This window comes from Coregonus lavaretus (assembly GCF_964263955.1).
Source record: "Coregonus lavaretus genome assembly, chromosome: 4".
NCBI lineage: Eukaryota > Metazoa > Chordata > Actinopteri > Salmoniformes > Salmonidae > Coregonus > Coregonus lavaretus.
The window spans coordinates 13,852,867-13,924,955 of record NC_139991.1 but is presented as its reverse complement, the minus strand read 5'-3'; the positions used below and the strand labels follow the sequence as shown (position 1 = coordinate 13,924,955).

The window sequence follows — 72,089 nt, the reverse complement described above, 5'->3', positions numbered from 1 at the left end:
AATGTAGCAGATATGCTCTTTAGATCCACTATTCTCAGCTCTCCAGTGACCACCTCTCTTCCAAATACACCAGAAGGTCAACAGCAAAATAAACATGAGCTTGTATTGGAAAACTATTTTATAATGTTCTGTTTTTGAAGGGGTTGTTCAAATACAATATCCATCTGTATGTCCTGTGTACTTAAAGCCAAAGCTGAACAATAAAGCATGTTCTTACATTTCTGTTTTTTTGTCTTTGCTGTCTAAAGGTTCATAACTCAATAGATGAGATCCATCATCCACTTACAGTGAGGGAAAAAAGTATTTGATCCCCTGCTGATTTTGTACGTTTGCCCACTGACAAAGAAATGATCAGTCTATAGTTTTAATTGGAGGTTTATTTGAACAGTGAGAGACAGAATAACAACAACAAAATCCAGAAAAACGCATGTCAAAAATGTTATAAATTGATTTGCATTTTAATGAGGGAAATAAGTATTTGACCCCTCTGCAAAACATGACTTAGTACTTGGTGGCAAAACCCTTGTTGGCAATCACAGAGGTCAGACGTTTCTTGTAGTTGGCCACCAGGTTTGCACACATCTCAGGAGGGATTTTGTCCCACTCCTCTTTGCAGATCTTCTCCAAGTCATTAAGGTTTCGAGGCTGACGTTTGGCAACTCGAACCTTCAGCTCCCTCCACAGATTTTCTATGGGATTAAGGTCTGGAGACTGGCTAGGCCACTCCAGGATCTTAATGTGCTTCTTCTTGAGCCTCTCCTTTGTTGCCTTGGCCGTGTGTTTTGGGTCATTGTTATGCTGGAATACCCATCCACGACCCATTTTCAATGCCCTGGCTGAGGGAAGGAGGTTCTCACCCAAGATTTGACAGTATATGGCCCCGTCCATCGTCCCTTTGATGCGGTGAAGTTGTCCTGTCCCCTTAGCAGAAAAACACCCCCAAAGCTTAATGTTTCGAGCTCCATGTTTGACAGTGGGGATGGTGTTCTTGGGGTCATAGGCGAGTTGAGTTGATGCCAAAGAGCTCCATTTTGGTCTCATCTGACCACAACACTTTCACCCAGTTCTCCTCAGAATCATTCAGATGTTCATTGGCAAACTTCAGACGGGCATGTATATGTGCTTTCTTGAGCAGGGGGACCTTGCGGGCGCTGCAGGATTTCAGTCCTTCACGGCATAGTGTGTTACCAATTGTTTTCTTGGTAACTATGGTCCCAGCTGCCTTGAGATCATTGACAAGATCCTCCCGTGTAGTTCTCCACGAGGTGAGATCTTGCATTGAGCCGCAGGCCGAGGGAGATTGACAGTTCTTTTGTGTTTCTTCCATTTGCGAATAATAGCACCAACTGTTGTCACTTTCTCACCAAGCTGCTTGGCGATGGTCTTGTAGCCCATTCCAGCCTTGTGTAGGTCTACAATCTTGTCCCTGACATCCTTGGAGAGCTCTTTGGTCTTGGCCATGGTGGAGAGTTTGGAATCTGATTGATTGATTGCTTCTGTGGACAGTTGTCTTTTATACAGGTAACAAACTGAGATTAGGAGCACTCCCTTTGAGAGTGTGCTCCTAATCTCAGCTCGTAACCTGTATAAAAGACACCTGGGAGCCAGAAATCTTTCTGATTGAGAGGGGGTCAAATACTTATTTCCCTCATTAAAATGCAAATCAATTTATAAAAATGTTGACATGCGTTTTTCTGGATTTTTTTGTTGTTATTCTGTCTCTCACTGTTCAAATAAGCCTACCATTTATTTTTAAGTGGGCAAACGTACAAAATCAGCAGGGGATCAAATACTTTTTTTCCCTCACTGTATACTCTTGGTGAATGTCATCCAGAAGCTTTCTTACACTTCCGTCTGGCTCTCAACACCTTTTTACTCTGATTGAGCTCCCCTTCTTCAGTCTGCAAGTGTCCATAAATCTGACAATTTTTTCACAAAGTCATTACTCTGTCTTAATGCTACAACAGAGACTATGATTTGAGGAAGTTTTAAAGCTTTCACCATAAACATTTGTCAATTCTCCCTTTTCCCTTTAAAAACGTATATGTTTGATCCTTCATTTATCAAAATAATCCACACTATATGACCTGAAAATAAGTCAATAAAGGCTCATCAGCAAAAGGCTCAAAAAAGAAATTGACGGATGATACTGGGTGAGAATCCTATCCTAAGGTAACTCTACGTTAAGGTATCTCTTTATATGGTATACGTCTTAAAGGGTTTGTAAAGGGTACAAAGATTTTTCAATAGTTTATAAACTGTTTAGCCTAATCATCGGTTTATAGATGGTTTATGGATCAGTAATATGCAGGACTAAAATACGATAGTTGCACATTTGTGAGCTACATTTTGCAGAGATCTCTGCATTTAGATGAGGAAAATGGAACCAGGATGCTTTACCACCAATGATAGCTCCTTAGTCTAATCAGATTGGAAACCATTTCACAGATGGACTTGGGTGTAGTTTATAATGAATGCTAGTCATTTGAAGAAACGTTTCAGGGATACAAATGGTGTTCAACAATGGCATAATGGAGTCCCTCAGCTGCCCAAGCATTTACTCCATCACAGATCTCTTCGAAACATTGCTGATTATTTGGGCGTGAAAACCATCATAAACCTGGTCTTATTCCTAAATCTCTCCTTTTTTGTCTACACTTTCTTATTATGTAGGGATTTGCCATCTGACTAGCATTTCAAAGGGATATACAAAGATCCAACAAATTAGGAATAGATGGCTGAGTTCCAATACAATGGGGGATGAAAGAACCCTGCTAGCCAATGCCTCTGTGTACAAATCATTTTAACCCAGAGAAGAAAAGGACATATAGCAGCATTAGTGAATAAATTAGGTCGCAGACCCCTGTAATGGCAAACGCTGTTCATATTCAGAAGATGGGTGGTGGTGAAAGAAGAAGGGTGTGTCACAATACTCCCCCTGTCACATCAATAAACACAGATTAGCTCAATGGGCTGGTGGGTACTTTGTTTGAACCTGGCATTGTAAAGCTAAACCTTTTCTTTTTGCTTCAAAAGATTTTGGATCGGTCAATGCCTATGACCCATGTCCCTTCAAAGTTCCATTGAGGTAGTTTGATCACCAGAAGCTGCTAGATTATACACCCAGATTGGAGACACTACAGCCCAGCAATAGCACAGCTGCTTTTCAATTTCAACAGAAATGTGTAGAATCTCCATTGCTGTCTCACACTGTAAGATGGCTGAACCCTGGCCCCCCTGGAGAAAGGGATAACAGCTTTTTCTTTGACATGTCGGGGGTGAGGAAAGGCTGTCGGACAATGGAAAGTATGGAAATGCTCAGTGTTGAAAATTTCTTTTTACAAAGGAGACTAATTTAATCATGTCATACAACAGCTTTGTTGAAGTCATTAGCACCTGGGTCAGATGAGGTAGCCTGAAATCAATCATGCTGGATTTAGTTAAACTAATGGTTATAAATGCATTGCTAGCGCTAATCACCAGAAAACTCCATTGTTCCTTTGCTAGACACAAAGTCAAAGATCATCTCCATAGTTTCAATTAAATTCTGCAATGGGGAAAGAGTATTAAAAGGACAGAAATAAAATGTGTTTTTTTAATACTGTAAATCAGGGATTGTTGTCCTGATTCAGCTGATTAGTACCATAAGGAGAGTTGGAGTAGGGTTGCACCAAAAGTGTGAACACCCAGTAGCTCTCCAAGAGAATAGTCACCCCAGCTATGAATATTGAATGTGACCCACACGTCACCAAATTGTGATTGAACCCAAATGCATTCTTTTGTGAGAACATCGAAGCACAGAATTTTCAAATAGAAGTTTGTATTTTTTTTTATGGCTGCCCATAGTAAATAATTTCTAATACAGTATCTCATTTTTGTTTGCAAATGTAATTCCACCTAAGCTCATTGTAGAGACACCAGCTTAAATTCAGTGCAGAATAGACAAGAATAATAATGGAAGGACTGTGGCGGAATAATCACTAGGGCTTTACGTATAGTGGATTACCACGATGGCTACACTAGTACATTGGAATATTGCTAGAAAATGTATCACAATTCTCCAAGGCACTGTTTTGTTGAGGCTGGTTGAGGACAAAAGGCTATTCTTGAGGTTATCATATTAGAGTTGGAAACTGTCGCGTCTTCGGAAAAGAAATCTCCAAAATGCACCAAAATCTGTAGCATTTCACATTCTAATTGGAACTGTAATCAGCGTCACAATGGCAAGAAAACCATAATTTATAAAGAATGTTTGTTAGAGTAACTTTGAATAGAAAAATATGAGTGAAACATAATGTTATGGACATTAATTCACAGTTCGTAAACTGTTTAATTTGTGACAAAATTGGCTCCATGCCCTGTTTTGTTGTTCAGTAAATTACCTTTAGTCAGCCGTGTAATGAATTAAACCAGAGAAGGGCAGCCTTAACCTTTATTGTATTTTTTTACTACATAGAAACTGATGAAATTTGGAAGAGATTGATTATCTACCCTGGACATTAATCATTGTTAATAAACAATGTATGAAATAGGGTGCTCAGAAATCTATTTGGGCACCGATAATTGGCAAGGCACAAATATTAGTGCAAAATGGGCTGAGAATAAACTATGAACAGCAAGCTAGAGGAAGTAGAAAAATATTTGTTGAGTAAGGAGAAGTCTTGTTGAATGCAAACTATGGCCCTTTTTCAATTGAAGATGAATGTGTTTAGTTGCAAATGCTTGTCGTGGGTGGATAAAAACAACAATGTGAATTGTTCAAGCACAACCCATTCACCAAGGGAACACTGTGTCCTTGCATTCCATGGTGCAGTAAGGATTTTGTTGATGCACTCTGTCTATGAATCCTTTACGCACTGGTATTCAAAGGAAGATGTTGACGTTTTCAACCCCTCAAGTGCTTTAATCTGACAAAGTAAAGTGATTGACCCAGCCATGTTTATGTTAGAATACCTCTGAACTCCCTTACTGTTCAATCTACAATTATACATTTAAGAGGTTCAAAACTTGATAGCAATTTGTGTTGTATATGGTCCACACAATATACAGTATTTATCATTTTGGGAGTGTAATTGAATTAAATGCAAATAGTATGGATGCTTCCATTCTGCTTTTGCCTCTCAGACTGATACCGCGTCAGTCACAGACGAGTTCATCAAAAAAAAAAATGTTTTGAGAAGCATGCAGTTTCTTATACATCAAGATACAGTATATAACACAATCATATCCATCTTATGTATTGTTTCTTTGTAATCACAGATGTTCCAGAGAATGGCAAATGGCTACAATGTTCCACGTGAATTCACCTTGATAATTATTTTCTTCAAAGCAAGACAATAACATTACACGACTGAATATCGGCAATAATTCTGAAAAATACACAAACTTGACATGGTAAAAGGCTTTTATTCGACTGCACCAAAAACAATATCTGCTTATTATGTTTGAGTAGATGGCAGACTATCTCATTAGTTTGAATAACACATCATAATTCTATGATGAGACTGAGTTGATTGTAACTTTCTAATTAAACTTGTGGAGCATGACCATATAATAAATGACTTCAGTCTATTTGTCTGAGATATTGCATTAAGGTAGAGGGGTGGAACCTGAATGCAGATGTAACTCACCATGAGGAGAGTGAAAAACCCTGATTATTACCACTAACTGCCTGTAGTGAAGATAGAGGTTTTTCTTTCAGTGAAAGGGAGCTTTCAGTCTCCACAATGTTCTCAGAATCACTGTTGTGTGGCCCCACTCTGAAGTCCTTCCCCACATAAGTCCCACTTCTACCTTTATCCTACATCTTTGTTGTTATCTACAAGTGTGGGCTTAGCATGATTAAATAGATGTGAACAAAATAAATGATGAAGAGGAAACATGGTATACAGGGTTACTAGATCTCCAAATCCTAGAGATAATATATATATGTATATATTGCCTCCTCTAGGCCTCCAGATACACAGCTGCTACAGTTTTCAAGTTGGATTACCAAGACGGCCGCTGGCAAATACCAACTGATAAGGTCTAGTCTCTTATCTCAGCTTTAGAGAGGGAATAAATCTGATTAACCCGAAACTAAGCAAAATCCACATCTGCTAACAAGGGGCAGTTTTTACGAAGGATATACAGCTGAGGAACTGAATGGTTGAGATCACTAACACATGTCTTTTCATGCCTGTAGATTTCCTTGATCAAAATGGTCCAGCTGGCGTTGCATAGCAACATCAGTCATCAAGGAGCACACAGCACAGTTGTGAACATGACCAATCCTGATATGCAGATGTGTGTCTGGTGTTTTGTCAGTATAGATAAATAAGTTATGATTTGTTACAGTACAATATATGTTAGTGTATATCTGGTGTTGGTGAGGTGTTTAATTATATTTATAAAAGCAATGGTTGAAGTGGTTGTGGTATAGTTGTGATTAAATATAGCGTATTGGCATTTTCCCTCCAATTTGACACAAGGGTAATGTTTGCATGTGTTCCTTTCCATAGTCTAGAATAGTGTGTAAGGAAAAAGTCAGATATGAGTCATTTATATTCAGGTCACAGCTAGATGGATTATGTAATAATCGAGTTATTGATTGGGCCCACATCTGTAGAGGAGCCTTCATCTGTACCCAAACTGTGTGCCAGGCCTCTGATGAGTTGCACCCTAGCCAGAGCTGTGACAACCTGGTGCCAATGGGAGAGGGTTCCTTACTGCAGTTCATACAGATGGTGGCTTACTTTACCACCATATCCCACAATGTGTATCACCTGTGGGATAGCTTTGACCAGGGCATGGGCTCCTATTCTGGATCATAATTCCCAACAGGATCGTCTGTGATAGACGTGTTGCTCCATATCTCCATCAGGTGATACACACTAGAATTTCATAAAGCAAAGTAATTCATCTACATTATACAATACACTCTGTAAATCATTCCGTCTCGTCCTGGTTACAGAAAACATCTCACAAAAAATGATTTATTTTCATGAATAGCTATTGTATACTCCTACAGATACCAACAATATTTACCCTCAGGAGATTAATGATATGAATTGATTTGTTTCAGAATCAAACCTTCAATTGATTTCTCATGATTTTACAAATGGAAGGGAATTTTCCAGATATGATTCTTGTTCCTTATTGATAGAAAACCTGCTCATGCAGTGTAGTGGAATTAGAAAAAGCTATGGTTTTCTGCTCTGGGACTGAATGGTGCAGCCTGGGACCCCCAACACTGACCCTTCTCACCCATACCTCCTCTTCAACCACTTTACTGGTACTCTGTTGTCATGCCACATTCTGCAGAGTGCATAGGTTACATACAGAACGCTAAGGGTCTGGTTAAGAAATAGAAAAGGCAACAAAGTGCCTGAAACTTACTGGAGAGAAGTATAGTTCAAGATTTGTTCATGATCTGCATTAATTTGTCTTGATCTGCATCTACCCACTCTGCTTTTGAGCACCGATTCATAACAATCCCAAGCAACCATTTGAGTTGACAATAGGCTTCCTACTGGAGAGAGTCCCTTTGACAGACATGACTACGTCTTACTTGACATGATTAGTCTCACGCTTTAACTACTATGTGATGTACCACTACTTCTTTAATGGATTAGGAGAGATCCTGTCTACTGAGCCGAGAGCACTGCTCCAGCTGCCTGTAGTCTCTGTGCAACACCACCACCACTGCCTCAGGGTGTGATTAGATGTCATTGTGGATAAGAGTACTTGCTGACAGCATCGTGTGCTTGAGCACTTGAGTAAACAACAGCGCTCTGACAGTGGGGTCTGATTGCCCATCCCTCCATTGTCAACACATCCCCATGGTAACCTGAAGGCTGTCTCTCACAGACAGTTCTAGTCGATTGTTTTCTAGAAAAGTGTCATTTTTTATTTTTATTTTACCTTTATTTAACTAGGCAAGTCAGTTAAGAAACAATTCTTATTTACAATGACGGCCTAAGAGTCAAAGATGACCACCATGATGGCTTTGTCCAAACCTTTAGTGTGTTGGCTAGCTGAATTATCATCCACCAACGATAGAGTGTGAGTATGAGTGGGGTAAGGATAGAATTTTGATATATTCGAACAAGGACTGCATTGTTCATGCCGATAAGACACTGCTGTAACAGAACAGGATAAGACGCTGCTGTAACAGAACAGGATAAGACACTGCTGTAACAGAACAGGATAAGACACTGCTGTAACAGAACAGGATAAGACGCTGCTGTAACAGAACAGGATAAGACACTGCTGTAACAGAACAGGATAAGACACTGCTGTAACAGAACAGGATAAGACACTTCTGTAACAGAACAGGATAAGACGCTGCTGTAACAGCAAAGGATAAGACGCTGCTGTAACAGAACAGGATAAGACGCTGCTGTAACAGAACAGGTTAAGACACTGCTGTAACAGGACAGGATAGAGATGCAGGCATCAGACATCCATAGCTAAAGCTAAGGTTGGGTTATTTTAGATTCCCACACATAGATAGGTACAGATAATGAATCATATTGGCTGTCCTTGAACCACAAAGGTTGCGCCTTTGATATAATTGAAAAAGGAGAATGCTGTATCTGTCTTAAAGTTGAAGAACATAATAGAACTCTTGTTTTAATTAACCTAATTATGAGTGGTACTTTTTAAATGGCCATATAGAAATTAGGTTACAATTGGGACTATTAGCCTCCACTTTAGAGACATAAGTTCACAGCAGTAGTATGCAAATGAGGATATCTAGTGGTTTAAAATAAGATATCATACCTTTAGGTTAAATACATGTACATTACACAGGTTAATGAATACTATTCCAAGATAATCCTGCACATTTTCAATCAAGAAATTCAGGTAGCCTGAGACATTTAAATGTTCAGATAAATATGCAATTGTATTTTACATAAGTCTTTAATCAATATATGAATTAATGGCCTTATTCCACAGACTACCATTATTTGATCAATGTTGTGCAATGCACCATAACTACAGTAAATGTTCTTTAGCGTACTGGTTAGTCAAGATTATCATACATTCAGCCTTATGATATTAAGGGATAATCAATGCGTTCTATGGAAAAAAATGAACCACGTGGAAGGTGTGCTTTATTTTCCAGAGAACGCATATACTGTAGCCCCGAGTTGAAGCCAGGTAGAGTCTACTGTAAGGCACTGTTAAGCAAAAAGGTACAGTATGTAGGGTCTACTGTGAGGAATTACATAATGACAAAGTTATCATTCATTTTTTTTATGACATACAGTATCTAATGAAACTCTAGAGTTAATGCTAAAACATCTTACTGTGTATACCTGTATCATAAACTTACAACAGTACCTTATTAACTAATACAGCCACATCTAGTGAAATATATGGAACAAGTTCCACCACATCAGCATGCACAGTGAACCTACTTATTAAGAGTTGAAAAGATATATGTTTTAATTAGCTATACCTCTAGTGAGTTAAGCCTGAGAGACAAAAAAAATAAGTAAAATGTTAATCAAAGCGGCAAAAGAATCCTAATTGTTTTCCTACAGGCTCTCCTGTGTAGGTACTAAAATAATTCTCTGAAGCTTTTTTTTTTTTTACTAATCTTACATACTAGGTATTATGTTGGCCTACTTACATGCTCCCTTGCCACTTGCTGCCACATATAGTAGCTTTACCTGCTAGTTCCGAATGTGCATGCTTACATGGAACTTAGCAGAAAGTACTTCAGATGTATGTCGGACACAAACTCTCCAACACATTGCAAGACAAACTTGACAAAATAACAATATCAATAGCTACTTTTCCAACTTTCTGATGCCAACTCAAGTGTTATTTTTTAGTAATACCAATATCCCTGTATTCTAAAGGCCCGCAGGGCAGTAATCAATAACTGTGACGGAAACAAGTGGAGATAATCATTAACCACATGCAGTGCATAGTTTGATCCCATTTTTACCTTAAAAGCTAGGCAGGTAACTTCAATAGCACAACAGTTAACACACATTATTTATTCGGAATTATTCGGAATTTTCTGAGTTTATTATTATGTGTTTGGAATGAAACTGGAAAAGGAGACAAACTGTTGAAGCAAAATATGGATTTATTCCCATTTCCTATTTGGGTGAGGGACATGGACCAGAAAAGCAATACGGCCCTGAAGCTTTGTTAGGATCCTGGTGTGAATTATGGAAGCTAAGCTATTGCTAGTTTCCTCTGACGTGCCATAAATCACCAGGCATGTCCAGCTTTTATTTATCTATTTTTCCTCCCACATTTTCCTGCAGTAACTTTTACAGTACGCAACAAAGTTCTACATTTTGAGGTGAAGACCGACACCTGTACGTCAACTGTTGTAGACCAGAAAAGTGTTGGCCGCGGATATACTTTAAAGTAAATCTGCATGCTTAGAAGCTTAATTTGTGGTAATTAGATAATTATTTGCAAAAAGGTATTAATTGAGTTCATTGACGTATCAAGACCTGACAATTGTTTAACAAGTGGCATAAGAAGTGACATTACTTAACTATTTTTGTTGGAGGATGCAATGACTGGATTTTTTTTTCTAGAAAGATTAGCAATTAACCTTCCTGTGGCCGGTGTGGTGATACGGAACATTTTAGCTAAGCCTATCCCAGCTACGGACAGAAGTGACTTTATGTAGCAGGTTGGGAGAACTAACGCCGCAGGTTAGGAGAATTAACGCAGCAGATTAGGATAATTAAAGTAGCAGGTAAGGAGAATGAGGTTAAGGTTAAGAAAAGGGTTAGGGTTAGTGTTAGGCTTAGCTAAATGCTACAGTTGTCAACAGCTGTTATCCCCGACACGACAACGGCATGCAAATGACATGCATATGACATGTCACATGCAAAAGAGGGCTAGCATAGCTTGAAGCTAACAACAGCACAGTAGGCCTTAGTCCTGCTGTGGCGATGCTTTCCATTGACTGTAAAGCATAGCAACACACCTTAACCTAAACATCCCTTGTCTGAAACGAATGTTGAATACAATTATATTTGAACTTACTTTGCCGATTGTCCGTGGGGTTGGTCTGTCAGTGGGTCTAAATTATTATTATTAAACTGACTTCAAAACGCAGGTCTCTGTGTGTGGCAATCAAGATTTGTTTGCTCATGACCTAAGGCACGTGCACAAGACGGAAGTACATGCACATGATGCATGCATACTAACAAAAGTATTGCAGGCGTTTACATGTGCCAGATGATAGAAATGTCAACAGCAGTACCGGCGCTCTAAAAGGTCAGTTAAATAATATTTTCCTGAAGATATTTTGTCACAAATTTCGAGCCACTGAAGGACCAACGGCACAGACAACCGGTAGAGTAAGTTCAAATGTAATTTTATTCAACAGAGAGGGTTGAGAGGGCAGGCCTTTTTAAAGGGGCAGTGCAGTAAAAAAAAAATGATTTTCCTGATTTATGATATTTCCACACTTTGAGGTCAAAATAACACTCTTACATTGTGAAAATTATGATAATGCCCTTTTAGTGTAAGAGCTTTTTGTTAGAAAAAAAGAAAACACCTTTTCAAGTGGGATGGAATTTTTGGCCCACAGCATGATATCACAATCTGATCTGAGTATTCTGACCAATGACCAGTCATATTTGTTTTTGCATATGTATCCTCCTACTTTGAAAGGGTAAGCCAATCAGGGCTGCACATGTAAATTACATTTGTATCAACACACCCACACAATCAGCCTGAGCATTTCAATGGCAAAAAAAGGCTGGGGAAATAAATGGATAAAAATATATTTAGTTATTTTCATGAAATAAACACTCACAGTGATTTATTAGACATACATTGATGATTTAAAAAATACTATTAAAAAGACTGCATTGGGGCTTTAACAGATTCTCAATTGGGCAAAAGTCCGTCCTCTCCGGTTTTGGCTAGATGGAGTACAGCTACAGGTAGAAGTGGCATTACGTAGCATGTTAGGAGAACTAAAGCAGAAGGTTAGGATAATTAATGTATCAGGTTAAGATAATTAACGTATCAGGTTAGGAGAATTAGGAAAAAGGTTAGGGCTAGCTAACATGCTACAGTTGTCCCCAACCCAAATTATATAATGGCGCCGGAGAAGATGGCTGCCGTTTTACAGCCCTCTAACCAATTGTACTATTATGTGTGTTTTTCCGCTTATTTGTAGTTTATTTTGTACATAATGTTTCTGCCATCGTCTCTTATAACCAAAAAGAGCTTCTGGATATCAGGACAGCGATTACTCACCTCGTATTGGACAAAGATTTTTTCTTCAACGAGGCGGCCGCAAAGGATATCATACAGACACCCGACAAGGCCCAAATCCCCGTCATTCGCATGAGGAAGAGACGGAGATATCGTGGACGTAGGTCGGGGTGCCTTGTAAGGATCCGACGGCGAGCGAGTAAACTGCCTCTCCCATCAATCCTATTAGCCAATCTTCAATCATTTGAGAATAAATGGGATGACCTAAGATTACGGTTATCCTACCAATGGGACATTAAAAACTGTAATATCTCATGTTTCACCGAGTCTTGGCTGAACGACGACATGGACAATATACAGCTAGCGGGCTATACGCTACATCGGCAGGATAGAACAGCTGACTCCGGTAAGACAAGGGGTGGTGGTCTGTGTATATTTGTAAACAACAGCTGGTGCACAAAATCAAATACTAAGGAAGTCTCGAGGTTTAGCTCGCCTGAGGTAGAGTATCTTATGATAAGCTGTAGACCACACTATTTACCAAGAGAGTTTTCATCTATATTTTTCATAGCTGTCTATTTACCACCACAAACAAATGCTGGCATTAAGATTGCACTGAATGAGCTGTATAAGGCCATATGTCAACAGGAAAACGCTCATCCAGAGGCAGCGCTCCTAGTGGCCGGGGACTTTAATGCAGGGAAACTTACATCCATTTTACCTAATTTCTACCAGCATGTTAAATGTGCAACCAGAGGAAAAAAACCTCTAGACCACCTTTACTCCACACACAGAGATGCATACAAAGCTCTCCCTCGCCCTCCATTTGGCAAATCTGACCATAACTCTATCCTCCTGATTCCTGCTTATAAGCAAAAACTAAAGGAGGAAGCACCATTGACTCGGTTAATAAAAAAGTGGTCGGATGACGCAGATGCTAAGCTACAGGACTTTTTTGCTAGCACAGACTGGATTATTCAGATAGCATTGAGGAGTACACCACATCAGTCACTGGCTTCATCAAAAAGTGCATCGATGATGTCGTCCCCACAGTGACCGTACGTACATACCCCAACCAGAAGCCATGGATCAAATCAAATCAAATCAAATCAAATTTTATTGGCCACAACGCCAAATACAACAGGAGCAGACGTTACAGTGAAATGCTTACTTACAGCCCTTAACCAACAGTGCATTTATTTTTAAAAATAAAAATAAAACAACAACCAAAAAAAGTGTTGAGAAAAAAAGAGCAGAAGTAAAATAAAATAACAGTAGGGAGGCTGTATATACAGGGGGGTACCGGTGCAGAGTCAATGTGCGGGGGCACCGGCTAGTTGAGGTAGTTGAAGTAATATGTACATGTGGGTAGAGTTAAAGTGACTATGCATAAATAATTAACAGAGTAGCAGCAGCGTAAAAGGATGGGGTGGGGGGGCAGTGCAAATAGTCTGGGTAGCCATGATTAGCTGTTCAGGAGTCTTATGGCTTGGGGGTAGAAGCTGTTGAGAAGTCTTTTGGACCTAGACTTGGCACTCCGGTACCGCTTGCCGTGCGGTAGCAGAGAGAAGAGTCTATGACTAGGGTGGCTGGAGTCTTTGACAATTTTGAGGGCCTTCCTCTGACACCGCCTGGTATAGAGGTCCTGGATGGCAGGAAGCTTGGACCCAGTGATGTACTGGGCCGTACGCACTACCCTCTGTAGTGCCTTGCGGTCGGAGGCCAAGCAGTTGCCATACCAGGCGGTGATGCAACCAGTCAGGATGCTCTCGATGGTGCAGCTGTAGAATTTTTTGAGGATCTGGGGACCCATGCCAAATCTTTTCAGTCTCCTGAGGGGGAATAGGCTTTGTCGTGCCCTCTTCACGACTGTCTTGGTGTGTTTGGACCATGATAGTTCGTTGGTGATGTGGACACCAAGGAACTTGAATCTCTCAACCTGTTCCACTACAGCCCCGTCGATGAGAATGGGGGCGTGCTCAGTCCTCTTTTTTTCCCTGTAGTCCACAATCATCTCCTTTGTCTTGGTCACGTTGAGGGAGAGGTTGTTGTCCTGGCACCACACGGCCAGGTCTCTGACCTCCTCCCTATAGGCTGTCTCATCGTTGTCGATGATCAGTCTTACCACTGTTGTGTCATCGGCAAACTTAATGATGGTGTTGGAGTCGTGCCTGGCCATGCAGTCATGGGTGAACAGGGAGTACAGGAGGGGACTGAGCATGCACCCCTGAGGGGCCCCCGTGTTGAGGATCAGTGTGGCAGATGTGTTGTTACCTACCCTTACCACCTGGGGGCGGCCCGTCAGGAATTCCAGGATCCAGTTGCAGAGGGAGGTGTTTAGTCCCAGGATCCTTAGCGTATTGATGAGCTTTGAGGACATTATGGTGTTGAATGCTGAGCTGTAGTCAATGAATAGCATTCTCACGTAGGTGTTCCTCTTGTCCAGGTGGGAAAGGGCAGTGTGGAGTGCAATAGAGATTGCATTATCTGTGGATCTGTTGGGGCGGTATGCAAATTGGAGTGGGTCTACGGTTTCTGGGATAATGCTGTAGATGTGAGCCATGACCAGCCTTTCAAAGCACTTCATGGCTACAGACGTCAGTGCTACGGGTCGGTAGTCATTTAGGCAGGTTATCTTAGAGTCCTTGGGCACGGGGACTATGGTGGTCTGCTTGAAACATGTTGGTATTACAGACTCAGTCAGGGACATGTTGAAAATGTCAGTGAAGACACTTGCCAGTTGGTCAGCACATGCTCGGAGTACACGTCCTGGTAATCCGTCTGGCCCTGCGGCCTTGTGAATGTTGACCTGCTTAAAAGTCTTACTCACATCGGCTACGGAGAGCGTGATCACATAGTCATCCGGAACAGCTGGTGCTCTCATGCATGCTTCAGTGTTGCTTGCCTCGAAGCGAGCATAGAAGTGGTTTAGCTCGTCTGGTAGGCTTGTGTCACTGGGAAGCTCGCGGCTGTGCTTCCCTTTGTAGTCTGTAATAGATTTCAAGCCCTCCCACATCCAACGAACGTCAGATTCAGTGTAGTACGATTCAATCTTAGTCCTGTATTGACTCTTTGCCCTTTTGATGGTTCGTCGGAGGGCATAGAGGGATTTCTTATAAGCGTCCGGGTTAGAGTCCCGCTCCTTGAAAGCGGCAGCTCTACCCTTTAGCTCAATGCGGATGTTTCCGGTAATCCATGGCTTCTGGTTGGGGTATGTACGTACCGTCACTGTGGGGACGACATCATCGATGCACTTATTGATGAAGCCAGTGACTGATGTGGTGTACTCCTCAATGCTATCTGAAGAATCCCGGAACATGTTCCAGTCTGTGCTAGCAAAACAGTACTGTAGCTTAGCATCTGCGTCATCTGACCACTTTTTTATTAACCGAGTCACTGGTGCTTCCTGCTTTAGTTTTTGCTTATAAGGAGGAATCAGGAGGATAGAGTTATGGTCAGATTTGCCAAATGGAGGGCGAGGGAGAGCTTTGTATGTGTCTCTGTGTGTGGAGTAAAGGTGGTCTAGAGTTTTTTTTCCTCTGGTTGCACATTTAACATGCTGGTAGAAATTAGGTAGAACGGATGTAAGTTTCCCTGCATTAAAGTCCCCGGCCACTAGGAGCGCCGCATCTGGATGAGCGTTTTCCTGTTGATTTATGGCCTTATACAGCTCATTCAGTGCAATCTTAATGCCAGCATTGGTTTGTGGTGGTAAATAGACAGCTATGAAAAATATAGATGAAAACTCTCTTGGTAAATAGTGTGGTCTACAGCTTATCATAAGATAGTCTACCTCAGGCGAGCAAAACCTCGAGACTTCCTTAGTATTTGATTTTGTGCACCAGCTGTTGTTTACAAATATACACAGACCGCCACCCCTTGTCTTACCGGAGTCAGCCGTTTTATCCTGCCGATTTAGTGTATAGCCCGCTAGCTGTATGTTATCCATGTCGTCGTTCAGCCACGACTCGGTGAAACATAAGATATTACAGTTTTTAATGTCCCGTTGGTAGGATAACCGTAATCTTAGGTCATCCAATTTGTTCTCCAATGATTGAAGATTGGCTAATAGGATTGATGGGAGCGGCAGTTTACTCGCTCGCCGTCGGATCCTTACAAGGAACCCCGACCTACGTCCACGATATCTCCGTCTCTTCCTCATGCGAATGACGGGGATTTGGGCCTTGTCGGGTGTCTGTATGATATCCTTTGCAGCCGCCTCGTTGAAGAAAAAATCTTCGTCCAATACGAGGTGAGTAATCGCTGTCCTGATATCCAGAAGCTCTTTTTGGTTATAAGAGACGATGGCAGACACATTATGTACAAAATAAATTACAAATAACGCGGAAAAACACACATAATAGTACAATTGGTTAGAGGGCTGTAAAACGGCAGCCATCTTCTCCGGCGCTGTTCTACACATGTTTCCTTGAAACATCCGCACTGAGCTAAAGGGTAGAGCTGCCGCTTTCAAGGAGCGGGACTCTAACCCGGACGCTTAAAAGAAATCCCGCTATGCCCTCCGACGAACCATCAAACAGGCAAAGAGTCAATACAGGACTAAGATTGAATCGTACTACACCGGCTCTGACGCTCGTCGGATGTGTCAGGGCTTGAAAACTATTACAGACTACAAAGGGAAGCACAGCCGCGAGCTGCCCAGTGACACAAGACTTCCAGACAAGCTAAACCACTTCTATGCTCGCTTCGAGGTAAGGACACTAAGATAACCTGCCTAAATGACTACCGACCTGTAGCACTGATGTCTGTAGCCATGAAGTGCTTTGAAAGGCTGGTCATGGCTCACATCAACACCATTATCCCAGAAACTCTAGACCCACTCCAATTTGCATACCGCCCCAACATATCCACAGATGATGCAATCTCTATTGCACTCCACACTGCCCTTTCTCACCTGGACAAGAGGAACACCTACGTGAGAATGCTATTCATTGACAACAGCTCAGCATTCAACACCATAGTGCCCTCAAAGCTCATCACTAAGCTAAGGATCCTGGGACTAAACACCTCCCTCTGCAACTGGATCCTGGACTTCCTGATGGGCCGCCCCCAGGTGGTAAGGGTAGGTAACAACACATCTGCCACACTGATCCTCAACACAGGGGCCCTCAGGAGTGCGTGCTCAGTCCCCTCCTGTACTCCCTGTTCACCCATGACTGCATGGCCAGGCACGACTCCAACACCATCATTAAGTTTGCCGACGACACAACAGTGGTAGGCCTGATCACCGACAACGATGAGACAGCCTATAGGGAGGAGGTCAGAGACCTGGCCGTGTGGTGCCAGGATAACAACCTCTCCCTCAACGTGACCAAGGCAAAATAGATGATTGTGGACTACAGGAAAAAAAAGAGGACTGAGCACGCCCCCATTCTCATCGACGGGGCTATAGTGGAACAGGTTGAGAGCTTCAAGTTCCTTGGTGTCCACATCACCAGCAAACTATCATGGTCCAAACACACCAAGACAGTCATGAAGAGGGCACAACAAAGCCTATTCCCCCTCAGGAGACTGAAAAGATTTGGCATGGGTCCTCAGATCCTCAAAAAATTATACAGCTGCACCATCGAGAGCATCCTGACTGGTTGCATCACCGCCTGGTATAGCAACTGCTTGGCCTCCAACCGCAAGGCACTACAGAGGGTAGTGCGTACGGCCCAGTACATCACTTGGGCCAAGCTTCCTGCCATCCAGGACCTCTATACCAGGCGGTGTCAGAGGAAGGCCCTCAAAATTGTCAAAGACTCCAGCCACCCTAGTCATAGACTCTTCTCTCTGCTACCGCACGGCAAGCGGTACCGGAGTGCCAAGACTAGGTCCAAAAGACTTCTCAACAGCTTCTACCCCCAAGCCATAAGACTCCTGAACAGCTAATCATGGCTACCCGGACTATTTTCACTGCCCCCCACCCCCACCCCCCACCCCCCCCACCCCGTCTTTTTACGCTGCTGCTACTCTGTTAATGATTTATGCATATTCACTTTAACTCTACCCACATGTACATATTACTTCAACTACCTCAACTAGCCGGTGCCACCGCACATTGACTCTGCACCAGTACCCCCCTCTATATATAGCCTCCCTACTGTTATTTTATTTTACTTCTGCCCTTTGTTTCTCAACACTTTTTTGTTGTTGTTTTATTTTACTTTTTTTATTAAAAATAAATGCACTGTTGGTTAAGGGCTGTAAGTAAGCATTTCACTGTAATGTCTGCACTTGTTGTATTCGGCGCATGTGGCCAATAAAATTCGATTTGATTTGATTTGATTTGATTTGAACTAGCCACAACCTTCCTCTCCTCGACTCCTCCATCCTGGTCTCCTACATGACCCAGAAACCGATAAATGGTTGGCATATGTAGGAGAGAGAAAACCATGCACGCTTTTAAAAACTGTACTCTATTTACATTTTATCTATAACATCTCTGGCACAACCAACTACATTTCTTTTAACCACTTCACAGATATATTTTGTAAATGTGCCTGATGTGGAGAATGAGAGATTCAGTTCATACAAGAGCATTGGTTTCCACATTTCCTCTCCTTCGCCTCCTCTCCTCGATTACCTTTGACCTTTTCAAAAGGAAAAATAAAAGTATTATATGTACAGTGGGGGAAAAAAGTATTTAGTCAGCCACCAATTGTGCAAGTTCTCCCACTTAAAAAGATGAGAGAGGCCTGTAATTTTCATCATAGGTACACGTCAACTATGACAGACAAATTGAGGAAAAAAAATCCAGAAAATCACATTGTGGGATTTTTTATGATTTTATTTGCAAATTATGGTGGAAAATAAGTATTTGGTCACCTACAAACAAGCAAGATTTCTGGCTCTCACAGACCTGTAACTTCTTCTTTAAGAGGCTCCTCTGTCCTCCACTCGTTACCTGTATTAATGGCACCTGTTTGAACTTGTTATCAGTATAAAAGACACCTGTCCACAACCTCAAACAGTCACACTCCAAACTCCACTATGGCCAAGACCAAAGAGCTGTCAAAGGACACCAGAAACAAAATTGTAGACCTGCACCAGGCTTGGAAGACTGAATCTGCAATAGGTAAGCAGCTTGGTTTGAAAAAATCAACTGTGGGAGCAATTATTAGGAAATGGAAGACATACAAGACCACTGATAATCTCCCTCGTTCTGGGTCTCCACGCAAGACCTCACCCCGTGGGGTCAAAATGATCACAAGAACGGTGAGCAAAAATCCCAGAACCACATGGGGGGACCTAGTGAATGACCTGCAGAGAGCTGGGACCAAAGTAACAAAGCCTACCATCAGTAACACACTACGCCGCCAGGGACTCAAATCCTGCAGTGCCAGACGTGTCCCCCTGCTTAAGCCAGTACATGTCCAGGCCCGTCTGAAGTTTGCTAGAGTGCATTTGGATGATCCAGAAGAGGATTGGGAGAATGTCATATGGTCAGATGAAACCAAAATAGAACTTTTTGGTAAAAACTCAACTTGTCGTGTTTGGAGGACAAAGAATGCCTAGTTGCATCCAAAGAACACCATACCTACTGTGAAGCATGGGGGTGGAAACATCATGCTTTGGGGCTGTTTTTCTGCAAAGGGACCAGGACAACTGATCCGTGTAAAGGAAAGAATGAATGGGGCCATGTATCGTGAGATTTTGAGTGAAAACCTCCTTTCATCAGCAAGGGCATTGAAGATGAAACGTGGTTGGGTCTTTCAGCATGACAGTGATCCCAAACACACCGCCCAGGCAACGAAGGAGTGGCTTCGTAAGAAGCATTTCAAGGTCCTGGATTGGCCTAGCCAGTCTCCAGATCTCAACCCCATAGAAAATCTTTAGAGGGAGTTGAAAGTCCGTGTTGCCCAGCGACAGCTCCAAAACATCACTGCTCTAGAGGAGATCTGCATGGAGGAATGGGCCAAAATACCAGCAACAGTGTGTGAAAACCTTGTGAAGACTTACAGAAAACGTTTGACCTGTGTCATTGCCAACAAAGGGTACATAACAAAGTATTGAGAAACTTTTGTTATTGACCAAATACTTATTTTCCACCATAATTTGCAAATAAATTCATAAAAAATCCTACAATGTGATTTTCTGGATTTTTTTTTCTCGTTTTGTCTGTCATAGTACCTATGATGAAAATTACAGGCCTCTCTCATCTTTTTAAGTGGGAGAACTTGCACAATTGGTGGCTGACTAAATACTTTTTTTCCCCACTGTAAATGCAAATGTACTTAGTTTGTCCATTTGCAACGTTGGCAGCTACATAGCCTAACTAACAAGCGAGCTGGCTAGCAATGCAAAATGTTGCTACATGGCCTAGCATGTTTTCATATATTTTTTTTGGTGGGGGGGGGGGGTTGTGACGGTATAGCTAACATGAAATGTCATATTTATACACTTTTATCAAATATTTGCAAGCTTCCATTCTCTAGTCTGTTGTGGTTGCTTAAAGTCATTTGCTGCACTAGTCAGTGGCCATGTCCCCCCTCCCCTCTAATTGCAAGGTATTATGTTGAAAACAATTAAGCTGAATGTACATAGGGATTTACTCAAGCACTCCTGTTTCACACAAAAAACACATGATCATGGCACCATGTAATGGCATGGAACACCAAATCAACACAGAGAAGAAATTAATAAAGAGAGACAAAAAAAACAATCAGCTGACAGTCAGTGTTATGTTCCAAGTCTGAGGTTACTCAGCTACGGTATAATGCATCATTATCTGTGAGCAATTACACACAGACTGAGTCATTTGCCTTGGTCAGATTTCATGTTGCTGTCATGTTGGTTGTGCATAATTTATTAGTCTGATATGCAGCCAGGGACAAATGTAAAGATGAGACAAACAGGTTGTATTTGTAGTCTGTAATGATAAAACAAGGAGTCCCTCACCCTCTTGTATACAATCTCCCACATATGAATGGATATAAAAGCTAAATGATGGGACTGCCCAGAGGGCTGTCCCCTGACCCCTGCAGTACAGAGTTAGAAGTTGTCTCTATTTCCCCAAACTCAGTGGTTCTTCACACACATTTGGATGATCAAAACATACACTGACCTACTGTACTTGACGAAGAGGGGTGTTTCACATTCACCTCCACTGCTTTCAATTGAGAATATACACACACGGAGGCATGCATGCACACACCACAAAACTAGTGTAGCCACAAAACAAGATCATTTAATGTGTCAGAGATGGCTACTTTCAAACTCCCTTTCTCTCCCATTCCTCCAGCCTCAGGTGGTGTTTAGGAACAACACTTAATGTCTGCAGCACCAGTGTCAGAAAGGAACTATTGATTCATGGTTCCCGAGGAAGAATCTGACACTTTTTTATGGATCCCAGAGATAAGAGACAACCCTGCAGCCTGCTGGAGTGCATCATCTCCTCCCTCTCTGACACGTGGAGGAGAGAGGGAGGTCAAAGCAGCCGCCCAATCCCTAGAGAGGAATTATAGAGGCCCTCCAGGGGTTTGGGGGTGCAGGATAATCACCTCAGTGGCTTGGCTGATGGAAAGAGAGTTCAGCTAGGGTCTCTCCTCAGCCTAGAGAGATGGGAGAGGGGGCAGCCTGTTGGCAGGGCCACCCACAGACCTGTGACCAGCTGCCTACTCTGCCCTGCTCACATCCGTACAGTCTGACACCTGATCCATACACCTCTCTCTCATACATCACATGAAGCTTGGTGATATGTATATTTATCCAGACATATACAGTACATATTATGCTTAACAGTAGCTGTATCTACCTGTAATGTCAGTTAATCTTGGTATATATAATCGAACCGAAACCGAACCGACCTCAAAAAGCACTAATCGCTCACCACTAGCTCTATTTCAAAATATTATTTCCAAGAATAACCGCTGTTCCATGCACACCACACGTGAGCACGCAGCAGCAGATAGCTTACGGTAACATAAACTAATGAAAATGCAAAAAAAAAGTCCAACAGCATTGCAGCCTGTACAGATACGGCACGTTACTCTTCGGATTTAAACAGGGTTGACGTTCTGAAACACTGAGGACACACTGTCATCTGCATTTAATAAAAACAAGGGTTAATCAGTCTCTTTCGTGGAAGGCTAACACATCATAAGGATAATAAACACAAGAAAATGATTGACATTCATCCGAGGGCTAGAAGTACACAAATTGTAATTTCTTTGAAGATATTGCCGATCAGTTAACCAGGGATGCTGCCTCATGGCGCTTGTACATTTCAGATTTCTCTCATGTTATCATCCACTCTGACAAGATGACTGTGCTTTAAGGCTTAAAGCAAACATGACTAAAGCAATATCACCGTGATTAAATTTACTCTGCTGCTGTCTTCATTCTGGATACAGCTTGATATGCTGGCCTTGTTTTTGGTCTAAAAAGAAAATGGGTCAAAGGTAATCTTGCACACTTAAAGGTGAAATATGCAGAAACCGCTCTGCCAATAGTTAGCCTAATTTCAGTTTATGTGACAAAACAAGCAGTCCTTGTGTAGAGAATCATTGTACCATCTAAACCACTGTGAAATATATTTTCCATAACCAAAAATATTGTATTTTCAGCTGTTTGAAGGTGGTGTACAAAACCGAAAGTTAAACACATAAAAACGAACCTTAAGAACGGAAAGAATAGAAATAGCTCACATAGAACATATCTACCGCTTCTTAGACTTGCCGGCAAAGAGAATGACAGATCTATATATTGACATTCCTATGTGAATTTGGTTACATATTGTAGCTTTAAAATTATAATGCATAGCACAATGGCAATGATAACACTGGCGAAATATATATATTTATCCCAAACAACCATGATATTGAAGTACTCACCTTAGAGATACAACTACAGTAATTCCATGGCCAAAAGGCTCACACAGTGCTTTTCTCGCTTACTCAAGCAAGATCCCTGTGAGAGTAACTGAGTGTTTCTCAGTGTGTTGCCCCTCCATCAGGCTGATTCCCAGGCTCCCACCAGACTCAGGTAGGGGAGGGGTATAAGTTTGAGACTCAGGCAGGGGAGAGGTTGGGGGTTTTAGAGGTTGAGTGTCCTTCTGTTACCTCCAGTTAACTCTCAGGGGATATTGGTCATAAGCCTCATTCAGGTGAAGGGAAGTTACATTTTATCCCCTCTCTCTTTGCCGTTGTTTTTTAACACTAGAAATGCAGAGGCAGTCATTTTGACTGCATATGAATTTAAAATTGAAATATTTCTGCCATTTTTAAAGTCATGCCCCCTTCCATTCTTGACTTACCTAAATAAGTATATTTAACACACATATGTTGTTAGAATGTCGATATCAATAACATCATTTGTGTTATAAGCAGTTTTAAGACGACATGTCATTTCTGCCCCTCATTCACCGCCAGTCATTCACCGTCAGTCAGCCTGCACAGCTGATGATAGCCAAAGGAAACTACACCTAAACTACATTGAAACTAATTTCACACATATAATAGTAGAGCTAGCCTAAAGACAAGATTAAATTGCCAATAGTCTGATGGGTGACAATATTATTAATTGTGAAACTGTATATGAAGAGATGGGCCGCACAGCTTGGAATTGACACAGAGGCAGGGAAACTTTTTCAAATTTGGATAAAACACTTACCTATGCCAAATAACTCTCAAAATGTAAGCGATTAGCTCTATTTAGTGCTGAGCGATTAACCAACATTTTGTGTTATTTTTTGTTATTAAACAACTAATTGACCGACGTCGGTTCAATTACTTGAATTCCATTTAGTTCTGGTTTTTTTGTGAGCCCAACGCACCTTTTCTCTAGAGAGAAGTCAAATCATTCACAAGAGAAATCAAGACAAGAACTACAATATGTGGGACACAAGGCTGAAGGGAGTTGTAGTTTTAACTAAGCAAATATTCAACCTAGTTCAGCGCAGAAACGTGGTAATTAACTACATGGCCATAATCTATTACGCCTGTTCTTTCCGTCTCGGACAGAGACGGATACACTATATGCCTGCTACGTTAGGTTAGATACACACAGACCGCATAGACCACATGAGAGAGGAATGTACACAACACAACTACGAGAGGGATAGAGAAGGTTTGTGAAAGTATGCCTTCTCTACTTTGAAGAACTAGTAAAAATGATTTTGTCAGACAACTCTGCACCATGCTGAAGCGGGCTAGCCTAGTTAAATAGGATGACTAACGACAGTACAGTATGGGGAGCACAGAGATAATGTTAGATGGTCTGGCTGGCTGGCTGCTACTGCCTGAGCAGAGATGAGATTATGACTTTAAGGAATGCAAAATAATAAGTCATAAAAAATTATAATAACATACACAACTGTAACAAACACAACTGAAAATGTTTATTATTTTAAAGTAATTTACTCTTTTTCTATTGATGTCCACCCAATGTGGACCTGTTGAATGTTCACTCTTTTTGGCTTTGGAATTTCCATTAAAAAACTCTAAAATCTATTTAATGTCATTATTTCATAATGCATTTAATGTTTAAAAAAATTATTGGAACCAAAATCGCAAACCAGGATATTTTTTATGTAATCAAACCGAAACCGAACCGACCTCAAAAAGCACTAATCGCTCACCACTAGCTCTATTTCAAAATATAATTTCCAAGAATAACCGCTGTTCCATGCACACCACACGTGAGCACGCAGCAGCAGATAGCTTACGGTAACATAAACTAATGAAAATGCTAAAAAAAAAGTGTATTCGAATGTTAGAAACCTTCATAAACACAACCAAATTATTATTTTTCCGAAAGCATACAGTGCTTCCAGAAAGTATTCCCACCCCTTGACTTTTTCCACATTTTGTTGAGTTTACAAAGTGGAATAAAAATGTATTTGTCATATTTTGTCAACAATCTACACAAAATACTCTGTAATTTCAAAGTTAATTTTTTTTATAACATTTGTAAAACAATCATGAAATATAAAAACACTGAAATATTTTGATTTGATAAGTATTCAACCCCATGAGTCAATACATGTTAGAAACACCTTTGGCAGCGATTACAGCTGTGAGTCTTTCTGGGAAAGTCTCTAAGAGCTTTGCACACCTGGATTGTACAATATATACACATATTATTTTGAAAATTCTTCAAGCTCTGTCAAGTTGGTTGTTGATCATTGCTAGACAGCCATTTTCAGGTATTGCCATAGATTTTCAAGCCAATTTTCAGTCAAAACTGTAACTAGGCCACAAAGGTGAATTTGTCTCCCAGTGTCTGTATGAAAGCAGACTGAACCAGGTTTTCCTCTAGAATTTGGCATGTGCTTAGCTCTATTCTATTTATTTTTATCATAAAAAACTCCCTAGTCCTTGCCGTTGACAAGCATACCCATAACATGATGCAGCCACCACCATGCTTGAAAATATGAAGAGTGGTACTCAGTGATGTGTTGTGTTAGATTTGCCTCAAACATAATACTTTCTATGCAAGACATAAAGTTTACAGTTTTACTTTAATGTCTTACTACAAACAGGATGAGTGTTTTGGAATATTTGTATCATGTACAGGCTTCCTTCTTTTCACTCTGTCAATTAGATTAGTATTGTGGAGTAACTACAATGTTGTTGATCCATCCTTAGTTTTGACCTATCACTGCCATTAAACTTTGTAGTGACTGGGTGTATTGACACACCATCCAAAGTGTAATCAATAACTTCACCATGCTCAAAGGGATATACAATGTCTGCTTTTTTCTACCGATAGATGCCCTTCTTTGCGAGGCATTGGAAAACCTCCCTGGTCTTTGTGGTTGAATCTGTGCTTGAAATTCACTGCTCGACTGATGGACCTTACATACAGTGCGGGAAAAAAGTATTTGATCCCCTGCTGATTTTGTACGTTTGCGCACTGACAAAGAAATGATTAGTCTATAATTTTAATGGTAGGTTTATTTGAACAGTGAGAGACAGAATAACAAAAAAAAAATCCAGAAAAACGCATGTCAAAAATGTTATAAATTGATTTGCATTTTAATGAGGGAAATAAGTATTTGACCCCCTCTCAATCAGAAACATTTCTGGCTCCCAGGTGTCTTTTATACAGGTAACGAGCTGAGATTAGGAGCACACTCTTAAAGGGAGTGCTCCTAATCTCAGTTTGTTAACTGTATAAAAGACACCTGTCCACAGAAGCAATCAATCAATCAGATTCCAAACTCTCCACCATGGCCAAGACCAAAGAGCTCTCCAAGGATGTCAGGGACAAGAATGTAGACCTACACAAGGCTGGAATGGGTTACAAGACCATCGCCAAGCAGCTTGGTGAGAAGGTGACAAAATAACTGTCAATCTCCCTCGGCCTGGGGCTCCATGCAAGATCTCACCTCGTGGAGTTGCAATGATCATGAGAACGGTGAGGAATCAGCCCAGAACTACACAGGAGGATCTTGTCAATGATCTCAAGGCAGCTGGGACCATAGTCACCAAGAAAACAATTGGTAACACACTACGCCGTGAAGGACTGAAATCCTGCAGCGCCCGCAAGGTCCCTGTCTGTGGGAGGGAGCTGAAGGTTCGAGTTGCCAAACGTCAGCCTCAAAACCTTAATGACTTGGAAAATATCTGCAAAGAGGAGTGGGACAGAATCCCTCCTGAGATGTGTGCAAACCTGGTGGCCAACTACAAGAAACGTCTGACCTCTGTGATTGCCAACAAGGGTTTTGCCACCAAGTAGTAAGTCATGTTTTGCAGTCAAATACTTATTTCCCTCATTAAAATGCAAATCAATTTATAAAATTTTTGACATGCGTTTTTCTGGATTTTGTTGTTGTTATTCTGTCTCTCACTGTTCAAATAAACCTACCATAAAAAATTATAGACTGATCATTTCTTTGTCAGTGGGCAAACGTACAAAATCAGCAGGGGATCAAATACTTTCTTCCCTCACTGTATAATTGTATGTGTGGGGTACAGAGATGAGGTAGTCATTCAAAAAATCATGTTAAACACTATTATTGCACACAGAGTGAGTCCATGCAACTTATTATGTGATTATTATGTGATTTGTTACTCCTGCATTTATTTAGGCTTGCCATAACAAAGGTGTTGAATACTTACTTACTCAAGGCATTTCAGCTTTTCATTGTTTATTAATTTGTAAACATCTAAAAAAAAACATAATTCCACGTTCTCAATTTAATCCATTTTAAATGCAGGCTGTCACACTACAAAATGTATTTGGAAAAAGTCAAGGGGTATGAATACTTTCTGAAGGCACTGTATATGAAATGTACTTATTAGACTGTTAGAATGTTGCTGTCAAAATGGCTCAAAGTGTGGTCCATCCAGGCCTGGCTTTTCTAGTGTTAAAGTGACCTGTAGCTAGGAAGCATCCCTTGGAGAGGTTGAATAAGTTTGCTGTGGAGCATCCCTGGGAGAGATACGTTCATCTCAGGAAATGGTCAATGGGAACACTGACTGCTGGGTCCATACCAGTGAAAAGCTCTGTACATTAATGTGTAGTGTATGTGTGTGTGTGTGTGTGTGCATATTCATGGTGTCACTGGTTGTTCTGTGTCACAGTTTGCTACTGTATTGACCCTCTTTATTACTCTAAGTCCTCCCAGCATCATCCAGTAGACACCGTTCAATATCATAACATAGATCACCTCTAGGGAAAGAACAGATTGCTATTTTGCTCTTACAGATTTATTAACACCATCAATCATTTTATAAAAAGCATTTATTTCAAAGTTTTTCACTTCTTAGATAGAAGCACATAATAAAGCAACAGTACAATGTTCATAAAATATAAGTGTGATGCTGTAACATTTTCTTACATGTTGAAATACTGATATCTGCATGTGTACTAAAATAAGAACTTTTAAAATTGTACAAATAGGTACCATAAATTCGACATAGAAATTAGGCATCATTCACTACGACAGGACAGATTGCTATTTTCTCAACAAGGGAGAAAAACATACGCCAAACATAGAAAATAAAAAATGAAGAGAACAAATAAAATCATAATAATCATAATAACATTATAATTAAAAAAATGAGATTTACAAGAACCAATAGGCGCAAGTTTGATCCTCAAGAGACATATTTGCACATTGTACTGTACATACGTTATATGGACTTTAGCTTGCTTTAGGATATATTTTTCAAGTTGCAAAAAATGCACTGTGATGCAAGATAGTCCATTACTTAAGGCGATTTTTGAGCTCACAGGTCTTTCCTTGTGATTGATCATTGGTGAAATTGGGCTCAAAGGGGGGATTTTTCTCTGGATTTGTGAAAAAACACTGTCTCTGTTATTTGTTGAATCCATCTTCCTCAGGAAGATGGAGGTGCTACAGGAGCGACCAGTCTCAGTTTGCTGTTGTTGTTTTCTCATAGTTTCTTAATTGATATAAGGCAACAATATTTTCTTCTCCTTTGTGAGCTCATTCACAGTATCAACAATTACATGTCTCTCTGTGACCTACATTCCAACCCCAAACCGTAGTAACCTACAAAATGACTAAAAAAGTGAAATACCGAGTGATATTTGATCTCTCACCACAAACATTAAGCATGTCTTAATTTTCCATACACACCAGTACATCCCACAAAGGTGTTTTTTTAAAACGTTTTTTTGTCTTTCTCTCTCCCTCCTCAACACCCTCTGTCCTTCCTTACCAAACATCCCCAACAGGTATCTAGTATACGGCAAGTATACTTTACACATACAAATAACAAAGTTTACTATAAATAAAAATGCTTGTGGTATACTTATAGTAAACTTCAAGCACCACACAAAGTCAGTGGAGGGTTGGAGAAAGGGCGCAAGGAGGTGGTCGGGGAAATGGGTGAACGTTAAGAGTTGTCATCGGCAGAGTCTTTGGTGCCATAAAGGTCGGCCAGCTTCTTGAAGCGCGGGCCCCAGCTTTGGAGGTAGTCGTAGTCTAGGTCTGAATCTGTGGTCACCGACTCCATGGAGCTGAGGGATCCAGCGATGGAGCCCCGGCCCTCGTAGCCATAGATCTGGATGGAGTCATAGGGAGGGGCCGTGGGGTCGTTGTCCGCGTCGGTAATGCGGGTTTTGATGAAATCATCCACGTCCACACTGTTGGCCACGGGTCGCCCGCCAGGCCTCATTGGGTACTGGAGCTCAGGCTTGATGTCCTTACGGGGTAGGAAGCCGTTGGCACCGTCAGGGTTCTGTAGCGTAGCAATGTCGAAGGCCTCTGTGTCCTCCTCTCCACCGCCTTCATCGTCATAGGTGATGATGTTCTCACGGATGTCTTCCTCCTCGAAGACGATGAGCGGCTCTTTCTTCTGACGACGCAGGGCCACAAACAGCACCACGATCGCTGCCATGAGGAACATATCAGTCAGCCAATCATACAGAACATCTAGCTCTTACAGCTCATAAAATACCTTTAGCATTTCAAATTCCCTAATTAGCCACGCAAATAAATCACAGCTGCACATCATTTGGATTAGAAGTGCAAAAATATACAGTATGTTTAATTACAGGTGGTATGAATCTGTCTGACATTTTAAACAATGTTAATTGCAAGTTAAATAATCAATTGAGCCTGTGTAAATAATAAGAACGCACACTATTAATATTCTGTCAAGCATCTGTTCCATAAATACTTAAAACTATTCTGAAAACATTAAGGATAAGCACCACTCAGGATGGAAAAAATATCAAACATGAGTAAATATTAGATCAACAACAGATTGAATGCAAGTTGATGTTTTCTTTAGTGATGATGCTCACCCAGGAGAATGACGATACAGGCTAGTATGGCGATGAGAGCTCCGGTGCTGAGGCCTGCAGGCAGGATGTAAGGCTCCACGTTGCAGGACAGGATGGTGTCCTTACTGTCACAGCTGCACACTCGGATGGTCAGCGTGTTGGTGCTGCTCATGGGAGGGATGCCGTTGTCGTTGATCTCAATGGGAAGAAAGTAGACATCCTGGGTCATCCGGCTGAAGCCCCTCCGGGTTACATATATGCTGGCTGTGCTGTCTGTGGGGAACAAGAGGGGAGCCGAAGTAGAATAAGTACAGAGAAAAGAGGGTCCTTTAAATGTAACCGCTGGGGGGGAAATACACTGCTCAAAAAAATACAGGGAACACTTAAACAACACAATGTAACTCCAAGTCAATCACACTTCTGTGAAATCAAACTGTCCATTTAGGAAGCAACACTGATTGACAATAAATTTCACATGCTGTTGTGCAAATGGAATAGACAACAGGTGGAAATTATAGGCAATTAGCAAGACACCCCCAATAAAGAAGTGGTTCTGCAGGTGGTGACCACAGACCACTTCTCAGTTCCTATGCTTCCTGGCTGATGTTTTGGTCACTTTTGAATGCTGGCGGTGCTTTCACTCTAGTGGTAGCATGAGACGGAGTCTACAACCCACACAAGTGGCTCAGGTAGTGCAGCTCATCCAGGATGGCACATCAATGCGAGCTGTGGCAAGAAGGTTTGCTGTGTCTGTCAGCGTACTGTCCAGAGCATGGAGGCGCTACCAGGAGACAGGCCAGTACATCAGGAGACGTGGAGGAGGCCGTATGAGGGCAACAACCCAGCAGCAGGACCGCTACCTCCGCCTTTGTGCAAGGAGGAGCAGGAGGAGCACTGCCAGAGCCCTGCAAAATGACCTCCAGCAGGCCACAAATGTGCATGTGTCTGCTCAAACGGTCAGAAACAGACTCCATGAGGGTGGTATGAGGGCCCGACGTCCACAGGTGGGGGTTGTGCTTACAGCCCAACACCGTGCAGGACGTTTGGCATTTGCCAGAGAACAACAAGATTGGCAAATTCGCCACTGGCGCCCTGTGCTCTTCACAGATGAAAGCAGGTTCACACTGAGCACATGTGACAGACGTGACAGAGTCTGGAGACGCCGTGGAGAACGTTCTGCTGCCTGCAACATCCTCCAGCATGACCGGTTTGGCGGTGGGTCAGTCATGGTGTGGGGTGGCATTTCTTTGGGGGGCCGCACAGCCCTCCATGTGCTCGCCAGAGGTAGCCTGACTGCCATTAGGTACTGAGATGAGATCCTCAGACCCCTTGTGAGACCATATGCTGGTGCGGTTGGCCCTGGGTTCCTCCTAATGCAAGACAATGATAGACCTCATGTGGCTGTTGTGTGTCAGCAGTTCCTGCAAGAGGAAGGCATTGATGCTATGGACTGGCCCGCCCGTTCCCCAGACCTGAATCCAATTGAGCACATCTGGGACATCATGTCTCGCTCCATCCACCAACGCCACGTTGCACCACAGACTGTCCAGGAGTTGGCGGATGCTTTAGTCCAGGTCTGGGAGGAGATCCCTCAGGAGACCATCCGCCACCTCATCAGGAGCATGCCCAGGCGTTGTAGGGAGGTCATACAGGCACGTGGAGGCCACACACACTACTGAGCCTCATTTTGACTTGTTTTAAGGACATTACATCAAAGTTGGATCAGCCTGTAGTGTGGTTTTCCACTTTAATTTTGAGGGTGACTCCAAATCCAGACCTCCATGGGTTGATACATTTGATTTCCATTGATAATTTTTGTGTGATTTTGTTGTCAGCACATTCAACTATGTAAAGAAAAAAGTATTTAATAAGATTATTTAATTCAATCAGATCTAGGATGTGTTGTTTAAGTGTTCCCTTTATTTTTTTGAGCAGTGTATTTCAGGTAGTGTACAGACTGCTTAACACAATCATAGTTATAACCGAAGAGTTTTACTTATCCAACGTGTTCAGAAGGTAGAAGGCAGACTTATAGCCGCGGAGGAAAAGCAATGAGCTGTGAATTTCCAGATATTAAATTATTGTAATATTGTGAACATTTATTAGCTTTTGGAAGTGTAATCAAAGTTCTAGTGGAGGTAGCTGTATTGGTTTTATGTGGGGCTGGGTGAGGGTGGAAGGATGCCAAGTGCACTCTTCTGACTCAGTGCAAGGTCGCACTCAGAACAGAGATGGAGGGAGTTCATTTAGGTGCTTGTGGCTTAGGCATTTTCCCTCCCTCTCTCACAGCATTGTCCTCAGCTCACTATACCTTTGTCAGAAAAGACTTCTCATGACAGGGCTATTGTGCATACAGAATGGAAGGGTGAATGGGCTCTATGAATCCTGCACTACATCAGGTCTACATCATATTATTCACTTTAACTCTACCCACATGTACATATGACCTCAATTACCTCGACTAGCCGGTATATAGCCTCCCTAATGTTATTTTATTTTACTGCTGCTCTTTAGTTATTTGCTTTTATTTTACATTTTTTATTTTAAAAACTGCATTGTTGGTTAAGGGCTTTTCACTGTAAGTAAGCATTTCACTGTAATGTCTACACCTGTTTGATTTGATTTGATTTGATACTAAGAAAGGTTATCATTGCCTTGGTAGGGTATCTTTTAAGGGTTGAAGTAGAACAGTCTAAAGCAATGAGAACTTAAATATCCTATATGAACAAGGTAGTATAGCTGAAAGAAGCACTTCATAAGAAGCCGCTTTCAAGGAACATTTTCATCATAAAATTATACTTAGTAAGTGTTCTTACATCTGCATTAATGAGAGTGCAAGAAAAAACGAAATAGCCCATGCTGTCTCAGACAGACACCCTGCAAACTCTGAAAATCACGAGAAAATACATTGATAAATGGAGATTGGAAAACTGTTCATTTGAAAGGATGCTTTGGCTCCAGATCAACCCAACAAATCAGAGGGGCTGTAATCTGTTCTGCTCATATTGTGGGCTTTTTGAAAACACTATTGAAAACCACTCATTTTGACTCTCATTAAAGCAGATCAAACGGGTAGAGAGCCATCCCTCGCCGTGCTGGCTGCTGTATAGTCACTGCAGCACTGCTTGGAACAGTCTGATATGACTTTATCTGGGGATCAAAAAAAATATCCCATTAAACTGCAATTAACACATTCATTCCCCCTCATTCATGCTCCTCCATCACAGAAGGAGATATGCTTGGAAGTGGCTTGTGATTACGGCGCGGTCGGGACGAGTATTAAAGCAATGGCAGAGGATGAAAAAATACCTTAAATTGGCTTAAGTTTATAGAAGAGAATATTGATGGATGCATGTCATTAAGAGAAGTGTCATGTAATTGCTTGTTCAAAGATGGCAATGCTGACTGAACTACTCGCAGCAGCTGTTGAATGTCTCCATCATAGTCATTACAATAGCTTTGTCCTAAGCAATCTCTATGGATATAAGCAAGTCTAATCAAGTATGTTTATGGAGTCGAAACTCTGTTATTAACTTTTGCTTCTCATTATCTTTAATCCAGGAGTTTATAAACAAGGTTGATGAATGCTATCTCCATGATGAGTAATTCTCCTCTGATGAGAGATGGCATCCTCTGGGGTTAAATACCACTGTGCCTCATCTGTTGAAATGGAATGTAACAGGTACTTGCTCTGACCAGCTCTTCTAACCAGCCGCTCCATCACTGTGACTGGCAGACTGGAAGGGTCTTTGAGCTTAAGGACAGCTGGGATGACTCACCAGCCAGCCAGGCCCCCAAACACAGCAGGCAGAAGGAGAGGTGCTCTCACTCTCTCATTCTCTCTCTCTCGCTCACCTCTCCACTCCCCTGTCTGATCAGACAGAGTGTGATGTAGGGATAACTAATGCAATCGCAAGCTCTGCAAACTGATCCAACAGGCTCAGTCTCCTACATGCAGCAGTTCACCGATGTAGAGGCTAGGACGCCAGAGAGACACCGGTGGTAATTAATAAGCTCTATGGGATCTAGCTTCAAATCAAACTTGAGTCTACAAAGATCTGCTGAATCACTTTCGATGCATACACAGTGCAAAGCCCATCTGGATGTAGAGAAACCTGAATTGATGTAAAGAAGAAAAAAGACTGGAATACTGGAGTACCCACTAGCCCCTATAAACACAGTAAAAGTGTTCAAACAGAAGTCACTCTTCTCATTGATGGAAATAGAATGTTTGAGCCCACCCACCTCTGTTGTCTTTCAGGGAGAAGTTCTGGTTGTTGACAACCTCTGGGGCGATGCTGAAGTGGAAGTACTGTCGGTGGGCCATCTCATCCTTGTCCACCGCACTGACTGTCTCTATGAGCTGAGTTGAACAACACACACAGGAGTTAGTACAGACCGAGTCCACCAAAACACTGAACATTTTCAATATATTCAATATAACATACATTTATTTTTGCACATGGTGGTTACTACTATGCATAAAGATCTGTCTTTTCTAAATGTGACTTTGGAAAAAGTACTGTATACATTGTGTGGGATTAGACTTACTTTGCCAGGGGAGACATTTTCACACACAAGGATTTCGTTCTGGGTGGCAAACTCAGGGGCGTTGTCATTCACATCTTTGACTTTGATGTTGACACGTACTTTCGTATCTTGGTGATGTCCCCCTGTGCAGAATGACAAAAATGAATAACAAACAAGTTAGTGAATCAGTGCGCGTACATGGGATTTGGCTTGCTAGAAAACAAAACCAACTCCCTCTGAAAGCCACTGCAAACACAATGAGAAGACAGCACAGTATGAACCTATTTATTGTATAAGAAATGATGTAGGTTGTTGAATGCTTGGAAATGATGCTGTCAGACAAGTGTCATGCATAATACAACATAACTGCTTGATCTCTAAAGTTCCAGACATTAATTTTTGATGCATCAAATTATCCCTGAAATATTTGAGACAGATATACTTCAGAACTAGACATATTCATGTGGAGTAGAATCACACAGACAGAGAACAGCTACTTAAATATGTTTGTTTCTGATTTGGGGGATGTGGATGTTTTGCAGTAGTCTCTAGCTACTCATTTGACTTTTAGAAAGGCACTTTGTGGTAATCTTCTCTTAAAACATATTGAGGGGTGGCGACTCTAGGACCACATAAGAGCCGGGTGGGAACACAACAGTTCCTGGATTGGGAGGCATGACGTCTCTGGTATTCACAGCTACTCTCTAATTTGAAACCCGAGGTGGATGGTGGAGGGTGGCGTACCAATCTCAGTGGCGCTGACAGAGATGTTGTGCCAGGGTAGCGTCTCCCGGTCCAGTGGTCTGGTGGTCTTGATGATGCCATCCTCTGGGCCGACACTGAAGAACTGTTCCACGTCCGTGTAGCGGGGAATCATATACCTGCAGTGAACAGTGGTGAAAAGTAAACACGTATTCAATTAGTGCCTGTTCCTTAGATAAAACAAAAGCTTAATTATTCTTGTGCTGTAGGAATGCATGTTTGCATTGTTTGGATTCATGTATTTGATGGAGCAATGTTTATAGTTTGAACAGCATATTAATTGAAATATTTGCTCCCGCAGAGCAGGAAATAATATAGGCTATTTATTTTGTTTACTGATTGAGTAGGGCCCTGTAGTATTTTATGTTGACGAGATGAGGCCTTTGAAACTGAAATCATCTACACATCAACATAACATTGGCAATTCGAAACAGAAAGGATGTATTATAACACTATGGGACTGGGTGGGGTTGATAATCAGACAGCGGTGCTAAAAACAAACAAAAATGAGTAACAGAAAGAGTGAACGAGAGCGTTCCAAGTAGCCTACCTGACAGGGTTGTTGGCCACGTCTGTGTCTTTAGCGTGTACACGGCCCACCACGCTCCCATCAGGGGCATTCTCCTCCACCTCGAAGCTGTAGCTAGTTGCCATGAAAGCAGGCGGCTCGTCTGCGTCCTCCACCATAACCTTAACCGTGGCTGTGTCTTTGTAGGGGCCCCAGGCGATGAAGCGGGGGTCCACGTGTGTGTTGGATGCCTCCACTCTCAGGGTGTATGCCCTCTTAGTCTCAAAGTCCACAGGCTGGAAAGAGGGAGCAGTGTGGATTTAGTAATAATACATTCAAACTATATCATCATTAAAATAATGGGACAAAAATTTGAAGGTAGTCTCAACGTAATTCTTTCTATAATACAATTACTGCATCATAACAATTATTTCCTGTAGCTATACACTGCTATCTAGAACCTTAAAGGGTTCTTCGGTTGTCCCCATAGGAGAACCCTTCAAAGAACCATTTTTGGTTGCAGGTAGAACCATTTTGGTTCCAGGTAGAACCCTTTTGGGTTCCATGTACAACCCTTTCTACTGCAAAAGGGTTCTATCTGGAACCAAAAAGGGTTCTACCTGGAACCAAAAAGGGTTATCCTATGGGAACAGCCGAAGAACCCTTTTGGATGCCTTTTTTCTAAGAGAGTCAAATCAAATGTTAGTATGGAGTTGAGATGCTAGTTAGAGGGTGCTGTTGCAAAAGAAGACAGTGGTTGTGGTCAACGTCAGCATGAGACAACACCAAGACATTCTTTGCTCAGTCCTTATACGTAAGATGGCCCGTGTTTCAGTTTAATGCCTTATCTAAGTCATAGCCTCAATCACCACCAGTTCATTTAATTGCAAGAAATTGGAATTATGCTCAAGTATAGTTAATGCCCATTTAGTGTGAACAACCCTCATCCCTCTACACCCGGCCTCCTACTGCTTTCACACATCCGCCTGTTTTCTTATTATCCTGTCTCACCCGGCAGCCATCACCCCCACAAATTACCAAGTGAGACTTTGAGGTACCGACCGGAGTTGAGGGGGCGGCATTCCAGGATGCACACACACACGCACACACACACAAACACACACAATGTATCTCTCTCTCTGCCTGTGTGGTGATTGATTTGAAGTTGTTTTCCTATCTCATCCTTCAGTCTTTTTTGCGTGTCTTTAATGAAGCTGCCAATGGTGGGAACAGCCATGACCCAGTTCTTTCCTTTAACAGGTCGGTGAATGTACCTCACTGACGTTGTCTCCTGAAGCTGTGGTCCCCTTGCTCTCTGTCTCACTCTTTTCCTCCCCCCTCTATCTCTCTCTATCTCCCTCTCTCTCTTTCTCACCCTCTCTCTCCTTTTCTTTCTGTCTCCCGTCTCACCCTCTCCCCCCCCCCTCTCTCTTTCTCTCTCTCTCGGTTCCTTTATTTTGGCACTTAATAATTTGCTGGCTGAAACTAATCAGCGGTAGATAATATTCACAATAATGCCTGACTTCCTCTTAACATTCAGCCTGCGCCTGGTAGCCCGCAGTTGAAACAGAATACTTGATTAAAACTCTGTCAATTCCATCAGTAATGCTGACTTTAATTTTCAACATGCTTTGAAGAGCAAAAGGTGATGATTTCCCGAGAGGTGTATTGTGGAGGCATTATGTTATTGAGAAGAGCAGGGCTGCATCAAACTGATTGTTGTCGGCACGCTGAATAGTCCCACCTCCCCACCCCCCACCTCCACACACACCACACCCAGCCTAATCAGCAGGCAGAATGGTCTCATTTGGGGACCTGGGTCCTGGTATTTGAGATAGCCAAACACTGTTAAGAATTACAACCCCCCTACCACCATCCACTCTACTCAGCGTCAAACCATTATTTCCCCTGATTCAATTCTTCAACTTTCCCCAGCTACAATTTCTATTATCCAGCGTTCATAACACTTATAATGATTGTTGCACCTCTCTGTTATGAATATGAGGGGGATATGCACTGAGCAGCGATGTCTGATCGCACTTGGGTTCATGAGACCATAGAGGAAGTTGTTTACATGGCCGTTTTCCGCATTTCAATGGCCGCTGTCGTGCCTTACCTGGTATAATCCTCAGGCATGATTAATAGAACAGCGGCATTTTTAAGCACATAGACTACACACTGGTACTCACAATCCACTGAACTGCCAAAATTACCCAGCTTGCGTAAACCCTTGAGAAAATATGATTACTTGTCAGACACGCATGCAAAGGCCTCCCTCTCTCAGAGTTGTGTTATTTTTGGAGAGGAGTAGAGAGGAGAGTGAGTGAGATTGCTGCTGATCTCTGAGTGTAGAGCATGTGCTGTGAAAGACAGTTGAGGGATTTAAAAAAATAAAGCACCACCAGGTGGCAATGCTCCGTCTAGGCTGCTGCTGCTGCGTAGGGACTATGGAGGGAAGCAGCGCCTCTCTCTCTCTCCTCTGGAGGCCTGGCTAAGCCTAACCATGGCAGGCAGGCAGCTCCAGGCACAATGGCGCCAGTGAGCACCCAGAGGCAGCACAGGCGCGGTGCAGTGCAAGGCTGACCTCTCCAGGTCGGTAAATGTCGGCATAATCCCAGCCCTGGAGCATAGCAGAGCTGCAGCGCCACGCTAGCAGCCGACCCACAGTCAGACTGCATAGATGTGATTCCTCGCCCAGAGAACCAGCCATGAAAGTCAATGCTCGTAATAAGAAACTGAGGTGGTGTCATTGCAATCACAGAGTGGAACGGTAAAAAATCACTCCTCTCTCTCTCTCTCTCTCTCTCTCTCTCTCTCTCTCTCTCTACTGCTCAGGGTGTGCTTCAGTCTCACACACAGGCACACACTCTCTCTTTCACTTTTTCCCTGTCTTTCGCTCTCTACCACACAGAAATTGCATACAGCCACCTTTACATATTCAAACACGCACAGACACATACAGGTGTGTCAAGTAATGTCAAGTATTGAGTCTACCATTTTAGTCCTCAGAATGTTAGTGAAAGGGCTGTAACAAAAAAGTTGATTCAATGCAGATGACCCTATACACTTTCTCACACATTACTTTCATTCCTCCACAATTTGTATGGAATAGTAAATCACCTTCACTCCCTTCTCACCTTTCTCAGTTTGATAACACCCTCACGGGTGTCAGTGTCGGTGGTGATCTCAAACACAGTCATCCCATCGCCCTCGATGAAACGATACGACACAAGTCCATTCTCCCCCAGATCTGGATCTTTAGCCTTCAGACGGCCCACCTCCTCACCCGAAACCTTGTCCTCTGAAACTGACATGGCGTATACACCTGTGTGGAGAAACAATAGAAACTGTTACAACTAAGAAAATATAATTCACACTTGTAGTCGATGCCTGATGCCTGGTTTGACTTACTCCGAGGTACAGAATAGCATTCACCCAACTTTCCACTACCTTCATACTGTTGTTTTATAGGCAGACTCATTTAAAAAAAGATTACATGAATGTAGTGGAAAGTTGGGTTTGATTGAGACATTGTATTCCCCTAACCTTATTCTTTCAATAAAGTATTTTAGTATTTTTTTATTAATATTATATTACTTGTGTATGTCTTTCCTTATCAAATGTGAGATTAAATGCCATTTGTAATATGTTTTGGTGCATATACAATGAGCTCCAAAAGTATTAGGACAGGATTTTTTGTTGTTGTTCATAACGCTTATTATGATTGACATTTTTGGGCTAAAACCAGTAGGATAAATACACATGTAGGTAGAGTCCATTCTCGTTATTTTTTCTCCTAAGAGCTTTGTCACAACGGACCAGTCAAAATACAAATTGCTGGAATACAGAGCCAAAACAACAAAAACATTTTCACTGTCCTAATACTTTTAGAGCTCACTGTATGTGTTTAAAATACTATCCAGATAAGAAAGTGTCTGGTCATAGAACATTCCATAGAATTCTAGAAAAATACCACCGGTCACGAAAACGGCTGTAACAGTAAAAGGTATTACTATTCTGATTTCAGATGATCAATCCTTACAAAATAAGGAAGACTAATTATGCTCTAAGTTTTTCTATATCTTCAATGTCAGTTTTTTTGGAAAAAAGTATATAAGATACACATTTTCACTTGGTGCTTTATCTTGACTGATTACCATTTGATTGATGTTATATAATTTGAAAGGGCTGTTTCTCAGCTTTCCAAATATATAGCATGTTTTCATATATGGTTTGACACCAGCAAAGTACGCTCATTAATGTACGCAGAGGTCATGGTCTCAGTAAATTCTGGAATTCCCAAACCAATATGGCGATTTCAGTTAGATGGTGTTCTAAAGCCTTGTGTTTCCATTCGCTTTTAATGCTGTAAAACACATTTACGGTATTTTACTGTTGAAATTAAAGAAAAGTCTTACAGTGTAAGTACATGGTGTGGTCCATCTTTGAAAGACAGTGTGTATTTAGCTGTTCTGCATTTACACTTAATTAACATGAGAGAGAGAGAGAGAGAGAGAGAGAGAGAGAGAGAGAGAGAGAGAGAGAGAGAGAGAGAGCTATAAATCGAACACAAGAGATACCTGTGGAGATTCAGCTGACCAGCACCTGAGGGCCACAGCCAATGAGCAGACAGTGCTTTGTGTTCGTATTTGCATGTGTGTGAGTGTTTGTGTCTATAGGGGTGCATACACCTGCCAGTGGCCGAGGCAGAGCAGTAGGACCATATGTCTCTCGGCCCTGTCTGCTCCTCCTATTGAAGTGTTCAGAGCCAAACGCTTCAGCTGCATTTAAAAATAACTCTGACATGGGAAAGAACCTTTTAAAAAAGGCCTAATGATATAAAGGGCTGCTACTTCAATCAGACTACATAAAAAATATATTTTCATGAGAACGTTACTGAATCCTCCCTGGCTCTGACCATGAGAGCTGGAAATAAAAATGAACATAATATCAGAGGCTGAACAATGTGACAATACTGATGTGTATGTCATCTATCTCAAAAAGTCTGTCATTACTAATTGAACAAAATTCCAGTTTTCATCATCTGGAAAATAGTTGACATTATTAAAAGGTGGTTGAGTCAGCCCAATGACTCAGTTTTAGAAGTTTCTTACCCCACCCAGGACTAGTTTAACCCAAATATGTAGCTAATTTTCCATCCAAGAGCCACTGTTAGCAGGGTTACATCCGGGCCTTAGTGCTGATAGTAGGGGAAAGAGTGGGGGCTCTCTGGGACAAATCTTCAGGCTCTGCTCTCAAGAAGTAGGGGGAAAATGATGTGGGTCGTTTCTACTACATGAGACGGAAATCTGTGTTTAGCTCGCGGTTTAGAGCCAAAATAATTCCCCTCCATTCCCCCTCTCTGTCGAACAGAAATACTGACACTAACACGTTAATATTTCACAACTCTTTATCGCGCTTAAGATATTTGCTGTTATCACATCTCCTATGAGCGCAATGAAACCATTTAATATTTCCCCTTTAACATATACCCTGTATAAACTGCGTGTTGCATGGCCTCTGGGGCCAGCAGCCATCCATATTTTGAAGTGTCAATGCAATTTTGAAGTGTCAGTTGATGCTTGAGGAGCTGGGAGAGCGCTAGACTGGCTAAAAGCAGACCTGTCCCCCATGGATGATGCTGCTCGTACCTCAGCAGAGAGGGACAGTGACGACGGGAAGAGAGACCATCTAGCTTTAGAAAACAGAAAAGAAAGAAAAACACAGAAAAAGTGAAAGAAAGAGACAGGACTCTTCACTTACTCTGAGGGAACTTCGGTGGGTTGTCGTTGACGTCTGTCAGGGTGATTTTCACTTCTGTTGTCCCTGACAGTCCCCCCATGTGTCCCCCCATGTCCTTGGCTTGGATGACGACGTCATATTCCTGCCGTGCTTCCCTGTCCATGTTGGGCAGAGCAGTCCGGATGATCCCTGGGGACAGGAGAGGAGGGAAATGGCTTTAATTCAAGGGGGACCTGCCTGTGACCTTTCAGCAGCCTACTACTATGCAAGGCCTACTGGGAGGAGCAGGGCATGATGGATCATCACTGACACGTGAGATCACATTGTGACAAATGCCATCGCCATCTCATTCATCAGGCTCCTTTTCTAATATCGGGGTAATTAGTGTGAAATGTAAAAGGGAAAAAGAAGTGACTTGTTTCAAATGAAACTGCAGAACACTGCTCAGAACAGTAGTGAGGAATTGTTTTTTAAGCCAGTTGTTTATTTATTAATTTTTCTGTGAGGAAACTGGCGCTCCTCACATCACAGGAGAATATGATGGGGATGGTTGCTCTCCGGTGATATTTAGATGAGCCTGTGCATGAAACGCAGATAAGCCAAAAACAAATTAGAAATGTGAGCATTGGACAGGATCCAGTGAAATATCCAGCTTTGGTTTATTAGGAGGATTTTCTCTCTCCGATCACTCGCTTGTTCTGAGATCTCCCTGTTTGGCTGGGGGTACTTTGGCTCCCAGGATGCTTAGAGTTCAACCAGGATATTGCTTGCCTAATCTGGCAGTGAGTTAATTCTGTTTGGCAAAGGACAGGTACACTCAGACTTTGCCTTGGAGAAATCCCAAAGCACGACAGGGCTAATCCTCAATGTCCTTACTTGGCATGGTTACTAAATGTGAGAATTCACAGATTATCATCAGATACATATAAATACAGTTTTGATATAAGGCATACGGTATATATAATGTTATGCTATCTGGATGAATATGAAACAAGGTGGGACAGAGAGGTTGGGTACCTGTTTGTGGTTCCACTGAGAAGTAGGGCTGGCCCTGGAGAATGCTGTACACCAGTCTGGCACTATTCCCGTAGGTGGGATCATCAGCATCTGTGGCTGTTACCTGCATCACTGAGGTACCTGGACAACACAAGAACAGCATGTGTTATTATTTTCAACACCATTTACCCAACATAATAGTAGACCTGCAACAAGCAAATCATTATGGCATTTAGCTTGAGCCAATCCTATGTTTCTAAAATGAAATTCCTGCTATATAACTCCTGATGCTGGAAGTGTTTACCATTCTAAAAATCACTTATTCTTAACCGAAAAGGTGGTGCAGTCAGCATCCCTCCCATGGTTATAATGTCCTTAAGTGCTCATGGTTTTGGGATTCACACAAAGCCTAGCTGTTTCACCAGTAGAGTGAGGGAAAAAAAGTATTTCATCCCCTGCTGATTTTGTATGTTTGCCCACTGACAAAGAAATGATCGGTCTATAATTTTAATGGTAGGTTTATTTGAACAGTGAGAGACAGAATAACAACAACAAAATCCAGAAAAACGCATGTCAAAAATGTTATAAATTGATTTGCATTTTAATGAGGGAAATAAGTATTTGACCCCTCTCAATCAGAAACATTTCTGGCTCCCAGGTGTCTTTTATACAGGTAACGAGCTGAGATTAGGAGCACACTCTTAAAGGGAGTGCTCCTAATCTCAGTTTGTTACCTGTATAAAAGACACCTGTCCACAGAAGCAATCAATCAATCAGATTCCGAACTCTCCACCATGGCCAAGACCAAAGAGCTCTCCAAGGATGTCAGGGACAAGATTGTAGACCTACACAAGGCTGGAAAGTGCTACAAGACCATCGCCAAGCAGCTTGGTGAGAAGGTGACAACAGTTGGTGCGATTATTCGCAAATGGAAGAAACACAAAAGAACTGTCAATCTCCCTCGGCCTGGGGCTCCATGCAAGATCTCACCTCGTGGAGTTGCAATGATCATGAGAACGGTGAGGAATCAGCCCAGAACTACACGGGAGGATCTTGTCAATGATCTCAAGGCAGCTGGGACCATAGTCACTAAGAAAATAATTGGTAACTCACTACGCCGTGAAGGACTGAAATCCTGCAAGTGCCCCTGCTCAAGAAAGCACATATACAGGCCCGTCTGAAGTTTGCCAATGGACATCTGAATGATTCAGAGGAGAACTGGGTGAAAGTGTTATGGTCAGATGAGACCAAAATGGAGCTCTTGGCATCAACTCAACTCGCCGTGTTTGGAGGAGGAGGAATGCTGCCTATGACCCCAAGAACACCATCCCCACCGTCAAACATGGAGGTGGAAACATTATGCTTTGGGGGTGTTTTTCTGCTAAGGGGACAGGACAACTTCACTGCATCAAAGGGACGATGGACAGGGCCATGTACCGTCAAATCTTGGGTGAGAACCTCCTTCCCTCAGCCAGGGCATTGAAAATGGGTTGTGGATGGGTATTCCAGCATGACAATAACCCAAAACACACGGCCAAGGCAACAAAGGAGTGGCTCAAGAAGAAGCACATTAAGGTCCTGGAGTGGCCTAGACAGTCTCCAGACCTTAATCTCATAGAAAATCTGTGGAGGGAGCTGGGTTCAAGTTGCCAAACGCCAGCCTCGAAACCTTAATGACTTGGAGAAGATCTGCAAAGAGGAGTGGGACAAAATCCCTCCTGAGATGTGTGCAAACCTGGTGGCCAACTACAAGAAACGTCTGACCTCTGTGATTGCCAACAAGGGTTTTGCCACCAAGTACTAAGTCATGTTTTACAGAGGGGTCAAATACTTATTTCCCTCATTAAAATGCAAATCAATTAATAAAATGTTTGACATGGGTTTTTCTGGATATGTTTGTTGTTATTCTGTCTCTCACTGTTCAAATAAACCTACCATTAAAATTATAGACTGATCATTTCTTTGTCAGTGGGCAAATGTACAAAATCAGCAGGGGATCAAATACTTTTTTCCCTCACTGTATTTGAAATGAATTTGCTTGCCACAATGGTTTCTGAACATATTTGAAGCCAGGCCTTTCTAGACTGCCGAGTCTGAGCCCCAGAAGCACCATTTGGGTTGTCAGTGGGTGGAATCGCACAGCAACAGATTGTTACTCTGTGACAGGCCAGCACTAAGGATGTTGTATTACAGGGTGTGCCACACACACACACACACACACACAAACAACACTCACAAGGAAGAGGGAAATTGCAAAGCCACAACAACAACAGCAACACTTCCAACTTTGCCTCCCCCGGTCAGATTTCAGTAATTTTGAATAATGCATGGGAAACAAGCTGTTCACTGGCAAACAGTCTGAGGAAGGGTGAATTAGACACGGTCCATTCCCCAGCCAGACTCACCAACATTGGACATTTCAGGCACCCTGGCGTAGTATGGTCCATGTAGGAACTCAGGTGGGTTGTCATTGATGTCCTGGACCTTGACTATGAACTCAGACGGAGGCTCCAGAGGCTTGTTGGTGTCCCTGTCCACAGCCTGGGCTGTGAGGGTGTATTGGGCCTGCTCTTCCCTGTCCAGGGTCTTGGTGGCATGGATGTTGCCTGTCTTGTCATCAATGACGAAAATAGTGCCTGCACCCTCCCCTGAGAGAATGTACTTGCAATTGCCATCTCCAGCGTCAACGTCTGAGTGGAGCTGGAAACAAATGGACAGGAGAAAATGTCAGCAAAATTACTTTGGAAGAATATGTTAAAAACCATTTAAAAAATACTACATTCCAACATGATCATAAGGGAGGAACATGGATAATGAGAAGCACATTCAGCCCAACCAATCATGTACATGTGATTACATTTAAATGCAGAGCTTACAGAAAACTGCCTTGAAACCAATATGTTTCATTACAGAGAATCAATCTATATTTACTCTGATGATCAACATTAGGTGCAACACTGCAACAATACAATTAGTGGTCTGTCACATTATCAGGTAGTTAGTCATTTAGTTGATTGGTTCATTTCTGCAATTCAAAACACGCAGAACTATATTCCCACAAACAAATATATGAATGGTATTTTAATTTTGCAATATCTACCAACTTTTCATTATATTCTATGAAATATTGTTTGTAGAAGCCTGTACTGCATGCATGTTGTTTTTGTTGTTGATTGATGTCATGATTGATTTCCAATCCAATAATAACAAGTTACCATCTCTGTCACTGCCGGAATTAGAGGCAAATTTATGTCCCCATTTGTAATCATCATTTCTGTGGAGACATAAATCGCCTGTTTCCCAGATGTCAGTGTCTTTGGGGGATGCTTTGATATTAAAAAGGAAATCCAATTTATAACCTTTAATCAAGTGGGCCACTGATTGCTTTTGTGTAACAAATTGAGGATATTGCAAGGTCTCCGCTGGTAATGAAAACCCCTTGTGACTTTAATTCAGCGGTCAACAGATAGAGAGGGGGAAAGAATGGGAGAGAAAAGAGAAGGTAGGAAGGTGATGATGAAGAATTTCAAACCGTGACCTTACCCTGCCCACTAACACTGGGTCTGGCCCTGTGTACTCCTCAATGACAAAGAACTGGTTCCAGACCCAGCCTCTTTTGGAGCGGTGTAGGACCTGTCCCTCCTTGCCTGTCCTCTCCCGGTGCCTGTGTAGGGAGAGGCGGCGGTGGTGGCTGTGCTCCAGGGGTGCCGAGGCGGCCACAGCGCTGCACAGCACGGTGCCCAGGCACATCAGGAACACCTGCAGTCCCAGTCCCTCCCACATCCTGCTGCCTGCTGCCTGCCGACCAACGCTATTCCGTCTTCCTCTGGGCCTTCCTGCACGTGTGCCTGTGTCCCCTGAGAGGCACAATCCAGAGATAATCCTGGGAAAACCTTCCTCTGAGGTCCTTCCTGGACAGTGGCTTCACTTCACACTCACTAGCCTGGGGACTTGGACCCTAAACCTCACCGGATCCTTTGGTTTTGCTTTATGCAGTTACTCATCACAACCACTTCTTCTTCTCTCTCTTCCTCCTTCTTCTCCTCCCAACGTAGGCCCTGAAATGAAACGAAAATACACTGAGTAAGTCACAGGGGACAAAACAGTTCTGTACAAGAGTAGTTATCGTCGGCCCACACTCCAACCAAAGTTTTAATTGACTCCTCTCTAAATCTCGACATATTAATTCATTTTGTGCCTCTGTATCTTGCTCTAATTAAGTGACAGAGGTTGTAAACTCATTTGCTCTTATTTAATTAGACATCAAGCCACTGGTGTTCTCAAATTGAAATGTTGCCTATGTTTTGTCCCTTGTTGTATTACATTAGGTGAGTAGAGCAAAAGTGAAATTGTTTCCTTCAAAATTCAAATTTGGTATGAAATGCATCACTTAATTTTCATACACTGACCATGCACTGATGGTCAACAAGGCGCCAATGGAGCTAAAAAGAGAATAGTCTAATAGTCGATTTCCTCAGTCATAACTGCAAACAAAGCAGGCTTTATCACATGCCAATAGGTTATGTTACACATCTGACAATTAACCAGATGCGGTGTTGTTGTCAGTCCCATGATTGGCTTTCATCATTTCCTACTTGGCTGCTCATGGATGGACAGAGGAACAAATGGACCTGCGGGGGATTTTCCCATCCAGTGAGTCGCTAAGAACATTCAGCCTCAGCACTTCAGCAACGATGCTAGCTGGGAACCCAACCACAATAATAATGCTTTAACACACTGCTTAAAGCTGCCTCTCACTGGAACCGGTTAAACACACGGTCCAGCAGGGAAGAGAGGGAGGGAGAGAAGAGAAAAAAATTGAACAAATCTCCAGCTTGTGTGGCAGAGCTCATAAATAAAGTCAAAATAAAGCGCATCCACCAGTGAAGTAGGGAAATGGGCACCCTAACTCAGTTGGACCTCTCCACTGTCAGCCCCCATAATGAACGCCTGATAACGCTTCATGCTTTCCAGTGTCTCGGCTGTAAATTGGCAGCTACTCTGGAAAAAGAAGACATTTTATGTTTTCTTTCGTTATTGACTGGCCACCAAAATGTCAGCCAACTGTGTGTGTAGGAGTGGTTTTATTGCCTCCGAAGCCCCATCATCTCAAGGGGAGTGTTTCCCATTTAAATGCCTCGGGAATCACAGGCATTCATTCCTTTCCAGTAAATCCAGATCCTATAGGCCTACTTTGCAGAGGTGCATTTAAAAAAGGACAGCTAATGCTGCTCTATGCGATCATGTCAGAAATTCCGATGCAGAAGCAGTTATTTTCAATCTGTGTCAAATCAAAGGAAATGAGTTGAGATTCAAACAGCAGATTCAGAAGTCTGAGGCACAAGTCTCCTACTTGTTAGATGGTGAAATGTGATTAGCATGTACTCAATGCTGGATCTTCCATTTCATTCCACAGGATTTAAGCTTGACTCACACACATTTCGTAGGTCTACCTTGGGTAAAAAGATACTCACTCCATGTTTTTAATGTATTTTTGAAGTATTTCTCTTGGTATGTCCTTTAAAAAAGGTACTTGAAACAGTGAGCTTCCACCCACAACATGTTGCAACAATATCGATGTGGTACATGGGGGCGGCAGGTAGCCTAACATTGGGCCGGTGACTGAAAGGCTGCTAGTTCGAATCCCAGTGCTGACTAAGTGAAGAATCTGCTGATGTGCATTTGAGCAAGGCACTCAACCATAATTACTCCTGTAAGTTGCTCTGGATAAGAGCGTCTGCTAAATGACTGAAATGTAAAAAATTGCAGTCCTATAACTTTGCATACCTTTTATTTAAAATGGCTCCCCACTCCAAGACAAATCGAGAGGGTTCTAAGACATGATTCACCTCAAGATCAATCTCTATTTGCTTCCGTCTTGGCTAAGACGGATGTGCTGAATAAGTTGTCTGGTCCAAAGTCACTCATGGATTGTAAGTGATTCACCAGTAATGCAAAATGTCTCATCTGTTACAGTAATACAGTGATTGTGAGTCATGTATTAAGTATTCCAGTGGATGGCTAGACAGCTAAATGTTTCCATGCAGCACCACTGTAGAATGGTGAGAGAGACATCGGAGCATTTGTGAACATGGAAAAATACACTGAATATACCAAACATTAGGAACACCTTCCTAATATTGAGTTGCCCCCCCCACCCCCCTTTGCCCTCAGAACAGCCTCAATTCTACAAGGTGTCGAAAGCGTTCCACAGGCATGTTGACTTCAATGCTTCTCACAGTTGTGTCAAGTTGGCCGGATGTCCTTTGGGTGGTGGACCATTCTTGATACAAACGGGAAACTGTTGAGCGTGAAAAACCCAGCAGCGTTCCAGTTCTTGATACAAACCGGTGCGCCTGGCACCTACCTTTTGTCTTGCCTATTCACCCTCAGAATGGTACACATACACAATCCATGTCTCAATTGTCTCAAGGCTTATAAATCTTTCTTTAACCTGTCTCCTCCCCTTCATCTACACTGATTGGAGTGGATTTAACAAGTGACATCAATAAGGGATCCTAGCTTTCACCTGGATTCACCTGGTCAGTCTGGAAAGAGCAGGTGTTCTTAATGTTTGTATACTCAGTGTATATCAACACTCTATAGCATCTTGTAAATATTGTAAAGGGATGGATAGGCCATAGCTGCATGCACTGTAATATATGCAGGTTTACTGTCTTGCCCTGAGGCAGAACTGAGCGATTTCCGCAAGATGGACCAGCTACAAAGTGAGAATTGGCTATATGGTAAAAATGAATGAAATCATAACATCTGATTTTAAACCTAACCTTAACCTTAACCACACTGCTAACCCTGACTCTGGAAAAATGCTAACCTGTGTAATATAAGTGGAAGTGTATCATGTTCCTCTTGAATAAATAAATAATGGTTACATTTCATGTTACTTAATGAGGGGTAAGAAAATGCAACAGCTGCTTGTGAGACAATCATTATGGGATAAAGGAAAAAAATAGCTTGTGCTTCAGAAGAAACGAAATTGCCAGCTACAAATATCCTTGGCCTTAATTGTAGTGTGTGATTCCGGCTCTATTTCCACTGTTCAAGCCCAGCCGTGGACAGTTGTGGAGAGGGGATGTCTGAGGAGAAATGGAGCGACCTGACAGTGAGGGACAATTAAAACAATCCCTCTAGTCTTTCTCCAAGTCTCCGCTATTCTAAAAGTAGCCAGTAACTTCACACTATCACAGCCATGAAAAGAGAAGATCAGGAGAGAGGCACTGGGCAGATAAATCCTCCCTCTCTTTAAGCACAGTCTTTTTGACACCAAGCAAGTGTCTTCCGTATCTCATTGAGTTGCTGTAACAGCACATGTCTTAGTGCACTGCCAATATGACTATTTTAAATTGAACACAGGGGAAAGTGGAAGAAGTGAGTTAGTTCCATGCTGATGTTTAATATTGAGTACCAACACATCAATAGACTCTAAAAGGCATAAGATCCCACTCCATTTGATTGAGGGGAACCCCAAAAATCAGTTCAGTGGGATTCTTACTTAATTGAACTCTAACCAGTAATCATAGTCCTCAAAGGAAATATCATTAAGCAGTGCATACAAGTTCTTTCAATGCAGGGCCTCATTAGGATTATTATCTTTTTTTTTCTTTCACTTTTTTTTTTGGGGGGGGGGGGGTAGATCAGCTTAATATTGCAAATAGATTGTAACTTCTATCAATGTAATTGTCTGCATCACTTCCAATCCCCCATGTTTTTTATATATATACTCCCCTTTATTACTTTTCAACCCCGCCATCCTTCCCTACTTGGGGTACATTAGTGAACAACAATGCCCAGGCCTCTACTTCCAGCCTATACTTACTATCTACACCTTATGGACACAGTCAATTTTACAATAATTCTACTTTATTTGTTTTTGCTCCTGAACTTCTTCTACTCTCAACCTCTCCGATCATTTTCATGATGTCCATCCAGTTTGCTTCTATATGCCATATCTTTCTAACTGTGCTCTTTCCCAAAAGCTCCCAACATACAACCTATTTACTTATTATGGACACAGTATGCTTACATTATTAGTTATCTTGTTATTATTTGTTGTTATTTGTTATTAGTCCCATCCTTCAACTCCATTCAATACCTCCCATCTATCTCATAACACCATCCATATAGGATTTCTATTTGCCATATATATTTCAACCGTACTGTGATGTTTTACAAAAGTTCTGAACCTTTCTATTCTCATTGCTTCTACAGATTGTGAATAAAAAATAAACATTTTTGCTAAAAGTATTATTATATTATTGATCGATTGACTATTACTTTTCAGATCACCCAGTAATGCTATCTGCAAGGTTAGCTCTAGGTAAATATTGCAATCCTTTAGCCATTCCTGGACCTGTGTCCAAAAACAAGCTACAAATGGACAGAACCAAAACAAATGATCTAATGATTCTGTCTCGTCACAGCAAAATCTGCAGAGCTGGGAAGATTGTATCCCCCATATAAATAACATTATATTGGTAGCAAGAATTTTATATAATAATATAAATTGAAAGATTCAAATTTTTGAATCCGGTGTCGTTTTGCGTGTCAGTTCATAAACACTATGCCATGGGATCGGTACGTCAAAAATCTCTTCCCTACTATTTTGCAATCTATATGGGACGGCTGTCAATCCTTTGGTCCTTAAGTGAAACTGATATACTTTTTTATTTATCACAGTTTTCCTTAACCAATTATGTTCTTTAATGCAAGGCCGACAGACAAGTTCCTTACTTTCTCCCCCTTCCACTTTCCTCTTCCACTTTTGCGGTAAGGCTGCAATTATTTGGTTGTAATTTTGGGTAGAGCAGACATTTCCATTTGTTTATGTTAGCTGCATGTGCGACATAACTCCACCAGTCCTACCGATGATATCATTTACGAAGATTATACCTCTGTCAAAAAATAAAGGTTTTTTGTCAATTGGTATATTTTGAATTTAACCACAATATTTGCTGCATTATTTGTTCTGTCGTTTTTTGGAGGATTAAATTGAAATTGCAACCAACTTTCTATGGCTTGTTTTATAAATAGTGCTATTTGGGAGATGATTTCCTTTTCAAATAACTGAAAATGAGTTGTTGTAATCTGAATAAAGGGAAAAAGGCCATTCTTGAACATTGGGTGAGACAATCTTACTAATTTGCTTGAGAACCAGTTCGGATTTAAGTATAACGTTTGTATGACTGAAGCTTTTAGTGATAGGTCTAATGCTTTAATATTTAATAATTTCTGTCCTCCGAATTCATATTCAATATATAAATAGGCCCTTTTAATTTTGTCTGGCTTGCCGTTCCAAATAAAATTGAATATTTTTTTCTCATATAATTTAAAAAACTGTTCGCTAGGCGTAGGCAAGACCATAAGCAAATAGGTCAACTGGGATAATACTAAAGAGTTAATCAGGGTGATTTTTCCACAAATTGACAGGTATTTACCTTTCCATGGTAGTAAGATCTTATCTATTTTTGCTAACTTTCTATAAAAATTTATTGAAGTGAGATAATTTATTTCCTTTGGGATATGTATTCCGAGTATATCCACGTCACCATCAGACCATTTTATTGGTAAACTACATGGTAATGTATACATTGTATTTTTTAGTGATCCAATACGTAATATAGTACATTTGTCATAATTTGGTTGTAATCCAGAGAGGTTAGAAAATTTATCTAGATCCTCTATGAGGCTGTGGAGGGATTCTAGTTGTGGATTTAAAAGAAAACATTAATCATCAGCGTACAATGACACCTTTGTTTTTAAGCCCTGGATTTCTAATCCTCTGATATTATTATTGGATCTGATTTTAATAGCTAACATCTCGATGGCCAAAATAAATAGATATGCCGATAGTGGACAACCTTGTTTCACTCCTCTTGACAGTTTAAAACTTTCTGAGAAATAGCCATTATTTACTATTTTACATCTAGGGTTACTATACATGATTTTGACCCATTTTATAAGAGATTCTCCAAAATTGAAATGCTCCAGGCATTTCTATATAAACCCCAGTCGTACTTTATCAAATGCCTTTTCGAAGTCTGCTATGAATAGCAGGCCTGGTTTCCAATATTTTCCATAGTGTTCTATTGTTTCCAATACTTGCCTTATATTATCTCCAATGTATCGTCCATGTAAAAAACCTGTCTGATTAGAATGAATAATATCCGACAATACCTTTTTAATTCTATGAGCTATACATTTTGCTAGCATTTTTGCATCACAACACTGAAGTGTAAGGGGCCTCCAATTTTTTAAATGGACTGGATCTTTATATTTTGCACTTGTATCCTGTTTCAGTAATAATGAAATCAGACCTACTTCTTGAGTGTCAGATAATCTACCATTTACATAGGAGTGGTTAAAACATGCTAATAACGGTCCTCTTAGTATATCAAACAAGGTTTGGTATACCTTGACTGGTATGCCATCCAACCCTGGAGTTTTCCCGGACTTAAAGTCTTTAATTGCATCCAGAAGTTCCTCCTCTGTAATTTCACCTTCACATGAGTCTTTCTGTATGGCTGTTAATTTGACATTATCAATAGAAAAAGTATCTCTACAATTAGCTTCAGTTAGAGGAGATGGAGGCGACTGAAAAGAAAACATATGCTTAAAGTACTTTGTTTCCTCCTTCAAAATATCACTTGGTGAATCATGGGTGACTCCGTCAATTGTAACCAGTTTCATTAAGTTCTTTTTGGTAGCATTCCTATGTTGAAGATAAAAAAATAATTGTGTGCATTTTTCCCCATATTCTACCCAGTTTGCTTTATTTTTATAATATATTACACTTGATCTTTCTTGAATACGTTTCTCCATTTCTTTTTGTTTTTCCTCTAATTTATTCTGAGCCTCTATATTACAGTTTTTATTGCCATCTATCTGTTCTGTTAGACTTTCTATTTCCTTTGTTAGTATAAACTATTTTTACCTAAATTGCTTTTGTTTTCGAGATGAGTACTGAATTGCATGGCCTCTAAAGGCAAATTTAAAGGTGTCCCATACAATAAGGGGATTTGCTGTACCTATGTTATGTTGGAAAAAGTAAGTTATGAATTCCTTTGTTGTAATTATAAATAAATTATCATCCAATAGGCTTTGATTAAATTTCCAATATCCTCGCCCACGTGGAAATTCAGTAAGAGTAATGTATATGTCAATTATATGATGGTCCGACCGCATTCTGTCCCCATTTTTTATGATTTTCACAAAGTAGAAAGGGATTGGGGTCCTGTCAAATGATGTCATAAATAGGTAAAGCATTTCTTCAGCCTCTGAAGGTGCATGTGGGGGTTAGGGTTTGGTTTTTATAGCTGGGAGATGTGTTCATTCTTGTGCAATCGCTCCCCAATGGTTATCGTATATATAATTTCTGAATCGGAAGCAAAAATATGAATTTTAACAGCAGACGGAGCAGACAGAGTATGGAACTGTGCTCAAACCTGAACCTCACTGTGCAGATAGGTTCAGCCTACCTACCATTAAAATTGTACAATAAAAGCAAAGAGAAGCTTTTAGGAATTGAGCAAGGGGCCTCTCTCTTTCCTGTACCGCAGAAATCTCTCTCTCTCTCTCTCTCTCTCTCTCTCTCTCTCTCTCTCTCTCTCTCTCTCTCTCTCTCTCTCTCTCTCTCTCTCTCTCTCTCTCTCTCTCTCTCTCTCTCTCTCTCTCTCTCTCTCTCTCTCTCTCTCTCTCTCTCTCTCTCTCTCTCTCTCTCTCTCTCTCTCTCTCTTATTCCCTAGTGCCAGTTTAATTCTGTAAGTCCAGTCACACATAGGTCTAGATGGAATTGGTCTAAAGCAATAAAGGTGATTAATGTCTGAGTAGATGTGATATATGCCCCTGTCTTCCAGAACCCTGGAGGCTCCACCGCCTGTTTTCACAAGTGTTTATGACTGTATGGTGTGTGTGTGTACATGTACTGATTGTGTGAATGGTGCGTGCAAACAGTTTATTTATTGGGTGTTGTCGTTACACAATGCTGTGTGGGCATGGGAAATAGAGAGAGAGAGAGAGAGAGAGAGAGAGAGAGAGAGAGAGAGAGAGAGAGAGAGAGAGAGTGAGGGATAGATAAATAGAAATGCAGAGAGAGAGGGAGGAGAGAAAGAAGAGAGAGCGAGGGAGAGAAAGAGAGAGAGAGGTAGAGACTACAGTCTAGCGTTACAAATGGGGTTGCTGAGAGGGATGCAGCAGCTTTGGAATTAATTCTCCATGTGTTGCCTGCATCCTGGCCTTCCCATGTTGTGACCAGCTTTGGAGCACTTACTGGAGCAGTGGAGGAGGGTTTAGTGCTTGGTTTACAGTGCAGCTTGAGGGGAGGTAAAAGGGTGGAGGTATTTCTACTCTAAGACTGGCATGTGTGACATACCCTTTGCACTGCTTGAATGCGATATTGAACGATTTCTCAGTATAATTACCTAATCTACCTGGAATAAAATCATTAAATTACAACAATAACAAAGATCATTAAATATATAGCTAAATGTATTATCATTCAAGTTCCAAGAAATGTTAGATACCGTGAATAAGATTGCACCTCTAAACAGTAGGCTATGCCTCCTTTACAGATACAAGCATGGTACTATACAGGTTATACAGATAAGATCATGTTTGCACTCAACACAAAGTGGCCATATTATCACGGCAGATTGCTAGACAGACCATATCATAATGAAAATAAACCACCCCTCTAAGCCCTCCACATGCTCTGTAATACGCCACTTTCATGGAAAAAACAGGTGCACTGCAGTCTGTATATTACACCATAGGCACCAAGTGTTTCCATTTAACAATGCTGTATTTTGGAGCATGACCCCTGTCTCCACCTGAGGGGTGGCTCTATTCCTAGGAAACAGGCTTTTACAGAATCCTACCCTTGCACACATATAAATCTTTGTTTGGATAATAAATAGAGGAATAACACCACCGTCACCACCTCATTCTTACAGTAATGAAAGAAGCAGATCAGGGCCAAGTGATCAGGACTGTAGTCTTGTGTAGTCCTCAGAGCTCCACCATGCTGCTTCTCACTCTGACAGGTAATTGTTCCCACACTACTATCATAGAGGACTCTGAGATCAGGAGGTTCTCTGCTATTCTCTCATTCTCTCTTCCCCCCCACCTCACGGGTAAAACATTTTAGAGAGAGACATCTTTTGAGTTTTAAAGTTAATTTCCTGGAATTCTACACATTTTACTATGGGGAGTAGAGAAAATGTTGCTATTTTAAAGCAAGCTTTCTGCAATTCTACACATTTTGCCACGGGGAGTAGAGAAATCTTTTGACAAAACTTATGCCATGTTAATGATATCTGAGTGAGAGTGACTAATAAAGTCAATCGGGGTCCCATGGTGGTCAGGGCCCCTGGGCACCTGCCCTGCGTGCCTGGTCGCTATTCGGACATGATAAGTTTAGGTAGCTGGCTAGACTAACTTACCAAGCTAAAAATTGTTAACTGACATGCTAAATGAGTGACTGTCAGTGACTTACATAACAAGAGAAAAACTGCTGAACCACAACCAAATTTCGAAATTGCACCTTTTGTATTTTACTATTCTAACTCTCAACAGTGAGTGGAGAACCCAACTGAGTCCCTAGCGGCCAGGGGCCCTGAGCGACCACAAGGTTATCAACATTGTTCAGAGATACGGCTTCTGTAAATCAATGCCTCACAACAAAGACTTGCTAGTATATCTACAACGATATCATAGCATGCATTGCCTTGACAGACTTGACTCTTTAAAAGAAGAAATAAGAGAGGATAAACAACTGAAAAAAACGATTTTCTACTCAATACAAAGAGGCTTTGAAGCCACACTGCAAGGAGGAAAAGTGGTCTTTGGTTTCTGGTTGCTGTGGGCTGCTTCCTGTGGCTTTTAAAAGCGACAAAATATAGAAAAGAAACCAACAATTGTGCTACCAGGACGTAACCTGACTCTTAATTGCCATTCAATTACAGAGACTAATCGGTGTAGGTGTATCACAAACAAAATAACCCCGTCTGGCTTTCTGCACTTCAGAGCCAAAGAGGTCATTAGTATTCTAACAGGTGAGTGATGCACATGCTTTTTTTTCCCTCTGAGCTGCCAGAGTCATGAATAATATGCTAATGCCATCATCAACAAGGTGGAGTCACGGCTACAGCTAAAGGAAGGGTGCATGTTCAGAAGTTACTATTACTGCTGCTATAGCCTTTGCATGCTGTTGTTCATGTTGCTGCCGATGCCGTTGCTCAGAGGGATGTCAAGAGCCATGGAAAACGACTGATTCTATGGATAGCAGCCAGTAATTTGCACTATGAGAGTAAGGGAAAGCAACCGAAAAAAGAGTGAGGGAGAGGATGGAGAGGATGCAGCTGAGCTTGAAGAGATGGTAGGAGTCTCGTTACCGAGACGGCTGGCTGTGGGATGGCGATGGAAATGGTGGAGGAGGTATGTATCACAGAGGAGCTGCACTCAAAGTGATGATATTTCAGATCAGCCCTAGGCTTCTTTCCTCTCTGGTGTGCTCAGGAAGGCAGTGCATGCCCTTGGAGTTGAAAGGTTTATGACTGAGTATCATTTTACTGTGGCAAACAAGGCTCAGCACTCAGGTTAAGTTACCTTGAAATATCTGAAGGTTAGAAGCCCTGCACAAGTCAACCACAGTGCTTCTTCTGCATACCTGGCTACAGGAGTGTGGGTGAAAAGGGGTTTGACAGGGCAGTGTGAAGGTAGGATGCACCTGTCACTCATGAGGACAACAAACTGGAAGGAAAACAAGAGGGAGAGAAAGAGAAGGACAACAAGCTACAGCTGAAACAGTACAGTGCATACACAGCCTGAACAGCTGAAACAGTACAGTGCATACACAGCCTGAACAGCTGAAACAGTACAGTGCATACACAGCCTGAACAGCTGAAACAGTACAGTCCATACACAGCCTGAACAGCTGAAACAGTACAGTGCATACACAGCCTGAACAGCTGAAACAGTACAGTGCATACACAGCGTGAACAGCTGAAACAGTACACTGCATACACAGCCTGAACAGCTGAAACAGTACAGTGCATACACAGCCTGAACAGCTGAAACAGTATAGTGGATACACAGCCTGAACCGATGAAACAGTACAGTGCATACACAGCTTGAACCGCTGAAACAGTACAGTGCATACACAGCCTGAACCGCTGAAACAGTACAGTGCATACACAGCCTGAACAGCTGAAACAGTACAGTGCATACACAGCCTGAACAGCTGAAACAGTACAGTGCATACACAGCCTGAACAGCTGAAACAGTACAGTGCATACACAACCTGAACAAAGGGCAGTCACAAACAAACCACGAAGGGAAGGATAAGGTTCAGCGAGACAAACATAATTGTTCCACTTCACGTCAGGTTCTAACTATGTGTGTTCATGCGTGTGTGCGTGTATCTGGTGGAGTAGGGGGTATCGGATCTGTCTTAAGCTACTACAAAAAGTTAAGCAGTAATTATGAACTACAAGTACCCACATCAGCTTGTTTATAGACTAGTAATCCTTATCATTGTGCATCCTCACTCAGAGGACATGATTGCACGTGTAGCTCAGTTGGTAGGGCATGGCGTTTGCAACGCCAGGGTTGTGGGTTCGTTTCCCACGGGGGGCCAGTATGAAAAATGTATGCACTCACTAACTGTAAGTTGCTCTGGATAAGAGCGTCTGCTAAATGACTAAAATGTAAACACATACAGCATTAATAATAGGCCTATTTTGGAATTCCTAAAGGCAACTTAGTCATGCCAGTATCCCCAACCTCTGTAATTTATTAAATGTATTTTCAACTTAACATGAATATAGCAGAGGAAATACTATCTTTGTAAATTACTAAAATTGTAAGATGCAAACAGAAGTTATGCATCTTGATAATGAACACTTACTTCAGTCAGTAAAACTGAATTGATATTGCAATTGCACAACAATACCATTAACCAAAGAGTTTGTATCATTAAGAAAATGCTGAAGAACTATTCAGCTCAAAAATATAATTTCTAAACAGCTAAGAATACAATTAAAGTAACAAAAAAGAAAAGAAGCAAGTAATTTTAATCGGAAATAGCAAAACAGACTGTAATTGCAAGCACCAATCTGAAATCTTTCCACTGAATGTGAAACCAAATGGCATGTACTCAAAACCTTCACAAAGGGTCTCCACTACTAACAACCAGCAGACGTCAGGAGGCAATGCATGCTATGGTGGTGCCTCCAATTAGTAAGAACCAGGGTTTCTCTTTTTGTGTCACATCCATAACATAATAATTATGTCTTCGGTTATTATGCAAGTCTAATTGCAATGCCACATTGCTGTGTATCCAAGAATGTTAATGACTGGATATATAGAATACATAATTTTTTTTGAAGACATCTGCATCTCTTCAGCTATTCAATCACCCACAAGACACTTTAACCATAATTAAAATGTGTGAGGGTCATAAAAATCCAGTCTCTTCCCTTTCGTCTAGCAACGAGATGCTAGTATTTTAGTCACAAAAAGAGGAATTGCCAGCATACTGTCTTTTTACAGCTACACTCAAATTATGGAACAGTTGGTTTCCAAAGCCCCAAACTCCCCAGCCTTCTCCTATTCCTGGAAATGAAGGAGTAGCTGGAGTTTCAGACGGCCCAGTCCATCCAGCCAGCCTGATCTAGGGAGCAGGAAACTGCGATGTCTGGAATTGATTTGAGGCAAAGGGAAAATAAAATACTTCAGATTCTTAAGGATAGGGGACAGGAGACAAACAGCCCCAGATCCCAACCATTATGGGTGGGGGATGACACACGAGAAGGAACAAGCAAAGTGAGACACTGCAATAGTGTCTGGGGTTTCTGTTAGTTAATGCTGTGTTGAAATGCCCAGAAGGAAAATGGAGACCAAAAATGTTTGGAGAAAAGTTTCATACACAGAGTGTATGCACAGAAGGGAAAGAAATACCTAAATACCTAATTATTTTTGGGGGGAGAGCACCTTTTCACCAGACAGGCTGTATGAACAGACTTTAATTTTAATAATTGTCATACTTGAACTTCAGTAATCTGAATTTTAAATAAAATATGACCTTCTGTGCAATGGATTGGGCTTGAAAATTGTAACCACTCAAATTAATTGACAGAGCTATGGATGCAAGGACTGACCATCCACGATATCAAAAGTATAGTTTTAATGTCATAGCCGGCATAATAAGTCATTTTAGCCATTGCTAATAGTAAGTTATTCATCAGTGGTAATGAATCTGCCAGGTTGAATTATTATATAGAAGACAGTCTACACTGTGTGTTATGTGTCAGTATATTGTATTAGTAAAATCCATAGAGAATCTCACAAACTATCTAGCTACCACTGGCTGGTAATCTGCCTTTGCAGCAGTGGAAAAAAACAAACATTACTAAACTCACAATTTCATAGCCACTGAACTGATTTCTTTCATGGGCAAGAGCAGCAGACCTGAAACAGTCTCCATGGTTGTTAAACAAACACAGAAGACGTCGAAGTGATGAGCAAGAGACAGAAAGGATAAGAGAGAGAGAGAGAGCAAATTGAACAAGATGAGCAAAGAGAAATCAAAGGGAAAGCACACAGAATGTCAGGGACCACTTCAGTGCCTCACAGTTCACCTTATCAATGATGAAGGCCTCAATGTCAATTCACAGAAAGCGATTTCAAATTGAATGCATACCAATAGTTTCCGGATCAGAGTTCAGTTGACCCATAAAATACACTGACCTTGATGGCTTTTTACATCAGCAGTTGGACACAAACTTGTTGAATCAACGTTGTTTACACGTCATGTCAACCAAAACAAATATATGTGATGATGTTGAATCAATGTGGAAAACTGATTGGATTTGAAAGAAGTCATCAACTTTTTACCTAAATCCAATGACATGGTGATTTCACATTGAATTCACGGCAGTTGACAACTCAACCAAATGTAAATCAAAACTAGACGCTGAACTGACGTCTGTGCCCAGTGGGAAAGTGCTTTACAGAACCCCAAAGAGCAACCAATGCAGATGCTGAAGCAAAGTGTCTAGGAAAAGCTCCCTAGAAGGCAAGAACCTAGGAAGAAACCTAGAGAGGAGCCAGGCTCCGAGAGGTGGCCAGTCCTCTTCTGGCTGTACCGGGTGGATATCTAAGAGTACATGTGGCCATTACGTGAATGGGATTCTTCATGTCATCATTCTGAAGAAAACTTTACTCTTGACGGGTGAAACAAAACATTCACAAATGACATGAATAATTTGGTGTGAAATGTGTAGGCTATTTACCGGATGTTATATTAAAAAAAAAACATACAAATTAGGGCTGGGAATTGCCAGGGACCTCATGATATGATATTATCAGGTTCCGATATGATATGTATTGCGATTCTCAATATTCTCACAATTATATATGTTTTGCGATTCGATAGTGTGATTTTATTGCGATTTAATGTTCCAAACATATTGCTCACTATATGTCTGCTGCAGAGAGACAAGAGAGAGCATGAGAAAAAAGTTTTTATCAGTAAAAGTGCTGAAAACATGTTGGCACAATATTTAAAAAGAAGATGGAGAACAAGCCAGACAACCACTAGCTAACTCTACCTACAGTAACAAAACAAATATAATTGATATACACTACCGGTCAAAGGTTTTAGAACACCTACTCATTCAAGGGTTTTTCTTTATTTTACTATTTTCTACATTGTAGAATAATAGTGAATACATCAAAACTATGAAATAACACATATAGAATCATGTAGTAACCAAAAAAGTGTTAAACAAATTAAATAGCCACACTTTGCCTTGATGACAGCTTTGCACACACTTGGCATTCTCTCAACCAGCTTCATGAGATAGTCACCTGGAATGCATTTAAATTAACAGGTGTGCCTTCTTAAAAGTTAATTTGTGGAATTGCTTTCCTTCTTAATGCGTTTGAGCCAATCAGTTGTGTTGTGAAAAGGTAGGGGGGGGGGGGGGGGGGGATTTATCTGTCTGTGATTTATTTAGAATTCAAGGCACACTTAACCAGCATGGCTAGCATTCTGCAGCGATACGCCATCCCATCTGGTTTGGGCTTGGTGAGACTATAATTTGTTTTTCAACAGGACAATGACCCAACACACCTCCAGGAGGTGTAAGGGCTATTTTACCAAGAAGGAGAGTGATGGAGTGCTGCATCAGATGACCTGGCCTCCACAATCCCCCGACCTCAACCCAATTGAGATGGTTTGGGATGAGTTGGACCGCAGAGTGAAGTAAAAGCTGCCAACAACTGCTCAGCATATGTGGGAACTCCTTCAAGACTATTGGAAAAGCATTCCAGGTGAAGCTGGTTGAGAGAATGCAAAGAGTGTGCAAAGCTGTCATCAAGGCATAGGGTGGCTACTTTCGACCGGTAGTGTATACAAATCGATACTTGTAGTCAAATATCGATACAATGTCGTCCAAAAATAATATTGCGATTTGTTACTGTATCGATATTTTCCCCCCAATGCACAACCACACCAACTATCAGTCCAAACAGAGATGGTACCGTTCCAGTCCTTCTACAACCGTACACTGCTGACTAAACTGACCATATCCGCCTTAAGAAACATTAGTATGGCAACAACAGTTGACAGGCTTAATCCCTTCTTCTGATTCAGTGAAAGTGATTAAAAATGAGCAAAGCAAGAGGATAATAACTCTTAGACACAACAGAGTGGCCAACAGGGGAAATAAACAAGGGAAGGAAGATAGAAGACAGGAAATGTGATCCCACTTGTTATCAATCTTACCGGGTCTTGGCGGTTCAGCCCAGCCACCATTAATTAGCAATATCCTTTACGTCTGGGACTGATATGTCTATTTGTGAATAAAAATCCCATATATCATCTATTCCACAGACGCAGGTTAATGAGTCACATTCCAAAGTCAATTATATCCAACTCAAGCCTGTGGGAGTCACCATTGAGGAAATTACCCATCACCCTCTCCTCTCATAGCACATGATTGTGGGGACTAATTGGAGAGAAAATGAACGATGGTGTGTTGTGACCTGTCTCTAAAGATCCTGTGAAGATTGAGCACTGGCAGGAAATCTGCTCATTTAAAATGAGATATTGACAGAGATGTTAAACTCCATCAAGGTCCTCAAAAGATAATTGTGTCAATTCAGAGCAGAGGTATGAAAAGGGGGTATTTAAACTATAACATATAGACCAATAGTGGATGAGGGCCTCTCATCATCTCAGGATCAGCACAATGTGCTGGGCCTAAATCAACACGCATGCTCTGCTTTTGAATACGACACAGGGAGGAAAAGTGAATATACTGTATATTACACAGTACAGCATGCTACAAAAACCAAAGCATGAATGGACACATTGATAACACAACAATGACGATGATCTGTATGTACCCTTAACCCCGTCTCTAAAGGAGTCGGCCATGGTTATTACTGACATAAAAAAAAAATCCCAGTTCTATGCAGCCTGTGACAGCAGTGACCTTTGGCAATGTTGTGAGGCGGAAGGTGATATAGCATTATCATCAGGTCTGTCTCCTGGAGCCCCAGGGCCTTAGGCTAGGTATTCTCTGGGTTTAATCCGACATTTAATGCAGTATTACTGTATCTGTATCTTGGCCATGGCTTTATCCCTTTCCCTTTATATAAAGTGATATTTTTTTCTGCAGGGAAAGGAAGGAGGGGGAAAACATGGCTGACAGGGCATTCACCCGCTACACATAATCCGCCATTTCAGGTACCGCACAAAGGAGACAAAAGAAATGTAGCCCTGGCTCGCTTTGACTGGAGCTGTCTAGGCTCTGATGCACAGGGCTATGCTTTTCCCATAAATTGCAGAAATTAATAAATTATTAATATGACAGATATCAAAGGCAGAAGGGAAATCCTCTTTTTCATTCTTGCAAGCAGAGAAATTAGATTGTTAATCCTCCAGGGCTTACATTTGTTTTCTGTATCTCTGATTCCTTTGGGATTTATGAACCATGGTAATCCCACAGGAAGTGAGTTCAGCTTCTTTTTTCCCTTTGCACTGGGACAGCATCAACATTGCTTTGAGCTGTGTCACTGGAGCCTGGCAAACATGTGTGGGACATTTGGGTTTGATTTGGGCACCCAGACAGAATTCCAATTTTTCCAGGTGGCCTTGATGCACAGTCGATCAGAGTATCAAGGCATAATTTCACTGTTTGACCTTGCTGTCAGGTTTGGATTTAGATGATGGATTGTTGCAAGTATTGCAATTCCCTAAGTCCCAAGAAATACGGAAACTCGTAATGAATTGTAGCACTTCAAGAAAAAAGAAATAAGGAAGAGTGTTACATCATGCCACTCACTGTTTAGCTAATTCTATTAATTTGCACAGTGAAATAAATATCTGTCTGCTACTTTAAACTGTACCATTTGTATTGATTTGTCACTTTTCTACCCTACATTTCTTCAAACCTCCTGGTAACAATCAATAGTGTTAGTCGGTATAAAACACAGCAGTGGCACAGAAAAGATCCCAGCAAATCCTCCCCAACAAGGAGATGGATTTAGCAATGCCAGTCAGAACCAGGTCTTCAGACAGAGGGAGGTTGTTTATCTATTTATAGTGACAAACTAAAAACTAAAAGAAAATCAGTCTTCTACCATGGCAACAAGACAATACATCTAGTCATTGTGTAGCGTGGCTATGAGTGAACCAGTAATCTGCAGCTGAAAACCCTGACGCTAAGCGCTTTTGTCCCTGTCCGGGATGTGCACAGAGCTGATGCTCCACCCTTCAGTTAAATGTGTCTGTGAAGAATAGACGTAATCTGCATATTTGAAGGAGTTAAGGCTGTAATAAAAGTCCACATAACTCTGATGGATCTGGGTTTAGGACCAGGGGTCAGGGGGTAGAGCTAAGAGGGGAGGACTTCTGCTGGAGATGTTGACATTAGCATCCTCCTGCCTTGCCTTGTAGTTAAAACAGCCGCCATGCTGTCTTTCTTTTTCTCAAACTTTTCTAGGATTAGAGACTCTGGTACTCTCTGACATTAGGTCACCCAGGGACACAATGATAATAACCACATCTCATTTAGATAAATATTTATGAATCATACATTTTTTGATATAAATATAGAAAAAATATATAATACATGTGTTGTTCACAGAGGGGGTGGGCGGCAACTCAGTGCACAACATGTCTCCTCCGATTCTATTCAGTGTGGAAAAAGTGACTTTGAATAATTCTATACAGCTATCTGAGTAGTGGGAGTCACAGACAATTTACACGCTTTTTGATTTCAAAACACCAAGGGATGTTATAAAGCACAGTTTCCACATAATTCCACATAATACAAGTCATTTATAATCAAACAATGTTTATTCTGTGGCTGCCATGCTTTCTATTAATCGATGTAGCATGAATTCTATATGACAGAGAAAATCACATAGCATCAGTCAACCAACCCCATGAAATGGCCATGATGTCCATTAAACATCTGGAAAATTAATAAATGTACCCTCAAACATGGTACAGTACCGCAGAGAATCCACAAAGCTGTATATTTTTAATTTGGTCAAATCACTTGCCTTTTTGTACAACTGAACACACTCTCTTTTAGACATGGGCATTTCCATGTAAAAAGCCAAATGAGCACTAACATGTGAAGTTCATAGGAGCACATACAATTTGGTGCCAAATGAAAGCTAAGAGTCTATATATTTTTTTATTAAGGCATATGTACAGTGGCTTGCGAAAGTATTCACCCCCCTTGGCATTTTTCCTATTTTGTTGCCTTACAACCTGGAATTAAAATGGATTTTTTGGGGGTTTGTATCATTTGATTTACACAACATGCCTACCACTTTGAAGATGCAAAATCATTTTTTTGTGAAACAAACAAGAAATAAGACAAAAAAACACTGGGAGTTTTGCTGGAAGGTGAACCTCCGTCCCAGTCTCAAATCTCTGGAAGACTGAAACAGGTTTCCCTCAAGAATTTTGTGTATGTCCATTACATGAAATCCAAATAAAAATCTATTTAAATTCCAGGTTGTAATGCAATAAAATAGGAAAAACGCCAAGGGGGATGAATACTTTTGCAAGGCACTGCACTGAACAAAAATATAAACGCGACAAGTGGTCCCATGTTTCATGAGCTGAAATAAAATATCCCAGAAATGTTCCATATGCACAAATACCTTATTTTTTCAAATCAAATCAAATCAAATCAAATTGTATTGGCCACATGTGACGAATATAACAGGTGCAGACATTACAGTGAAATGCTTACTTACAGCCATTAACCAACAGTGCATTTATTTTTTATAAAAAAGTAGAATAAAACAAAAAAGTGTTGAGAAAAAAAGAGCAGAAGTAAAATAAAATAACAGTAGGGAGGCTATATATACAGGGGGGGGGGGGGTACCGGTGCAGAGTCAATGTGCGGGGGCACCGGCTAGTTGAGGTAGTTGAAGTAATATGTACATGTTGGTAGATTTAAAGTGACTATGCATAAATAATTAACAGAGTAACGTAAAAAGATGGGGTGGGGGGGGGGGGGGGGGCAGTGCAAATAGTCCGGGTAGCCATGATTAGCTGTTCAGGAGTCTTATGGCTTGGGGGTAGAAGCTGTTGAGAATTATTTTGGACCTAGACTTGGCACTCCGGTACCGCTTGCCGTGCGGTAGCAGAGAGAACAGTCTATGACTAGGGTGGCTGGAGTCTTTGACAATTTTGAGGGCCTTCCTCTGACACCGCCTGGTATAGAGGTCCTGGATGGCAGGAAGCTTGGCCCCAGTGATGTACTGGGCCGTACGCACTACCCTCTGTAGTGCCTTGCGGTCGGAGGCCAAGCAGTTGCCATACCAGTTGCCAATGTTCTGTACAAATTTGTTTACATCCCTGTTAGTGAGCATTTCTCCTTTGCCAAGATAATCTATCCACCTGACAAGTGTGGCATATCAAGAAGCTGATTAAACAGCATGATCATTACACAGGTGCACCTTGTGCTGGGGACAATAAAAGGCCACTCTAAAATCTGCAGTTTTGTCACACAACACAATGCCACAGATGACTCAAGTTTTGAGGGCGTGTGCAATTGGCATACTGACAGCAGGGATGTCCACCAGAATTTAATGTTAATTTCTCTACCATAAGCCGCCTCCAACGAGAATTTGGCAGTACGTCCAACCTGCCTCACAACTGCAGACCACGTGTATGGCGTTGTGTGGGCGAGCAGTTTGCTGATGTCAACGTTGTGAACAGAGTGCCCCATGGTGGCGGTGGGGTTATGGTATGGGTAGGCATAAGCTACGGACAATGAACACAATTGCATTTTATTGATGGCAATTTGAATGCACAGAGATACTGTGAGGCCCATTGTCATGCCATTCATCTGCCGCCATCACCTCAAGTTTCAGCATGATAATGCACGGCCCCATGTCGCAAGGATTTGTACACAATTTCTGGAAGCTGAAAATGTCCCAGGCTATGATTTATTAAGTGATTAAAGCATGTCATTACCAAATCTGTAAGAGAATGACCAAAAAACCTGTAAATCAAATCAATTTTTATTTGTCACATGCGCCGAATACAACAGGTGTAGACCTTACCGTGAAATGCTTACTTACAAGCCCTTAACCAACAATGCAGTTTTAAGAAAATATAGTTAAGAAAATATTTACTAAATAAAATAGTGAAAAAAGTAAGTTAGTTGAGGTAATTTGTAAATGCTGGTAGGGGTAAAGTGACTATAGCGGCAGGTAGCTTAGTGGCTAAGAGCGTTGTGCCAGTAATCGAAAGGTCGCTGGTTCTAATCCCCGAGCCGACTAGGTGAAAAATCTGCCGATGTGCCCTTGAGCAAGGCACTTAACCCTAATTGCTCATGTAAGTCGCTCTGGATAAGAGCGTCTGCTAAATGACGTAAATGTAATGTAAATGTACTATGCATAGATAATAAACAGTGAGTAGCAGCAGTGTAAAAACAAAGGGGGGGGGGGGTCAATGTAAATAATAAAAGTATTCCTGTGATTGTAACTGTATGCTCTAACAGTCTACATTACATTATATCAGGTTGAACACCAGAAAGTCTTGTTTATACATTCTTACACTTCATTTTATTAGCCACATAAAACCTCTTTCACTCACATACTTGACTTATTTCACTGTCGTTTTGTAAAACTGGCTTATTCTATTTACGTAAGAGACAGCAGTGAGGGAGGAATCCTTGTTGTGCATACTGTACCAATGAAATACATTTCAACAAGCTGCTAGGCCATTTGGAAGGGATTTGAGTATATCTCAATTTCTCTTCCCAAGGAACTGCTACACAACACTGACTTCACCCTACAGCAATCATCATTTCTTGTTCTGTCTTTTAAATGCTGCAAAGTCAGACTATTTCCTCACAAGGACACACACAACTATCAAATCCATAAAGGGTTTTATTTCCCCCTTGATGACAACATCATCAGCCTTACAGACAACATCAATCAGACACTGTAAAATCTCTAAGGTGGACTGTAGTATGTCCATAGACATTCACTCTCATCTAAGATACCACAAAAGAGCTTCCACATTGAAATGCAGTACAATTCTATCAGCTAAGCACCTACATCTGAGGAACTTTTATAAAAATGGAAAAGTTACCTTTCACATCTCAGTCATTCTTTGAGACCCTGCGATGACAATGGTCTGCCTACAAGCACTGGTACCATTTCCATAATGTGGTTTTCACTCTTGATTAAGATACAGTATATTGGACCACATTTGAGTCCACCTGTTTTTTCTCCATATTAAATGATATACAGTGCCTTCAGAAAGTATTCATACCCATTGACTTGTTCCACATTCTGTTGTGTTACAGCCTGAATTCAAAATGGATGAAATATATATATTTTTTTCACCCATCTACACACAATAACCCCTAATGACAAAGTGAAAACAGGTTTACATTTTTTGGGGCAAATGTATTGAAAATGAAATTATTATTTACATAAGTATTCACACCCCAGTCAATACATGTTAGAATCACCTTTGGTAGCGATTACAGCTGTGAGTCTTTCTGAGTAAGTCTCTAAGAGCTTTGCACACCTGGATTGTACAATATTTGCACATGATTATTTTTGTAATTCTTCAAGCTCTGTCAAGTTGGTTTTTGATCATTGCTAGACAGCCATTTTCAAATCTTGCCATATATTTCCAAGCTTGATTCAGGCCACTCAGGAACATTCAATGTCGTCTTGGTAAGCAACTCCAGTGTATATTTGGCCTTGTGTTTAGGGTTATTGTCCTGCTGAAAGGTGAATTTGTCTCCAAGTGTCTGTTGAAAAGCAGACTGAACCAGGTTTTCCTCTAGGATTTTGCATGTCCTTCGCTCTATTCCGTTTCTATTTATCCTAAAAAAAACTCCCTTGTCCTTGCCGATGACAAGCATACCCATAACATGATGCAGCCACCACCATGCTTGAAAATATGAAGAGTGGTACTCAGTGATGTGTTGTGTTGGATTTGCCCCAAACATAACGATTCGTATTCAGGACATAAAGTTCATTTCTTTGCCACATTTTTTGCAGTTTTACTTTGGTGCCTTATTGCACAAACAGGATGAATGTTTTGGAATATATTTATTCTGTACAGACTTCTTTCTTTTCACTGTCAATTAGGTTAGTATTGTGGAGTAACTACAATGTTGTTGATCCATCCTCAGTTTTCTCCTATCACAGCCGTTAAACTCTGTACTTGTTTTAAAGTCACCATTGGCCTCATGGTGAAATCCATGAGCGGTTTCCTTCTTCTCCGGCAACAAGGACGCCTGTATCGTTGTAGTGACTGGGTGTATTGATACACCATCCAAAGTGTAATTAATAAATTGATCATGCTCAAAGGGATATTCAGTGGCTGCTTTTTATTTTTTATTTCACATCTACCAATAGGTGCCCTTCTTTGCGAGGCATTGGAAAACCTTCCTGTTTTTTTTGTGGTTGAATCTGTTTGAAATTCACTGCTCGACTTGTGTGTGGTGTACAGAGATGAAGTAGTCATAAAAAAATCATGTTAACCACTATTATTGCACACAGAGTGAGTCCATGAAACGTACTGTGACTTCTTAAGCAAATGTTTACTCCTGAACTTATTTAGACTTTGCATAAGAAAAAGGGGTTGATTACTTATTGACTAGCTTTACCTTTTTAATTAATTTGTAAACATTTCAAAAAACATAATTCCACTTTGACATTATGGGGTACTATGTGTACACCAGTGACACAAAATCTCAATTTAATCAATTTTAAATTCAGGCTGTAACACAACAAAATGTGGAAAAAGTCAACGGGTGTGAATACTTTCTGAAGGCAATGTATCTGTATACAGCACATCATCGTGCTGATCATCTTCAACATAAGAATACTATTGTTAGTGGATCTCTGGTATCTGATTCACTCTGACAACACAAAGCCACAACAGATGGTCACGCATGGTGCAGTATAGGCTCCTTTAGGAAAACATTCACACAATACAATGAAAGTAGGTGTATGTCTCTATATGTTTTTGCCACTGAGTCCTCCTGAGGTCAAATCACCATGGTCTATGATTCTACAAGATAGGGATTACCAGCAAACAGCATTCTATAAGAAGGAACAAGATATTGTTGAAATAAGGTTTGTTTTTGGTCAGATCTGTTATGGGTGACTGTTAGAACATTGGAGAGGGCAAACAAATGAAATTGAGAGCTTTGTCCCTAGAATTACAGTGGATTGCGAAAGTATTCACCCCCCTTGGCATTTTTCCTATTTTGTTTTCTTACAACCTGGAATTAAAATGGATTGTTGGGGGGTTTGTATCATTTGATTTACACAACATGCCTACCACTTTGAATATGCAAAATATTTTTTCTTGTGAAACAAACAAGATTTAAGACAAAAAAACAGAAAACTTGAGCGTGCATAACTATTCACCCCTTTGTAGACCCACCTTTTGCAGCAATTACAGCTGCAAGTCTCTTGGGGTATGTCTCTATAAGCTTGGCACATCTAGCCACTGGGATTCTTGCCCATTCTTCAAGGCAAAACTGCTCCAGCTCCTTCAAGTTGGATGGGTTCTGCTGGTGTACAGCAATCTTTAAGTCATACCACAGATTCTCAACTGGATTGAGGTCTGGGCTTTGACTAGGCCATTCCAAGACATTTAAATGTTTCCCCTTTAACCACTCGAGAGTTGCTTTAGCAGTATGCTTAGGGTAATTGTCCTGCTGGAAGGTGAACCTCCGTCCCAGTCTCAAATCTCTGGAAGACTGAAACAGGTTTCCCTCAAGAATTTCCCAGTATTTAGCGCCATCCATCATTCCTTCAATTCTGACCAGTTTCACAGTCCCTGCCGATGAAAAACATCCCCACAGCATGATGCTGCCACCACCATACATTCACTGTTCTCGGGGTGATGAGAGGTGTTGGGTTTGCGCCAGACATTTTCCTTGATGGCCAAAAAACTAAATTTTAGTCTCATCTGACCAGAGTACCCTCTTCCATATGTTTGGGGAGTCTCCCACATGCCTTTTGGCGAAGACCAAATGTGTTTGCTTATTTTTTTCTTCAAGCAATGGCTTTTTTCTGGCCACTCTTCCATAAGCCCAGCTCTGTGGAGTGTACGGCTTAAAGTGGTCCTATGGACAGATACTCCAATCTCTGCTGTGGAGCTTTACAACTCCTTCAGGGTTATCTTTGGTCTCTTTGTTGCCTCTCTGATTAATGCCCTCCTTGCCTGGTCCGTGAGTTTTGGTGGGCGGCCCTCTCTTGGCAGGTTTGTTGTGGTGCCATATTCTTTCCATTTTTTTATAATGGATTTAATGGTGCTCCGTGGGATGTTCAAAGTTTCTGATCTTTTTTTATAATCCAACCCTGATCTGTACTTCTCCACAACTTTGTCCCTGACCTGTTTGGAGAGCTCCTTGGTCTTCATGGTGCCGCTTGCTTGGTGGTGCCCCTTAGTGGTGTTGCAGACTCTGGGGCCTTTCAGAACAGGTGTACATAACAGGTGTACACTGAGATCATGTGACAGATCATGTGACACCTAGATTTAACTAATTATGTGACTTCTGAAGGTAATTGGTTGCACCAGATCTTATTAGGGGCTTCATAGAAAAGGGGGTGAATACACCACTTTTCCGTTATTTATTTTTTAGCATTTTTTGAAATAAGTTATTTTTTTCATTTCACTTCACCAATTTGGACTATTTTGTGTATGTCCATTACATGAAATCCAAATAAAAATCAATTTAAATTACAGGTTGTAATGCAACAAAATAGGAAAAACGCAAAGGGGGATGAATACTTTTGCAAGGCACTGTATGTGTTGTAACACCAGCATCCTTTCAGGCCTTGGTATTCAACCTCAACAGAACCTCAACAGAGGACTGTGATACTGTGAGAGCAGGAGCATTGCTATTGGACCCAACCTATACTTTACTCTGCTCTGCTCTTACCTGTGATGCATGGCTGCAGGCGCAGAATCAATGAGAGGGCGTTCAGGCAGAAACAGAGCAGAAGCGGCTAGAATTATACCAGCTTTTGGGAGGATTTAGCAGGCCACAGCTGTGTGGAATTGACAGGTGGCAACGATGCCAATGTTTCGAAGTCAATTACACACACATGA

General features: G+C 41.4%; 1 protein-coding gene across 1 annotated transcript; it reads right to left on the bottom strand.

The window, feature by feature from the left end:
• Positions 1 to 27,839: 27,839 nt before the first annotated feature.
• Positions 27,840 to 46,219, bottom strand: LOC311128633 (cadherin-11-like; the record flags this gene model as incomplete). The annotated part of the gene is made up of 11 exons (XM_084160818.1): positions 27,840 to 29,503; positions 29,920 to 30,171; positions 34,144 to 34,261; positions 34,450 to 34,571; positions 35,173 to 35,309; positions 35,741 to 35,994; positions 38,836 to 39,023; positions 41,462 to 41,629; positions 42,458 to 42,577; positions 44,842 to 45,136; positions 45,980 to 46,219. 11 exons carry the CDS (start codon positions 46,217 to 46,219, stop codon positions 29,007 to 29,009), a joined length of 2,391 nt encoding a protein of 796 aa, XP_084016944.1. The 3' UTR covers positions 27,840 to 29,006.
• Positions 46,220 to 72,089: the final 25,870 nt, after the last annotated feature.